At 42.1% G+C, this 72,089-nt stretch overlaps 1 long non-coding RNA gene across 1 annotated transcript; it reads right to left on the bottom strand.

The window, feature by feature from the left end:
• Positions 1-18,827: 18,827 nt before the first annotated feature.
• LOC129632011 (uncharacterized) lies at positions 18,828-40,870 on the bottom strand. The gene is made up of 3 exons (XR_008704260.1): positions 40,745-40,870; positions 35,530-35,601; positions 18,828-18,863 (listed from the first exon to the last, which is right to left on the bottom strand). It is a non-coding gene; the product is annotated as an uncharacterized LOC129632011 (long non-coding RNA).
• Positions 40,871-72,089: the final 31,219 nt, after the last annotated feature.

Below are 72,089 nucleotides of genomic sequence, written 5' to 3'. Positions count from 1 at the left end.
CATGTATCATCTATATTATGGGTGATATGAAGAATTTTTCAGGATAATTCTTTCAAAAAATGCTTGATGCCCTACACTCTGATATTAGAACCTAATGTCCACATAATATGGAACCCCACTATATATAATAAGGAATGTGAGTAAACACCTTGATGGGATGACAAATATACATGGCAACCAGCAAGGACAAAACAAAGAGGTTTGAGGCCTTGTGGGAAATTCCTAGAACTATAGGGATTTTGGTTTAGCTGCCTCATGGGGGTTGGGTGGGTTGGGAGGTGGATAGCTTGGTGGTCTGACGGGGAGGGTACAGCGTTGCATGACATCTGAAGGTTTTGTATTTTGTCTCATGGGTGGTAGAGTCACTGAGAAGGTTTAAGAAGAGAGAAATAGTCTATTTTTGCTTTTTACTTCTACAAGAAGGTGTAAGTTTGCCTATAGAAGGATAACACTGAAAATCAAGAAATTGTTTAAGAGGCCCTTGCAATGATCCAGATGAAAAATAGAGTAATGGCCAGAGGGGGAAGATAAGGGAACAGATCAGATCAGATCAGTTGCTCAGTCATGTCCGACTCTTTGTGACCCCATGAATCGCAGCACACCAGGCCTCCCTGTCCATCACCAACTCCCGGAGTTCACTCAGACTCATGTCCATCGAGTCAGTGATGCCATCCAGCCATCTCATCCTCTGTCGTCCCCTTCTCCTCCTGCCCGCAATCCATCCCAGCATCAGAGTCTTTTCCAATGAGTCAGCTCTTCGCATGAGGTGGCCAAAGTACTGGAGTTTCAGCTTTAGCATCATTCCTTCCAAAGAAATCCCAGGGCTGATCTCCTTCAGAATGGACTGGTTGGATCTCCTTGCAGTCCAAGGGACTCTCAAACGTCTTCTCCAACACCACAGTTCAAAAGCATCAATTCTTCAGTGCTCAGCCTTCTTCACAGTCCAACTCTCACATCCATACATGACCACTGGAAAAACCATAGCCTTGACTAGACGAACCTTTGTTGGCAAAGTAATGTCTCTGCTTTTGAATATGCTATCTAGGTTGGTCATAACTTTCCTTCCAAGGAGTAAGCACCTTTTAATTTCATGGCTGCAGTCACATCTGCAGTGATTTTGGAGCCCAGAAAAATAAAGTCTGACACTGTTTCCACTGTTTCCCCATCTATTTCCCATGAAGTGATGGGACCGGATGCCATGATCTTCGTTTTCTGAATGTTGAGCTTTAAGCCAACTTTTTCACTCTGCACTTTCACTTTCATCAAGAGGCGTTTTAGTTCCTCTTCACTTTCTGCCATAAGGGTGGTGTCATCTGCATATCTGAGGTTATTGATGTTTCTCCCGGCAATCTTGATTCCAGCTTGTGTTTCTTCCAGTCCAGTGTTTCTCATGATGTACTCTGCATATAAGTTAAATAAACAGGGTGACAATATACAGCCTTGACATACTCCTTTTCCTATTTGGAACAGTCTGTTGTTCCATGTCCAGTTCTAACTGTTGCTTCCTGACCTGCATACAAATTTCTCAAGAGGCAGATCAGGTGGTGTGGTATTCCCATCTCTTTCAGAATTTTCCACAGTTTATTGTGATCCACACAGTCAAAGGCTTTGGCATAGTCAATAAAGCAGAAATAGATGTTTTTCTGGAACTCTCTTGCTTTTTCCATGATCCAACAGATGTTGGCAATTTGATCTCTGGTTCCTCTGCCTTTCTAAAACCAGTTTGAATATCTGGAAGTTCACAGTTCACATATTTTTGAAGCCTGGCTTGGAGAATTTTGAGCATAACTTTACTAGCATGTGAGATGAGTGCAATTGTGTGGTAGTTTGAGCATTCTTTGGCATTGCCTTTCTTTTGGATTGGAATGAAAACTGACCTTTTCCAGTCCTGTGGCCACTGCTGAGTTTCCCAAATTTGCTGGCATATTGAGTGCAGCACTTTCACAGCATCATCTTTCAGGATTTGGAATAGCTCAACTGGAATCCATCACCTCCACTAGCTTTGTTCGTAGTGATGCTTTCTAAGGTCCACTTGACTTCACATTCCAGGAGAGATACATTTAGGGAATAGAATCAACAGGGTCTGAGGAGCAGCTGAACATGGCCAGTGATGAACACAAACTAGGCAGCTGAAACATCTATGTCCAAAAAGCCGCTTGCTTGATAATTATCTTTCTAGCTGGAGTATCATTTTTATATTTAGACTGCAAATCCAACTAATAATCCCTTGATTTCAGCTCCCAATTCTACAAAATACCTTGGCCAAATTTAAACATAAATTAGTAGTTGGTGCTCCTATTAATTTTCTAGTTCTCAACTTCATTGTTGTTCCATCGCCCAGTTGTGTCCAACTCTTTGCGATCCCATGGACTGCAGCACGCCAGGCCTCTCTGTCCCTCACCATCTCCTGGAGCTTGCCCAAGTTCATGTCCATTGCATCGGTGATGCCATCCAGCCATCTCATCCTCTGATGCCCTCTTCTCCTTCTGCCCGCAATCTTTCCCAGCATCAGGGACTTTTCCAGTGAGTCAGGTGTTCACATCAGATTAAGTTCTTGACGTAATCACACATAAAATTTCCCAATAGTTTCAAAATCCAAGAGTTGCTAAGGTCTCAGCTTTTTAGAGTTAATTTTACTGCTGTTTCCTCTGATTCACAAGACTAATTTTAAACAAGGCCTTCTGATGGACTGTAAGTTGGTAATAATGCCACAGAAATCATAGATTAGTTGCTTGAGGATAAAGGACTCAACAAAGGAACGATATACTAGTTTCTGATTTGGGTAAATATTACCCAGTGCTATTGACAAACTAAAGAGTGGATCAGAGTTGTGAATTCAAATGACTGCAAGGTCCAGGCAAATAGCGAAGTGGAGAGACTTAGGTATGAGCATGCTGATCTGTGATGGAGGCAGCTCCCACCCCTTTTGTTATCCTGCAAAAATGCTGGTCCCAGGTTACCAGATATTCTGGGGTTTTCCAATGCTAGGAGAAAACTTGGCTAATACTTTTAAAACTCTGCAGCCAAACCACATCTGACAGCCACGTTTAGCCCATGATCCATCAGATTGTAGACTCTTGCTAATCAAAGTGTGGTCCGGGGACCAGCAACATCAACATCACCTGGGAGCTTGTTAGAAATGTAGAATCTGAAGCTCTGTTCTAGGCTCTATACACATGTATAGTTTTGTTGCATATACAAATAAATTGTTGATGATTGGTATCCATGTTCAAGCATAAGAAGACTGGCTTCCATCTAAATTATGACACAAATGAACTTATCTATGAAACAGACTCAGAGATGTAGAGAAGAGACTTGTAGAAGAAGAGGGCTGGGGGAGGGATGGAGTAGGAATTGAGGCTTAGCAGATGCAAACTATTATATATAGGATGGATAACAAAAGTTGTACTGTATAACACAGGGAACCATATTCAATATCCTGGGACTAAATCATAATGGAAAAGAATATTAAAAAGGATATATGCTGCTGCTGCTAAGTCACTTCAGTCATGTCCGACTCCGTGTGACCCCATAGATGGCAGCCCACCAGGCTCCCCCGTCCCTGGGATTCTCCAGGCAAGAACACTGGAGTGGGTTGCCATTTCCTTCTCCAATGCATGAAAGGGAAAAGTGAAAGTGAAGTCGCTCAGTCGTGTCCAACTCTTCACAACCCCATGGTCTGCAGCCTACCAGGCTCCTCTGTCCATGGGATTTTCCAGGCAAGAATACTGAAGTGGGGTGCCATTGCCTTCTCCAAAAAAATATACACAAATAACTGAATCACTTTATCGTATTGCTGCTGTTGTTTAGTCACTAAGTCTTTGGCTTCCCAGGTGGCTCAGTGGTAAAGGATCTGCCTGGCGAGCAGGAGATGCAGGTTCGATTCCTGGGTTGGGAAGATCCCCTGGAGAAGGAAATGGAAACCCACTCTAGTATTCTTGCCTGGAAAATCCATGGACAGAGGAGCCTGGTGGGCTATAGTCCATGGAGTCACAAAGTATAGCACAAATTAACACAATATTGTGAATCAACTGTACCTAAAAAAAAAAAAAGAAGCACTGGCTTCCATAGTCTCAGGCGTAGAGACTAAATTACAGAAATGCTCCTTCTGCATCCAGAGTAGACTTGTGGAAGAACATGTTTTGGTTACCAAAGCAGAGCATGGGTTGTTTTTTGGAGACAAGAGAGGCAGCCTCCCACTGCACCCGGGTCCTCTTTGAGTTGATTCCAGAAGAAGGACAGGAGATGTCTTCCAAAGTCCACATGTTCCCTATGGGTTGGTTTCTGTGTCTCACACACAAACTAGGTGGAGGCCAGAGACACTTGCCCCAGGTGCAAAATGTAATAGGGACACCAAAACACTCTGCAATGGAAATAATAATACAAAAGCCCTTTCATGCATTATTGTAGTATTAATTACTTATTAATAAAAGAATCATTTGTTGCATTGTGTTATTAATCTTAATAAAATACTGCTTGATGAAATATTTTTAAAAATCAAAATTAATACCAAACTCCACATTGAATAAAAACATCATAATTTTCATCTTGACTACACATAATTCCAGCTCTACTTCTGTTTGTTTATGCCATTTTGAATATTTCTATAACCTATTATTTCGCATTATTCAGATTTGTCTCTTAAAAGGCACTGAATAAGACATATAATTTCAACCTATAAAAATAAATTTAATACAAAATGCTGTTCCAGTTAGAAAAAGGCTTCATTCTAACTCCCAGAGAGTCTAAGATGCTTCAGCCTAACAGGCTATATTTACAGGTATCATCTCTGGATTTCCAGGCGGCTCAGTTGGTAAAGAATCTGCCTGCAATGTGGGAGACTTGGGTTCAGTCCCTGGGTTGGGAAGAGCCCTGGAGAAGGGAATGGATACTGGCTCCAGTATTCTTGTCTGGAGAATTCTATGGACAGAGGAGACTGGCGGGGCTACAGTCCATGGGGTCACAAAGAGTGGGACACAACTAAGCAAGTAACACTTTCTCTGGCTTAGCCAGGAGCCAGCTAGCCTCCATTTCTTGCCCGCATTATCTGAGTGCCAAACTGGGAGCCGGAGCCACTTTATTAAGGATTAAAACATTGTTTTATTCTTCTGCTTTGGAAGTCCAGTAACTTGAGAAGAGGAGATAGGCTGGCAATGGGACTGTGGCAAGCTGGCAGAAACAAAAATAGCTGTGAAGCTGCTTTTGTGTGTCTATTTCACACGTCGATTTCCGTTTCAGGGCCAGAACCTGGAAGTGCCCCAGGGGTCCAGAAAAGATGAAACTTGAGGTAGGATTGAATGAGTGACCGCTAGGCGTGTTTCAGTTCCTGTCTGGGGAGTAGAAGCTGCAGATAGCAAGAAAATACTAGCTTTTCTTACAGAGCTTATGCAGGCTGGAACTTGGGAGGAAAAACTGACCAATTGCACCCTGAACCACAGCTCTGGGGAGGGAATTGGTCAATTTTCCCATGGCACTGGTGTCTGCGCCATTCATGCAGAGTGTCTTCTAGGTTCTTCGTAGTTAAGCTGGCTTTATGAGTAAGTAGATGAGATGCAGGATGAACCAGATGGGCTTTGGATATGGTACCAGAGTGTATCACAGCTGTTACTAAGCTAGCACTAGCATTAAACTAGTGATCTTATCTGAGTGTCTGCACCATCCCAAGCCTCAACTTCCTCACCCTTGCAGGACAGGTATTAATATGAGATTGTGCTATGCATGCTAAGTCGCTTCAGTTGTGTTTGACTATTTGCAATCCTCTGGACTGTAGCCCCCCAGGCTCCTCTGTCTAGGCAAGAATATTGGAATGGGTTGCCACTTCCTCCAGGGATCTTTCCAACCCAGGGATCAAGTCCAGAACTCTCTTGTGTCTCCTGCTTTGGCAGGTGGGTTCTTTATGACTAGCACTACCCAAGAGGCCTGAGATCACAACTATTAAATTCTTTAATATGTGACCTAGCATGGAACCCATAACCTAAGAGGGGGCAACAGGCATCCTTCCCAACCAAACTTCCCAACCAACCCTAAAATTTCAAAGGCAGAGATTCTCTGTTTCTGACTTTTAGCAATTAATTTACATTTCCCTAGTAGATCTAAAACTCCAAAGCACTTTGCCTTAAAACCATTCTATTGTGTCCTCCAAACATTATAGGAAGTTAAGCAAGGCAAGAATTATTGTCACTATTTTTAAATGGAAAAATTAGAACAACTGGTAGAAGACAAGTCTTCTGGCTTTTACTCCAATCAAGTTTCTACCACTCTGAACTTTCTCTTCTGCAAATAATACGAACACAATACATGTTTGTTGACTATACAATTTCGGTAAACTACATGAAAAGTCCAAAATACAGATGTTCTCATCCTCCACCAGAAAAGTGCAGTGTTGAGGTTTTTTTCTCATGACAAGTTATTAAGTTGCTCGAGATGAAAGGATTTGTCTTTATATATCTTTTTTAAAAAAAAAACAATGTTTTAAACTGTGTTAATTTCTGCGGTACAGCAAAGTAATTCAGGTATACAAGTATATATATGTATGTTTTTCATATTCTTTTCCATTATGTTTCACCACAAGATATTGAATATAGATCCCTATGTTATACAGTAGGACCTTGTTGCATATCCATCCTATTTATAATAGCTGCATCTGTTAATCCCAAACTCTCGATACCTCTTTATGTATCTTTGAATCCCCTGCAATATCAAGACATAGGTAAACATAATAACTGGAATTAGTTTTTTTGACTGACTGATTTATAAATGATCATTGATATATGGATGTTAGAGGTTTTCTTACATTAAATGTTTGCCCATGTGTTCATAAACAAATGAAATGGAGAATGAGCTTGTGCTCATGTCAATTGAAGTGTTAACACTCAACCCAGAGCACATAATCTGCTACAGCCACCAGCTCCACAGTCACATTGGGAGAGTTTTGTACCAATTTAGCCAGAGCCGCCTCCCTCCTGCCCCGGCAGTCAGAGCTCTTTGGGAGTTCATCTTTCACAAACACGTTAGAAATACTGAAGCCATTCTATGGGTCAGCACTGAATTTAAGGAGCCACATATCAACTTGAATCAGACTGATTACAACTCCTCTGAACCTAATTGGCAAAACCTAACTGCATTCATGTTTTATTAAAAGCAACTTTCATTACACAGGCGGTGCTGTCAGAGAAATAAATTACATCTGCAAGCACTTAGGTATAAAATTTTGCAGATAACTTCCAGTCGTCGGTAATTTTATATTAGAAACTGTTTTTCCAATACATGCTAAAACTTTGTTCATCAGCATTAAACATGCTTTACCTACCACTCTCAGAATATTTATAGGATTTGTAATATAACCTCTTTTTTTATTCTTTAGTGATTTAGTAAACTGTTTTCCACCAACTTTATTTTTGGCAGCCTCTGTAGGCCTTTTGGAAACCATAAATTGGTTTGCATTTTATATTCCACTGTTTACCATTCGCCCCCCACCCCCTGCCTTAGAATAGATTTCAATCCATTAAAAAAAAAAAAATAGTGGTAGGTGTTGGCTGCAAAACAAGTGAATTCTACTTGAAACTACAACAAATGACTCATATAACCTTACAGATGGGAAAAAGTATACAAAAGACCTATTTCACTCTCTCACTCTGAATACAGTATTTGAGTTCTCACTATGGGGAGTTTTAGCTGATTGCACCTACAGGATTCCCAGAAGTTCCCTTTTCTTAATTGTACCCTTAATTTGCAACAGTGTGATTTGGGTATATTTATCACCACTACCACATGCAATTCGATCTTTGTAGGAATTCAGAACAATTTTTTGAGCAACGTACATTGACTAGCAGTTGCTTCAGAAAATAAAACTCTCTCTTTTGAGCTAAGTTTAGACTTAGGGCAGAATTGCAAGGATTGTACAGAGTTCCCATATGCCCTTCACTGAGCATGCTCTATTAACATCTTATGTAACCATAATACATTTGTCAATGTAAGAAATTAACATTGGTACAATATTCAACCCATCTGCAGACATCTTTTGGGTTTTCCAAGTTTTCCCACTAATGTCTTTTTTGTTCCACAATTCGTCCAGGATCCCACATCACATTTAGTTTTTACATCTTCTTAATCTCCTCCAATTTGTGACAGCTACTTAGCCTGGCCTTGTCTTTTATGACCTGGAACCTTTAGGAAGAGTCCCAGGCACTTACTTTCTATAACGCTTCCTAGTTTGGGAATGTATAATGATTTTCCATGATGAGCTTAGAGTTATACTTGATTGGGAAGAATACCGTAACTACAGCAGTTTTCACTGTGATGCTGATGCGGATGGTCTATTTTCTTTCTTCTTCCTACTTATTAATTGGAATTCTTCTGTAAAGAAGAATTGTGCTTTATACCCCATAACTTTATTTGCTCCATGTCCGTATTGGTCACTCAGTCGTGTCCAACTCTTTGCAAGCCCATGGACTGTAGCCCACCAGGCTCCTCTGTCCATGGGAATTCCCCAGGCAAGAATACTGGAGTGGGTAGCCGTGCCCTCCTCCAGGGGATCTTCCCAATCCAGGTATCAAACCCGTGTCTCTTAGGCCTCCCGCATTGGCAGGAGGTTCTTTGCCACTGTTTAGGTTACAGCAATCATATCATTGGGGCCTCCCTGGTAGTTCAGCAGTAAAGAATCCACCTGCCAATGTGGGAGACTTGGGTTTGATTCTTTGGGTTGGGAAGGTGTCCTGGACCAGGAAATGGCAGCCCCTTCCAGTGTTCTTGCCTGGAAAATCCCATGGACAAAAGGGCCTGGTGGGCTACAGTCCATGGGCTTGCCAAGAGTTGGATGCAACTTAGGAACTAAACAACAGGAACAACAATCAAATCATTATTTATTTGTAGCTTACATTTTTCCTAATGCCTTGATCATTGGGAATTTTTCCAGTTGGCTCTTGTGACCTTTTAACATGCACCTCTTCCTTTTTTTCCCAAATCCACTGTTTCTGGCACCACAGTATGCTCCAGGTTCATCTTATATGTTCCTTACCCAAACCCTGCCATGAGCCTCTTTTCCAAAGAGCTTTTGTCCATTTACCTGGAGAATGATTTTTAGATACTAGGAATCCTCACTAATATGGGATGTTACTGTTTTTTATACCTTCTCAAAAGATAGAGCTAAGATATGGGCATCTGTATATGTACACTAACCCGTGTGCACACTTATCTATATTAATTTCTGTATCTGTCTATCTGCATACAAATTTTAAAAACCAGGGTTGTTTTTTTTTTTTTTTTTTTTACTGATACTGCTGACTCTAAACCAACACCATGGGGTTTATTCTAGCCTTCTTCACTTCCTCATATGTAACTTCTTCGTCTGACAGTGAGAAACCCGTGTCTCACTATCTACCATGGATTTTCTTATTTCTCCATCCCTGTTATACATAGAAAGTAGTTTCAGAATTGCTAACTCTGCCCCTGGGAAAAACTAATGTACTAATTAGAGAACAGTGTCCAAATATGCAGGGTTTTTTGCCACTAGCCTTATGGCATCCAGTCAGAACACTATTTTTTCCAAAGTTACTTAGGTTAGTTCCTTTCTTCCCCACGCTCTTCAGTGTGGTTATTATGTATTGGCAACCAAGTTTAATTCATTTGTCTCTGTTCCCTCTCAGGTTCTCTCCACAACCACGTTGTGTTTTTTTCTTAAATGTATAACAAATAATGTTCCCTTTGTGGCATATAGTTCTGCAGACATTGACAAATGCATGGAATTGTGTGTCCAGCACTTATGGAATAATTCCATCACTCTAAAATTCTTTCATGCTGAGCCTTTGTATTCAACCCATCTTCGTGTTCCTGGCAATCGGTGATCAGTTTTGAGTTCCTATAGAAGTTTTGCTCTTGCCAGACTGTCCTTAAATGGAATCATATTGTAGCCTCTGGGGTTGAGCATCTTTCTCTGGGCAAAATGCATTTAAGCTGCAACTATGTTTTTGTGTCCATCCAGAGTTTGTTCCTTTTTCATTGCTCAGTAATGTTCCATCAAGTAGATTTACCAAACATTTTGCTTATCCATTCAATAGTTGAAGTTCAATGGGTTATTTCTCTCATTTTTCATGTGTTTAGTGTCATAGATTAAGAAACTCTTTAACCCAAGATTACACTACTTTCTCCTATGCTGTCTTCAAGAAGTTGTATAGTTTTACATTTTATATTTAAACTATTATATGATCACATAAGGGCTGCCCTTATAGCTCAATTGGTAAAGAATCTGCCTGCAATACAGGAAACCCTAGTTCCATTCCTGGGTTGGGAAGATCCACTGGAGAAGGGATAGGCTACCCACTCCAGTATTCTTGGGCTTCCCTTGTGGCTCAGCTGGTAAAAAAATCCACCTGAAAAGCAAGAGACCTGTGTTCAATCCCTGGGTTGAGAAGATCCCCTGAAGAAGGGAAAGGCTACCCACTCCAGTATTCTGGCCTGGAGAATTCCATGCACTGTATAGTCCATGGGATCACAAAGAGTTGGACACAACTGAGTGACTTTCACTTTCACTTTCATGATCACATTCAAAGAAATGTCCAAGTATTTCATTGTAGTTCTTAACAATGTGGAAAGTAATTTTCTGGCCAGCTCAGCAGCCAAAGTGCGAGCAGCAGGCCTGGTGTTGTAGCTGGAGAAGCTACATCCAAGAGCTTTCAAGGGGACCCGACTATCAGCACGTGGAGAGTCCAGGGCACTCACCCAGGTCCCCCCTGGCCATCACCACATTAGGACAAAATATCCTATATTTTAAAATAACTGCATGCAGTCCATATACAACTCTAGTTCATTGAGCAGAGAAAGATCAAGAATATTGCTGAAGACAGACAGTATCCTTAGGATACAATACGGTTGGAAGGGGCAGAGTTTCAGAAGTGGCAGATCAGGAGGAGCCAGAATCCTGATAATTCTCCCAGACTCATGCCCCTCCTTCTACCCACATCCAAGCCTTCCCAGAATCCTCCAGCTCAGACTTGTTACACACCCTGAAATTCATTCATGGCTTTTCATATCCTCTGTGAACCCTCTGGTTCAAGCTACCATCTAAGAAATGCAGCAAGATCCACATGGCTTCCTGGTCCTACCTTAACAAAGAACCACAAGTTGAGTGGCTGAGAACAACAGAAATTTATTGTCTCACAGTTTTGGAAGCCAGTGGTCAAAATCACACAGCCAGTAGGACCAGGCTCCCTCTGAATCTTCTAGATAAGAGTTTGGTCCAAGCCTTTCTGCCAGATTCTGGTATTTCCCTGGCTTTGGTAGCATAACTTCAATTTTCACAAGGCATTCTCCCCAAGTTCCCAAACTCCAGACTCTGTTTTAGCCAGGGTTCCCCAGAGAAAGAGAACCTACAGATTTATCGAAGCATACATGTGAAGGATACACACACACACACACACACAATACACACATATGTGGCACTAGTGGTAAAGAACCCCCCTGCCAATGCAGGAAACATAAGAGATGCAGGTTTGATCCATGGGGTTGGGAAGATCCCCTGGAGGAGGGCATGGCTACCCACTCCAGTATTCTTGCCTGGAGAATCCCATGGATAGAGAAGCCTGGTGGGCTACGGTCCATAGGGGTCACAAAGAGTCGGACATAACTGAAGCAACTTAGCAAGCATGCAGCATATAAATACATAAATATATATACAGATATATGTATATAAAAATATGTATATACATACATATGTGTGTATGCTAAGTCTTTACATACATACATATATATATGTATGTATATATATATAAGAGAGAGAGAGGATGATTTTCAGGGATTGATTCCGGCAATTGTGAGGCTGGCAAGTCTGAAATATGTATGGCAGGCTGGCAGGCTGGAAACTCAGGTAAGAGTTGACATTGGAGTCAGAAGTCTGGATGCCACGAGGCAGCAGGCTGGAAACTTGGGCTGGGGTTCTGCACTTCTACCCTGGCAACAGGTAGCTGCTGGTCAACCTGGAGAATGGGTTCATATCAGGGCTCAGTGTTGGTCTCCACTGCAGCCAGCGGTGGCTGTAGCCAGGTCAGCCCTGGTGAGCTGAAGCCCATGTCGCTGAGCCCATGGGTAACCTCCATTCCCACCACCACATCCACTTTGTTCATGAGCCCACTGGGTGATGACAGGGGTGGCTGGAGGAAATGATAACTGGTATCTTCAGGATAGGTCACCCTCCTACTGCTGCTAAGTCGCTTCAGTCATGTCCGACTCTGTGTGACCCCATAGACGGCAGCCAACCAGGCTCCCCTGTCCCTGGGATTCTTCAGGCACGAACATTGGAGTGGGTTGCCCAGTCCAGTGGATAGGTCACCCTCCTATCCACTCAATTATTAAAATCCTCCTCTGCGAGGTCACCCTTTGGTGAACATTCACGTATGACACAAATGTCTTCATGGTTTTGCCCATTCAGAGAGATTTATTCACATACCTCTCCCCCAAATTTCCTTGTCATCCATTTTCCAATCATTCTCCTTCTAAGTCCCTGACCATCCAGCCAAACCATTGGCCACATGACGGCCATGCCTCAGTATATAATTGTACCTCTGGCCGTTCTTCCACCAAGCAAAGTGAACAACCAGGTACGCTGCCCAAAGTTCTGATCACTGGGAGGATTTTCCTTCAGGCATGTATGCGAAACAGGCTGTGATGCTTTAGCTGTTTCCTTTCACAGAACCATCTATCAACCAAACCTAAGTTTCTCTTCCTCTGTCAGCTGATCACTGATGGTGGGGACTCCCCATGAGAACATCAGTGGAGCCTGGGAGAGAGAAGACAGCGTAGCAGGAGCAGAGCCCATGGTATTTGGGCCACCCATTCATGTAACTCACTTGTGCCTTCAGCTCAGGTCCAATCTCTATATACCATTTCCATTTGAGAGTGGAGGCCTGCTGTGCACACCCAATTTTATGGCTTGGTGGGTCAGATGGTCAGTTCATGGTGGCAGCTCAGGTCATTTGGCAATCTAGCAACTCAGAGTTGTGGGTTTACTCTCTACCGAGGCCCAGTGATAGGCCTAGAGCTTTTTCTCAAAAGAGGAGTAGTTATCCACCCAGAATGGCTGGGCTTTGCTCCAAAAATCCTAAGGAATTGTGCTGTGATTCACCTATAGGGGCTTGCCACTCCAGACAGCATCCTTACCTACCACTACCACTCCAAGTAGCACTGGATCTACTGGATCATATAATTCAAAAAGCAGCCTGCACATCAGCCTGGACCTTTGCAGAGCCTTGTCTTGCTCTGGGCCCCACTGAAAACTAGCATCATTCTGTGCAAACTATTATATATCAGATGGATAAACAACAAGGTCCTACTGCACAGCACAGGGAAAGGTATTCAATAGCCTGTGATAAACTGTAATGAAAAAGAATATGAAAAAGAAAATATATATATATATATATTCATATGTGTATGTGCGGGCATTTCATCACACTGAGGTAAAAGGCCTCTGAATTTTAGCCAGATATATTTTCCATCCACTAGCATGTAAATGTCTTATCACTAAGTCTTGAGTAGTAGTTGCTACCTCTTGCTCCATAGATCCATTCAGCATGGTGGTTGTGGTTTAGTCCCTAAGTTGTGTCAGAATCTTGCAACCCCATGGACTGTAGCCTGCCAGGCTCCTCTGTCCATGGCATACTCCAGGCAAGAATACTGGAGTAGGTTGCCAATTCCTTCTTCAGGGTATCCTACTGATCCAGGGATTGAACTCAAATCTGCATTGCAGGCAGATTCTTTACCAACTGAGCTATGAGGGAATCATTCCCTCCATTCAGCATAATGTCATCTATATGATGGACAAGAGTGATGGGAGGGGCTATCAGGATCTCTGCAAACTGAATTATGACACAGGGCTGAAGAGTTGATATACCCCCAAGATAAGACAGTGAAAGTGTATTTCTGGTCTTGCCAGCTGAAAGTAAAGTGCTTCGGGTGGGTCTTCGAGCCAGGGATAGAGAAAAAGGCATTTGCCAGATTAATAGCTACATATCAGGTACCCAGTTACGTGTTAACTTGCTCAAGCAATTAAACTACATCTGGTACAGCCCTGGCAATTGGAGTCACCCCCTGGTTAAACTTAATCCCATCATTCTCCAAGATCCATCGGTCTTCTTGTCTGTTCCACAGGCCGAACAGACAGGTTGAAGGGGGATGTGGTAGGAATCACCACAAAACAGGGCCATCTTGCAAGACTGATGGTGTCACTAGTCTCTGCAGTCCCTCCAGGAATATGTTATGGCTTTTGCTTTCCTATTTTCCTAGGTGGAAGCAGTTCTTTTTTAAAATTTATTTTGTAATTGAAGGATAATTGCTTTACAGAATTTTGTTGTTTTCTGTCGAACATCAACATGAATCAGCCATAGGTATACATATTAGCCTTCCATTTGGCCTTTTTCATCAGAATAGACCTCACTCCATAGGTCAGGGCACCAGTATGGGGATTTTGCTTCCTGCTGAGTGTATCTTTTTCAATTATGGATTCTGGAGCTGGGAAATGACCACAGGATACATTCAGGAGCCCAGTGGGCTCACTTTGAGATGGACCTGAGCTGAAACTTAGTCAATCACCTGACTTCCATTAGCCCCTACTCTAGTAATGGACCACAGTGAAGTTTTGGGTCTCTGGGAATTAGCGTTAGTTCAGAGCCAGTAGCCAGTAGTCTCTAAAAGGTCTGATTATTTTCTTTTCCCCAGTACACACTCAGCCTGGTAAGACACCATAGCTCCCTTTGGAGAAGGGTGGGGGAACGATTAACAGAATAATTTTGTGCAGTGTACTGGGGTCCTCCCTCCAGGAGCTCAGCCTCCCCTTTATTTAGGGGGTTCTGGGTCTATAAACTGGCTCAAGTCTCGAGGAAGGACCATGACTCCCTGTTTCTATGGTTCAGATTAGATTTGTTCACGTGACCTAGAACTTTTCTGCTGGTCTTCTGATCAAGTAAGAATTTAGCAGACCTCATATCTCACTTCTAGAAATGCCATGCTCAACTACCCAACACTATTGTTCTGTGGGAGCCTCACCACACTGCTTGTGGCTTTGACTCCACTGTCCAGCATGGAAACCATCCCCACCTTGCCTGTGGCCACTGAATGTCACCACATGGCCGTTTCACTGGACAATCTAGTTATTCCCAGTACACTTAGGCTTCTCAATTCAATGACCACAGTCTCTACTGTACAGAACTGGCTTACAGGGAAGAATGACCACAGAGCTCTTCAAGGTACTGGGGTGCCCCTCACAGATTTATTTCTTACAATCATGGTGAAGGTATGTCTACTGTAGACTGAGCTCCTCGGGCTGCTTTACTTCCAGGCCTTTGCTCACCAACTCTTAGGAATGTCTTCCCTCTGCTCCTTCACTAAGCTCTATTTTCTTCACCCACAGTGACGTTTTGACTGAAGAACTAACAGGAGATGCTAATGCCTCTGTCTTCTGCCCTCTGTTTGTTTCTACCTAACAGTCTCGGGTGGGGCTTCCCTGGTGGCTCAGTGGTAAAGAATCTGCCAGCAATGTGGGAGACCGGAGTTCGATCCCTGGGTCAGGAAGATCCCCTGGAAGAGGAAATGGCAACCCACTCCAGGATTCTTGCCTGGAGAATTCCATGGACAGAGCAGCCTGGCGGGCTAGTGTCTATGGAATCAAAAAGAGTCAGACACGACTGAGCGACTAAACAACTCCAAGAAGAGTCTTGGATGTTCTTGTCTTCCCGACTCCTCGAAGGTAGCATTCCTGAGTTTATTTCTGCACCTGGAGGTCACAAGATACCACCTGCTGAATATGAAGACTAAAATTTGAGAGCAGAGGGTGGAGCACCCCAGCACCCGGACCCACTCCTGGGATTAGAAACAGGCAGGTCTCACAGCGCTCTCCCCAGCCACTTGCAGGGAAGCAGAGTTGACTTCAGACTCCCCGGTCTCTTTCCATCCTACGAAACATGCCTTTTCTGTTCTTGGCTTAATAGCATAGTTGGATGCAGCAGAATTACACATGTGCTGCTGTGAAACGTGAAATCAGAGCCAGGCGGGACCTCCCCTGAGAAAGACTGCCTATAAATCGTAAACCCCTTAAATGAATAGCTTAGAGGCACAGGGTTGCCTTGGGTGAGGGTTAATTGGGTCGGGTACAAAGAGTTTTATGTTCATAACCGACTGTCCATCTCGCCTCTTCCTGATTTTCTGAAAGTTATTTTGCTCCAGGACAAATTTGTATTTGCTTTTCTGACAATGATCGGTTTGAAGCTCAACTCTTTTCAGCTGTTGGGAACTTGTAGCAGGCTCAATATCTAACAGATTTTCTCTCTCTGACGCATCCGTTTCAGATATGTCAAAATGAAGTTTGAGGTTTTCAGGGTTTAAAAAAAAAAAAAATCCTTCTTCTCTTTCCAGAGTATTGCTTCAGGTTATTATTTTTGCTCTGGTTTTTTTAAGCCCTCAAAACAGCTTTTTTTCCCCCTTTTCTTTCTCTCACACATCTTCTGCTAAGACTGCAGCTTCTATGTGTCAGTGCTAAGTGAGAAGCTGAAGTCCAAGGTCTAAGAACTCAGACTCTGTATTCAGCTGGACTTGAAAGCCAACACTAGCTCTTGGACTGCTAGCACTGTGACTTGAGACCAACCATTTAACCTTGCCGATCCTTGGTCTCCTCATCTGCAGGATGGTTCTGAAGACCACTCATGGCTTTTGTGTGACTTAATAGACTACATGTGCAAAGTGCATGCTTACTTAGCATAGTAATTGAATGCACAGGCTCTAGAGCTAGGCTGCCAGGGTTCAAATCCCACCTCCACCTTGGACAAAAGTTCCCTGTGCCTCAGTTTCCCGAATTGCAAAGGGAGACCCATAGATGCCTTTCCACATTGGATTTTCATGAGGATTAAATGAGCCAACATATGGGAAATGCTTAGAGCCTGCCACATAATAAGCAATCCAAAGAGTGGTAGCTATTAAGATTAAAGGAGTAAAATAGAAGTTCCCAGCTGCAAAGTTGTCACTTTCAAAATAATCTGCTCATAATAAAATTAACTTTTCTTTTGAAATGAAACACAAAAAGTTCCAATCACCCCAGTTTCCCCCCTTCTACAAGGGCAGCTTGCCTGGGCATCCATAAAGAATGGGAGGAGAAGGTACAGAATGAAACCCTGGGGAATGTCAAGGAAGAAGCTACAGATTTCCACACTGCCTGCCCCCCCCCCCCCCCCCCCACTTTAAAGCCAGAGTGACCAAAGTATAATCACAGCCTGGACTGGATGTAAATGGTAAGACCAGAGTGCCCTCCCAGTACAGCTAAAATTGATCTTATTTGTGGGTGGAGCGGGAAGAGATAAATTAAGAGTTTGGGGTTAACATATACACACTCCTATATATAAAGTAGGTGAACAAAAAGAAACGACTTGTGTAGCACCAAGAACTATACTCAATATTTTGTAATAACCTATAAGGGAAAAGAATCTGAAAAGGGATTCATATGTATGTGTAGGCTACCTTGATGGCTCAGAGGGTAAAGAATCCCCCAGCAGTAAGGAAGATGCAGGAGATGTGGGTTTGATTCCTGGGTCAGGAAGATACCTTTGAGAAGGAAATGGCAATCCACTCCAGTATTCTCACCTGGGAAATCCTATGGACAGAGGAGCCTGGCAGGCTACAGTCCAGAGGGCTGCAAAGTGTTGAACATGACTGAGTATGTGTATATATATATATATATATATATGTATGTATACACACACACATACATAAAACTGAATCACAGTGCCATACACCTGAAGCTAGCACAACATTGTAAATCAACTATATTTTGATAAAAGAAAAAAGGAAAGAAAAAGTGGTAAGGTCATATTGCCCTCCTGATACAGCTAAAATTTCTCTTCTTTGTGACTGAGAGTACCACCTGATAGAAACAGGAAAGAATAAATAAATGTCATAAAGAGAATCAAAAGAAAGACATCATGGCACCCTGAAAGAAAAGATGGAAGCACTTCTGTCTCTAATTTGCTACATCCTGATTCTTTTGTATTTCTTGTTCTGGAAGAGACTTTTGTATTTGTTCAATACTGTCTCCATTCTGCTTGAGCTAGTCTCGGTTGATTGCTATTCCTTGTAAGCAAAGAGTCTTGATGTACTGCAGTTTTCAACATGAATGTGCTGGGTAAGACAGAATGTCATCTCTGAAATCCCTCTAAGGTGTTACAGCAGCCACACAGGTAGAATAAAGCAAAACTCAATGTGCCAGACCTCTTGAGAACTTTCTCCACCCCCAATATTATGACTATAAGGATTTTTTGTCTTGCTTACTCTAGCTGACTCACTTCAAAATGTTCCATTAGTTCTAGCTCTGCTATTTGCTTAAATGGAACTGGTGAGTGAGGGGTTAAGCTAGAAACAACACAAAGTCCTCTAGTTTACAAACATTTGATTTCTTGGAATTCTCCCTTCATTCCTCAAAACCGGAAACTGACATTTGCTGGAAAGAAGCCCTGGGAGGGCAGAGTCCAAGGATTCGCTCTCACCATGAGTCACACCCCAGAAGCGACTAGGGAGGGGACAACATGACACAGTGGAAAGAGCACGGCTCTGGCTGTGGGGTCGCCTGGCTTCCGGGAAGGGTCTCCACTATCTCCCTGTTAAATATGGAGCCAATCACTTCTCCTCTCTGACTCCGTGTCTTCACCACTAAAATGAGCGGCTGGCAAGTGCCCAGTGGCTCAGTTCCCCATCAAAGCCTGCGATCTGCCTGGGATCATTGGGAGCAGTTTTAATGAATGGCGTGTAGAACTGGGAGACTCACCTGATTTCTAAAGTCTCCTCCAACTTCTTGCCAGAACAGGAAGCTCAGAGAAGACGACTCTCAGGTCCAATGCCTGAGAGATTTGCAACAGGAGAGGAAATGAGACAAAATCCGACAAAATCATTTTGGGTGCAGCCTAACAGGATAACGGTAGCCTTAATTTCTGCTGAGATTCTGCCATTTCTCCTGCCTTCCTCCTAAGAGACAGACAATCACAATGGAATTTTCCAGGATTTTCAAGTATCATGATTCCCTAGATAACATGCAGTAAAAACTAGGAGAATGACTCCTACCCTTTGGGATGGAAAGTTTTGTTGATAAAATGATTTCCTAGCCTGCCTTTGGGAACTTGTGCATAGACCGCAGAGTCTAAAGTTGCAGCTCTTCCAATGTTGTACTAGCTCCCTGAGCCATTGTTCAGAGAACTGATGTCAGGTCCTTTTCATGGGTATGACCCATGGAGCACTTTGGCCACAGCTGGCTATAGTATAGGCTCTTCCGTGATGCTGATACACGAGGCGTCATTTCCACTTGGTCTTTTGCCAACCTCCTCCCCAGCCCCCAGCCCCTATTGGCTTCCCTGGTGGCTCAAACAGCAAAGAATTTTCCTGAAATGTGGGAGACCTGGGTTTGATCCCTGGGTTGGGAAGATGCCTTGGAGAAGGAAATGGCAACCCACTCCAGTATTCTTGCCTGAAGAATCCCATGGACAGAGGAATCTGGTGGGCTACCATCCACCCTGGGGTAGCAAAGCTTTGGACACGACTGAGCAACTAACACTCACCAGCCCCTATCATCCAATGAGGAAGGAGAAAACAAACACACAAAAAAAACTGCCTACAGAGGAGTCCACATTCTAGATAACTAGCCAGTCCTGAATCACGGCTGTCTCTCGCCTCCTCCTGTCCTCAGAGATGCGGCGTGTTTGTGTCCTTAACCTCCACTGACTTCCCTGTGAACATGTGATGCTCACTCAGGGCCTCTGGGCGTTAACTGGTACAGTGGTAACTCCTGACAGGTTTCTGTTTGGTGTGCTTGCTTTGTCATTAAAAGAAACAATTTTCAAGGTGTAATTGCTAATGATAGCTTTAAATTTATTTTTTATTTCAAAAAAATTTTATGGGAGTATCGTTTATTTATAACATTGTATTTGTTTCAGATGCACAGCTAAGTCAATCAGTTACACATATACATGTATCCACTCTTTCTTTAAATTCTGTTCCCATATAGGTCATAACAGAGTATTGAGTAGAGTTCCCTATGTTATACAGAAGGTTCTTATTAGCCATTTATTTCACATATAGTAGGGTGTACATGTCAATTCCAATCTACCAGTTTATTCCCTCCACCCCCTGCTAGCCATAAATTTGTTTTCTACATCTGTGACTCTAGTCTTATAAATAAGTTCATTTGTACCCCCTTTTTTTTAGATTCCACATATAAGTGATATTTTCCTTCTGCGTCTGACTTTCTTCAGTCTTTAGACAAGCATAGATTCTAATCCTGAACCCTCACTCTAGTCCTTTGAGCCATTTGACTTTGAATTTAGTTTCCCCTAGCTCCAGGTTCCTAGTGCAGTGGGAATATTTGTGACACTTGCCTCAGAAGTACAGGGTGGTAATTTATGCAAAGCACTTATTCCCCTGACTTGCCCAGCATTAAAGCTCAGAGCACGTCAGCCACCATCACATTCTTTTCCTGATACTAATAGAGTTCCACGCTGACCCCATCTTGGCCTGTGAATAAGACAGCCAGAGACTGCATGGCGTGGGACCCTTGCTTTTGCTGGAAAGTGAATACCTTTTCCTGACTCAGAAACAACCAACACACACTCCTAAGACCCGTGATGTGAGTCATGGGAAGAGACACTGAAACTACTGCATTGTTTATCTCCAAGCCCTTATGCAATAGTTTTCCCACTATTTTTAAGCTTTCTGTCCCCTTCCCCCTCCCAGTCTTCCCTTTCCCCGACTTCAACCCCCTACAGCCCCAGCTCCTTGTTCAGTTCAGCTATTTCAGTTTGGGGTTGAATGGTCTAGACAGGAACCCAAAAAATGCACAGTCTGCATACTGGTCCCCCTCTGGGCCTCACAATTATTCCAAACAGAGCCCAGGGACATGAGACTGGTTGAGAGAGGAACTTAAGTTCCATCAGATAATCCATCCAAAGCACGTATCATAGAACCTGGCATGGTGCTCAAGAAATTGTCAAAAAACAAGATTATGGTTCTAGGGAGGTGTTCATTCCCTTGGTTTTTATTTTTCTGGTCTTTTTTTCATTCTTAAGAGAACATTATGGCCCATGGCCAATCTCTAGGCTACCTTGGAACAAAATAGGAAAGAGAGTTTGGGCTGATTCTGGTGGCCTTCTCCAACCCTTGACATAGTCTTGGCACACACCGCTGCATCATTTAGCTATCCTACTTGTTGATCTGTGTAACCCAAAACCACAGAATCTTGGCGGCATAGAGCAGTAAGCACTTATTCAGCTCAAGTACCTGTGGATTGGCCAATCTCATTCTCCTCCTGGCCCAAAGGTGCTTGCCTGGGCCAGCTTACTTAGAGTGATGGTGGGTGCAAGTGTATATTCTCAACCACATAGACCCATTCTATTTCTACTACCTCCTGTCTCATTGGCTGAAATAGGTCAGGTGATCCTGTCCAAGGTCAAACGTGAAGACATGTGGGAGAGAGACTGACAACTGCTTGCAACTCCATAGACTGTAGCCCAACAGGCTTCTATGTCCATGGAATTTGTCTGGAAAGAATACTGGAGTGGGTTGCCATTTCCTTCTCCAGGGCATCCTCCCAATCCAGGGATCAACCTCATGTCTCCTGCTTGGCCGGCTGATTGTGTATCACTGAGCCACCTGGGAAGCCCATAGGGCACCTTACAAGTTCTTAAATAATTCTTGTTGAATTGTGTTTAATGGATGATGCAGAGGATCAAGAATATAACTTTGTGACACAGAATCCTTTTATTTACTATTCCTCATAATAAGAGGAATTTGCCTGTTAAAACTTTGGAAGCAAAATTGCTTACCTTTTTAGAGGACAAAAACCAGGAGGTTTCTAGCAGTTAATGTTTAGTTCCTAAGGAAGGTGTAAAAGGAAGGATGGAGGTCAGGATGGACTGTTCCTGACCCCAGGGATGAGAGATGGGAGTAAATCATGAATATGATCATCACTGAAGCTGAGAAAGAGCCTATTAATGTCATGTAATCAATTTCAAAAAGACACAGTTGCACTTAGAGTATTTAAACCTTGGAGGTTTAAACTAAATCATACTTGTCACACGCGCACAGTATCACTAATGAGCTTATGTAAATATTTAATCTTCTCTATTTGCATTACTCAGCCCAGTCTATCTCACCAGCCTCTTCTCCCAGCCTTCTCTAATACCCTCATCCAACCTTATAGAACTACTCTGGTTTCCAGAACTCACCATGCTCTTTTATGCCTCCCACATTTACATATGCATTTGCCTCTGGACTCCCATCCTGCCTTCTCTTTCTACCCACTTAACACTTACACATCCTTCAAGACAGCTCACATACCTCTTCCCATCCAACCCCCAGCCCTGGTTTCGCAAACCTTCACAGTTCCTCATCCTAGCAGAATTTTTAATTTCCCCTTCTATGCCGTCATTGCACTTTGCTAACATTCCATAATTCTAAGTATTCCATTTATTTGTTCAACAAACTTTTACGAAATCTTCCTCTGTGCCAGTCATAAGGCCATGTGCTGAGTAAACAGAAGTGAATAAGAAATGACTCTTATTTGCAAGTTCATTGACAGCAAGTGTTTCAGGTTTCAACTCATGAGCATTATGCCATTGTAGGCTTATAAACATACAATGTGTCCCCTTTATGTCTGTGTCCATATTCTACTTCGGTCTAGAAACGTCAGTGCTGTTTTGGAAGTGACAGAAACGCAATTCAAGCTAGGTTAGTCACAAAATAAAATATAATGGCTCATGGATTTCAGGAAAGGTTGACCTTCCAAACTTGGTGAAAGTTGAGGATGGAGCCTTATTTTAGGAACAACAATAATGATGATAACAGATAGTGTTTTGAATGTTATTCAGAATCTCTCAGTGTTTTAGGTTCTAGATTTTCTTTGCCTGCTCTTTTAATTTTCACTATCAGAGCTTGACTTCTTCGGCATGGAAGGACGCATGGTCACCAAGATCCCCCACAGCTTTCACCACTGATGACAGACTGCTGGTGTTTCTTGGTTATAGACTGAAAAGTCCCAGAGAAGAGTGCTGACTGGCTTGTCCCTTACCACTTGTCCAACCCTGGGGCTTCCCACTGTTACCAGGAGATTAGAGAACCATGATTGGCTTTGTTGTTTCAGATGCCCACCTTCAAACAGCCAAGAAACATTGGAGGGGTAAAGTCATACAATTTCTCAGGAGGAAAGGGTGATGGTAGGCAAATAGGCATCATTTTTTACACCACTGATTCTGTCATTCATTCAACATTCTTTGTCTGCTTATGGTGTTTAAAGCATTGTGCTAGGATGATCTGGGGGAAAGAAAGAAATGATATGCAATTCCCATCTGATTATCTGTTAGTAGAGGTTTAGAGAGACAATTTTGCCTATGGTTAGGTACAAGGGGTCTAAAGAAAAAAGTGCCAGGCTGAATATCCTAACTGCATCCCTAACAAGGCTGTAACCTCAGTATTCTCTGGTCTCGGTCTGCTCATCCCTAAAATGGGGATAGCAAGCACAGAAGTCTCATGGAGCAGCTATGAGATTTAATGAGCCACGTATGAAACATACAATATAGTGCCCACATGAAGTAAGTAGCCAATCAATTTAGCTATTGTTTTATGCATGATCGTATAAAACAAGTCAAGGCAGAAAAAGACTGTTTTGAAGTGACAATGCCTAGATGAAGATCCAAAAGATCACAGATGATTAATGCTGACAGGGGGGCCCAGAGAAAGCATCACAAAAGAAGAATCATTTAGTTTAAAAGTTAGCAGTTGAACAGGATTTTAACAGAGGGGACTTGAGATAAATGGCATTTAAGAAAGATGGACAAAAACAATTCAGAAGGAGGGAACAACATGGGTCAAAATAAGACCATGTGAAATGAGCAGTGGAAATCAGACCAGAAGTTTAGGTTTAAATAGGGTTTCTAGAAACTAAGATACATACACACACACACACACACACACACACACACACACACACACAGGAGATGTCACTATTAAGGAGGTTTGAATTGAGACTGTAAATTAATTGAATACCGAGCTAAGGCATTTGGACTTTATTTAATAGATAACATGGAGTCATTGAAGGTTTGCGAGAAAGGACTGAGTAACAAGATCTTATTGCACATTTGTCATTGAATGTGCTTGAAAAATAAATTAGATCTCTCAGTTTCATCTATTTTTCCATCTTTGTTAGACATGGATGCAGAGAAATATTTCTCTATCACTAGAAAACAGTGTCACAAGGGCTGTTATAAATGACAACCAATCCTCAGTCTCAGTTGGGAGAGCAACAGGGAATAGTGGGGACTATGGCAGTTACAGGCTGTGCGTCCCTCAAAAGAGGACAACCACTTCTCTGCTTTATTAAATGTTCAACATGCAGCAGTACAGGCCCAGCATTAGCAAGTATTCTGATGGTTCTAGATAGCTTTCAAATCTATTTGTTGGGATAAAATCCCTGTTTTCTTTTTCACGTTGACTGGAAAAAAAAATTAACTCTGTTGGCTAAATAAAATATATCTATGGATTAATTTTGCCCTAAAGGTCATCAGTTTGAGAACCTTGGAAACAAGTTGATCTAGAATAAGTACTGATCTGGATATCTGGATATCTTTCCTGTATGACCATTTCATAATTTTTGCTAAAGGACTCAGAAAGTAAAACAAATAAAGAGAATGTCATGCACTGGAAGTATTCCCAGTACACAGAAAAAAAAAGCTGAAGTTTTCAAATGTAAAATAAAGATAAAAAAACAAACAAAATGATACACAGAAAGCTCATAGCAACCATAGGTGGATTTTCACATTTAGACCCATAATCTAAGAGTGTGGTTTCTAACTCTACATGACATCTTCCACTGATGTTACTTTAAAAAAGAAAAGAAAAAAGCTTAAGACCCAGTACAATCGAAAGAACTCAGATTTTGGGATTTGAGAAATCTGAGTTAAAATGATTATTTTTGGCAGGAACATATATAAGCTTATAAGTATTATCTCTAGCAGCTTGTATTACTTCAGTTCAGTTCAGTTCAGCTGCTCAGTCATGTCCGACTCTTTGCAACCCCATGGACTGCAGCACAACAGACTTCCCTGTCCATCACCAACTACCAGGGCTTGCTCAAACTCATGTCCATTGAGTTGGTGATGCCATCCAACCATCTCATCCTCTGTTGTCCCTTTCTCCTCCTGCCTTCAATCTTTCCCAGCATCAGGGTCTTTCTCAAGAAAATCATATTGCTTATCACTACTCATATAGGTTATAAAACCATAAGATAAAGGAAGAAAATGATTATCAGAAAGGCTGAAATAGTGGTTCTATCTGTTCTGAGTATCCTGATCAGAAAGGGACAAAAGAGGAGCTGGAAGTTCTCAATCCTCACCTGGATTGTAGTCACGCTGGCAGCTATCTTGTGATTACTTGTTCAACTATGCATTGATAGCTTAAACATTTTCCTGTATGAATGCTTTATTTCACTACTGTTTTTTAAAAGTTCAGTTCTAGATAAAAATGAAAAAATAAAAATTATGCATTAAAAATATCCAATTTTGTTACTTAAAAATGATGTGACTGGGAGGGGGCCTGTATCAACTCTGAAGATCCACTTTTCTTTCTTTTTTTCTTTTTTTTTTTTTTTTTGGGTGACACCAAGTTGATAGTAGCCCTCCACCAGGCTTGTACTAAGAAGTGGATGAGAAAGTGCCTGAGAGAGGATCTTCTTTAAAAAGATTAATACATAATTGCAGAAGAGGAAAATATGCCTTTGATATCAAGAAAAGAAAGAAACTAATTCTGAATTGTGTTCACTAACATTTCTCGTACTTTCCTATTCTTTCACTTTAGTTGCTCAGTCGTGTCCTACTCTTTGCAACCCCCTGGACTGCAGCACTCCAGGCTTCCCTGTCCATCACCAACTCCCAGAGCTTGCTCAAACTCATGTCCATTGAGTTCGTGATGCCATCTAACCATCTCATCCTCTGTCGTCCCCTTCACCTCCTACCTTCAATCTTTCCCAGCATCAGGTTTTTTTTTCAATGAGTCAGCTCTTCGCATCAGGTGGTCAAAGTATTGGAGCTTCAGCTTCAGTCCTTCCAGTGAATATTCAGGACTGGTTTCCTTTAGGATGGACTGGTTCGATCTCCTTGCTGTCCAAGAGACTCTCAAGAGTCTTCTCCAATACCACAGTTCAAAAGCATCAATTCTTTGGTGCTCAGCTTTCTTTATGGTCCAACTCTCACATCCATATATGACTACTGGAAAAACCATAGCTTTGACTAGATGAAACGTTGTCAGCAAAGTAATATGTCTGCCTTTTAATATGCTGTTTAGGTTGGTTATAGCTTTTCTTCCAAGGAGCAAGTGTCTTTTAATTTCATGGCTGCAGTCAGCATCTGCAGTGATTTTGGAGTCCAGGAAAATAAAGTCTGTCACTGTTTCCATTGTTTTGCCACTATTTGTCATGAAGTGATGGGACCAGATGCCATGATCTTAGTTTCCTGAATGTTGAGTTTTAAGCCAACTTTTTCACTCTTCTCTTTCACTTTCATCAAGAGGCCCTTTAGTTCCTCTTCATTTTCTGCCATAAGGGTGGTGTCATCTGTGTATTTGAGGGTATTGATATTTCTCCCAGCAATCTTTATTCCAGCTTGTGCTTCATTCAGCCCAGCATTTTGCATGATGTATTCTGCATAGAAGTTAAATAAGCAGAGTGACAATACACAGCCTTGACCTACTCCTTTCCCAATTTGGAATCAGACTGTTGTTCCATGTCCAGTTCTAACTGTTGCTTCTTGACCCGCAAACGGATTTCTCAGGAGGCATGTGAGGTGGTCTGGTATTCTCATCTCTTTAAGAGGGGATCCTGTTTCTTTAAAAGGTGAGGGGGAAAAAAGCAGGGAAGGGACTTGTACTCAAGTCTATTTAATTCCAAAGCAACTAACTTGAAGGGACGAGGGTCCCAATAACCAGAAAACACCCAAATTCCCAAAGATGAGCGACAAGACAGTGTGGGAAGCCCCTGGTGCATTTGGGAAACCCACCCAAATACCAAGTACTTAAATTCATTTCCCTATCCCCCTGGTGTGAGGAAAATGAGTCCAGGAAGCTTCTACATGCATAAATCAGACTCATCGGGGTGACCATTCACAAGGAGGATGCTCAGCATAGCTCTGGAGAAGAGTTCTGTGTGGTTGGCTACTTGATACAGGACTCCCTGCTGCCTGCCAGATGCAGATGGGTTCTCATGGGAGGTCTGCCCCTATAGCAAATGGTTATCTTTAAACCCATCCTTCATTTCCCCTCTTATCAGCAGAGGAATGTGGGGAGGAGCAAGGAGGCATTAGCTGTGAAGGCATTGGGGATTTTCTGAAGATGAGGGTGTCAGTATGGGGGGCTTACCAGTCTTCAGCACCTTCTCAAAATAGGTGAGTGTGACCTGCCACAGTGGAATTCTCCCATCCCGGAGAAAGGGTGAGCCTCAAAGACTATACAGATACTATTCAAAAGAACTAGCAGTTTTGAGTCCTTGCTGTTTAGAAAAACTGTCTTAAGAGCTTTGGGTGGATAACCTCACTGAATCCTCAACCAGTGCTTTTAGCCAACAACCAGGTACTACCACCTTTGCAACTTCAGAGAAAAGTGAGGCAAGGAGAGATGGTGGAGCAGCTAGAGGTGGCACCGGGAAAGTGGAATAAGATACCGCTGACAGGGGTGCCCATGCTGGTGAGTAGTCTGGATCTGAGCAATGATCAGAGGGCCAGGGGGAAAGCGGTCCTGGATGGTAACTCTGGTCAACTGTCCAGCCTTTATTCAGTGACTTCATTTATTTTTGCAAATGTCACACACACACACTTTCAAATGTAAGTATAAAACCCATTTCGAAACCAACTGCTTTGATTCACTACTGTTTCAAATCATTGGCTCTAATATTTAATGTCTTCATCACAGAACATAGAGAAATTGACATGCAGCATTTGTTATCAATCAAGGTTACTGTACCATTTTCCAGCTACTTTGGGTCCATGAGTTGTGTTTCATCAGCTATCAAAGCCATCCTCTCTTGCTAGAAAGGGACTTGTTGGAATGATCAGTGAGAACAGGTACAATCTCCCTGCGCTCCCTGGGGTTGGGAAACCTTTCCCACCCCTCGGCTGCCCCTGCTGCAGCTGTGGGGGCCTGGTCCTCTTGACTTTATAGAAGGGGAATTCCAAGGAGAACCTTGGGCTGGTTTATTTTTAATTGTTGACCTCCAAGGCCTTCTGTTTGCATCTGTTTATTAAATCTCAAGCTCAGCTGTGAAATGCCCTTTATGATGTTGTTTTATTGGTGGGCCATTCGGGGAACCCAGCGCCACACAAACAGGATAAATATTTTTCTTTGCAGCACACACCCCACGTTGGGGGCCACAGAACAAGGGGAGCGAGGATCGTTTGTTTACGAGCTCTGATTCATTCATTACTTGGCCAGGAGCTGTGAAATGTAAATCTCACATTCCGCAGGACAATCCCAGCGCCAGCTTGAGCTCATTTGGAGGTGTGATGTTCCACTCAAAAGGAGGCTGTTAATTTTATTGACCAAATTTGGAAAGCGGGAGCTCCAAAATTAAATGGAGCCTTCGGAAAAGAAATGAAAATTTAGGCTTCTCAAAGACCTGGAGAGGGGTCACATGGTTTTATTTTTTGTCCCCCTCCCTAACCCCCAACAAAGAAACTTCGAATGTCAATGCTGTTTTCAGAGAGCATAAACAGAAATTGCAGTTTGCCTCATTTCCTAGTTTCTAAAGATTTGATCTTTCTGAGATAGGTTTGTCAGTATTAATTATAGTCACCTTTATTGAGTGCTGGGCTCCTGCTCCAAATATATTATCTCCTGTAATTCACACAGTCATCTCAGAACTGAGACTCGAATTAGGAGGTTAGGATTAACATATATACATTATATAATATATAACCCACAAGGACCTACTGTATAGCACAGGGAACTCTGTTCAGTATTTTGTAATAACCTACAAGGGAAGAGAATCTGAAGAAAATATATATATATACACACATACACATACACATACATACATACATAAAACTGAATCACTAAGTTATATACCTAAAACTAACATGATATTATAAATCAACTATACTTCAACTAAAAAAAAAAAAAAAACAGTAGGTTTACTCAGACTCCAGAACCTAGACCCTCAGTCACCCCGCTCTTCTGATCTCTCTTTGCCATCTCTAGGTAACTAAAAAGTTGACTTAGAACCAAAGTTTCCACCAGTTACTAAGCAGCTCTATACAGCAGATTCAACCCGCTCAGTTCAGGCTCAAAGCAAAAATGGATTCTTAGTCGCTGAATGATTTCAAGAGCTTCGCGCTGTCCTCACAGTTCCTCTGCCACCCCTCCCTCATAGTCAGGCATAAGGTCTGCAAAGAAGAAATACCTTTAACTTTCAAAGTTATCCTTAAGGTTCCCTGTCCTCCCCCACCTTGCACTCTCTTTAGGCCTGGCAGGAAAGGGTAAATTCAGATGAAATAAGACAGAGACCAGGATGGCACGATGCATCCGGGGCTCCACGGGGGTGTTTACCCACAGAATGAGTGGGCCCATGTCAATATTTGGACGTGGAGAAGGCTTGGTTTATAATTGTTCAGACTTGTCTCTGAATTGGGCTTTGAACCATACATTTGCCATGTTTCTCCGCAGCCTCATTCTTTTCGGAGGGAAAGCCTATTTAGGGAGATTTTCTTTAGAAAGGTTGCTGGGGGCAGTGAAGAAAAAGGGACCGGTTCAGAATATCCCAATGTGATATGGAAAAAAAAAATGTAAACCATGTCACAAAAGCTCTGCCATCAAGAAATGTTATTGTTGGTTGAATGGTAGGAACCATCTGGGTCTCTTTTAATGACTGGGGGCCCCCTCAGTGGATGGTACAGATGCCTCTTTTGTTATTGGTGCAATCTTGTAAATAGTTAAAATATTTACCAAGGCACCTCCGAGCTGGAGCTATCCCATTTTATTATTTATACCTTTTCAGAGGGACAAAAATGGAGGTGTCCACTAAACGTGATGGATTAGGCTTATAAACAGCCATTATGGCCGTCAGACCTCGAATGTCAGCTTCTCCTTTGTGTCTGCGCATTTCTAAGCTAACCAGTGATCCATGCATAAGATAGGAGGTTAAGAATGCGCAGAGAAAAGGAGGGTTGGCTCCAAGCAAGATGTATCTTCTGCTGATTAGAAATACAGCTGTAGGAAGTGAGGGGGATGCTGGGCAAGAGGCGAGAAAAGGGACGTGCATGCGTGTGTGTGTGTGTGTGTGTGTGTGTGTGTGTGTGTGTGTGTGTAGGCAGAAGAGAAAGAGCTGGGAGGTGCCTAAGTCACTGCAACCCGACACGCTGCATTTCATTTCTCACAATCGGAGGCTGAAACCTGCAAGGTTTCTACCTGCCAAGCATCCTTCAGCTGTTGCCTTAACTGATTGCAGCTGGCTTTTGTTTTCCCAAGATAAAAATCAGGAAATGCAAAAATTAAGTAGGATTTGAGAAGAAAAAGGATGGGCCCTCCTGGGTAGGAGAGAAAAGGACAAGCTAGCAGGTAACCACGTCTTGTGGACAGAGGGAGATCTCATCTTGTCATCCTAGTAATTAAGTAAAACATCTTAAAATGGAATGGAGGCAACCTGTGCAGCAGGTGATTCATGCTACACCTAGAAGCTGAACCAGAGTGACTTATTCCCAAGAGTTAGACCTAAAGTACTAGATAAAGTTAGATGGAAGGAAAGATGATATTTTAAAGTCAAACTATTTATAATTTGTAATAGGGTACATTCTCAATCCCATTAGTGCAAGAAAACAGAGTAACTTTTCTTGCAGGTATAAGGATGAATGTAAATTGTATTATTGTTGGCCCAGGATTGCTGCACATGTGTTGGAAACAGTTTCTGTCCAAAAGTGGCTTCCTTTTTAACTCTTAAACCCCAGCTTCTTTAATCTCCCAGAGTTTGTCACTGATTTCCTGCCATTCCACAAACTATGCCTGCGACTTAGTCACTTGCTCTCTTCAAAGAGCCTGGAGAATTCACCGGCCAACAGCTCATTCTTCCTTTAGAAAGAATCCAGCTCTCCATGGCTGGAAGAGCATCTAGCTACTCTAAATAGAAATTGGAATTTAATTTTGGTAAAATAGCTTCTAGGATCTAATTAAGAAATGATGACTTCATGTGTTTATTTATGTATTTACTTATTTACTGGGGGGACTTGGATGAGAACTTATTGATGTAGCAAATAGGAAATTAGATTTCTTCACAGCTTTGCAAATGAAAGAGATAAATAAATAAAACATTTAGAGAACACTAAGAACCTAAAACCCTGAAAAATAATGCTGTGAAAGTGCTGCATTCAATATGCCAGCAAATTTGGAAAACTCAGCAGTGGCCACAGGACTGGAAAAGGTCAGTTTTCATTCCAATCCAAAAGAAAGGCAATGCCAAAGAATGCTCAAACTACCGCACAATTGCACTCATCTCACACACCAGTAAAGTAATGCTCAAAATTCTCCAAGCCAGGCTTCAGCAATACATGAACCGTGAACTTCCTGATGTTCAAGCTGGTTTTAGAAAAGGCAGAGATCAAATTGCCAACATCCACTGGATCATGGAAAAAGCAAGAGAGTTCCAGAAAAACATCTATTTCTGCTTTATTGACTATGCCAAAGCCTTTGACTGTGTGGATCACAATAAACTGTGGAAAATTCTGAAAGACCACCTGACCTGCCTCTTGAGAAACCTGTATGCAGGTCAGGAAGCAACAGTAAGAACTGGACATGGAACAACAGACTGGTTCCAAATAGGAAAAGGAGTACATCAAGGCTGTATATTGTCACCCTGCTTATTTAACTTATATGCAGAGTACATCATGAAAAACGCTGGGCTGGAAGAAGCACAAGCTGGAATCAACATTGCCAGGAGAAATATCAATAACCTCAGATATGCAGATGACACCACCCTTATGGCAGAAAGTGAAGAGGAACTCAAAAGCCTCTTGATGAAAGTGAAAGTGGAGAGTGAAAAAGTTGGCTTAAAGCTCAATATTCAGAAAACGAAGATCATGGCATCTGGTCCCATCACTTCATGGGAAACAGATGGGGAAACAGTGGAAACAGTGTCAGACTTTATTTTTTGGAGCTCCAAAATCACTGCAGATGGTGACTGCAGCCATGAAATTAAAAGACATTTACTCCTTGGAAGAAAAATTATGACCAACCTAGATAGTATATTGAAAAGCAGAGACATTACTTTGCCAACAAAGGTCCGTCTAGTCAAGGCTATGGTTTCTCCAGTGGTCATGTATGGATGTGAGAGTTGGACTGTGAAGAAGTCTGAGCGCCGAAGAATTGATGCTTTTGAACTGTGGTGTTGGAGAAGACGCTTGAGAGTCCCTTGGACTGCAAGGAGATCCAACCAGTCCATTCTGAAGGAAATCAGCCCCATTTCTTTGGAAGGAATGATGCTAAAGCTGAAACTCCAGTACTTTGGCCACCTCATGCGAAGAGCTGACTCATTGGAAAAGACTCTGATGCTGGGAGGGATTGGGGGCAGGAGGAGAAGGGGACGACAGAGGATGAGATGGCTGGATGGCATCACTGACTCGATGGACGTGAGTCTGGGTGAACTCCGGGAGTTGGTGATGGACAGGGAGGCCTGGCGTGCTGCGATTCATGGGGTTGCAAAGAGTCAGACACGACTGAGCAACTGAACTGACCTGAAGAACCTAAAGAAACTTCTTCCTCTAATTAGTAACCAAGGGGCTGCTCTGTCCTGAGGATCCCTCCTTGCGTCTCTGTAAGCAACACCTAGAGAAATATCACTGCCCCCCGCGCCCCACCCCCGCCACTGTCAGATGGGTGTCTATCACATTAGTATGCTGGGGCATTGACTAATTTGCCTCTATAAATACTAGGATCTGAATTACACCACTGTTTTGGCTAGACACTAAATAATTCTTATCACTCTCTTTGGAGAAAAAAAGAAAAAAAGACACACACGCACCCTCACACACATTTTCTAAACAGCTTCCTTACTCAGGCTTCACTCCTTGACATTACACATGAATAATGACTTGACTCAGTGACAAGCATTTGCTATAAAATGGACACTCTTAATAGACTGCCTTTAAGAAAGTAATGTTGCTTTTTATTCATGATTGTAAGCAATCCTAATAGTTTTTATCAGCCAAACCTCTTATAATAATCACAAAAGCCTAGTCAGGCTCACTTGATGGTTCCCTTAGCAAATCTGAATATGCAAACACACTACTATGCTCATATATGATTCTTGCTCTACTTAATCTCACCCGCTCGTGAATGAAATAGAACCTTCAGTAACTCAGAAAAAGTTAACAATGCCAAAGAAACTTGGAAAGCTTCAGGCAATTGTACCAAACAGTTCAACATTCTATATGATTATACAAAAATGAAAGACATATATATGTTATACATCACATGGTTCGTAGGACCCATCAACACACCCCAGATGTACAGAGCTATTATAGCAATTGTGTCACTTCTGTGGCCCTTGCTTTCCTAATACACACACACACACACACACACAGAAAAAAAATAAAATAAAAACTTTCAGAAGGCATATTCTTCCATCCTGTTAGATGGAAGACATCTAAGAAGACAATTACTTTGTGGACAATTACTTTGAAATGACTCCCACTATCTGTATAAGAGACGACAAGGAGACTTGTGTTCTAAGTTTTATGCTCTAGAGCTTTGGATTATTCCTGAGAAAAACCAGTTCCAGAAACCCAGGAGACCTCTGTCCATGATCGAGATGCAGAACAGCTAGCTAACCTTTTGGTCATCAATGAGGAAAATCTCCAGGTAGGGCTTTCAGATTTAGTAAATAAAAAATACAGGATATCCAGTTAAATTAGTTTGAATTTTAGATGATCCATTAAAAAATTTCATCATAAATATGTCCCTTCTGAGATACTCATCCATCAACACTACTCCAAGAAAGCCTGATATCAGATGTATTCCTGTGGAGATGAAAGATCTAGACCTTATAAGCATCCTGGAACCTAGTGACTCTGGAAGAGTGACTGACCCCAGGCATCTTACTTCTTGTGTGCATGCTAAGTTACTTCAATCATGTCCAGTTCTTTGCGACCCCATGGACTATAGCCCACCAGTCTTCTCTGTCCATGGGATTCTCCAGGCAAGAATACTCGAATGAGTTGTCATTTCCTCCTCCAGGGGATCTTCCTGACCCAGGGATTGAAACCACATCTCCTGTGGCTCCTGCATTCTTTACCGCTGGCAGATTCTTTACTGCTGAGCAGTAACTCACTGTTCCTCACAATAACCCAGTGAAGCCAGGATTCTTCTCATGCCCATTTTACAGATGAGGAAATTGAGGCACAGTTTCCAGGACCACACAGCTACGGAACAGACTGCAATCCAGACAGTCTGGTCCTAGATCTTCTGCTTAAAATAACATGATACCAAACCCTAACATACACACTTTGATTCTGAAGAAGACAGCCACTATACACAAAACCTGAAATTAAAATGGCTACTCTTCACTTCTCCCCAAACCCCACTGCCTCTTCCCTGGCATTGTTGGAGCCCCAGACCATGCTGCGTCTGCTCAGTGAGGAATCAGGCTGAACACAGTGTGGGGAGGAATATGTGTGAGCTTGAGAAAACAGGAGAAGGAAGGACCCCAGTGATACTCAACCTGAGCCCCCCAAACCCTGACCCCATTTCTCCCAACATACAGGGGCAGAGAGCCATTAAAAGCATGAGATTGCAGACCCAAATGAAGAACTCCGGCCAAAACTTTTTCTAATTTAAAGACCACCCAGGTGTGTGCTGGTCTGTCCCCATTTTAGGGTCTTTGCCTCTTGCTTTCCAGCGAGAAAAGAAACAGATGTGATGCCCATTCATGCTTAATGGAGACAGAAGGGGAGGGAGGAACTGGGTGGTGGGGGGGAGGTGGTGAGGAGGGGTTGCTCAGGGCTGTCTTTGGCCTGCACATTTTGTTTTGAAGGACGGGGACTTAACTTCCATAGTGTCTAAGCCTGTGGCTGTCACCTGTCAGCTCAGTGCCTAGTACATGGTAAGCGATCGATCCGTGTATGTTCAATTGAATTAAAATTAAATAATACGATCAAAACTCTTGCCCAGGACTGGTCTGGCCTTGGGATTTGGAGGCTGACCAGATGAGTCTCACTTGGTTGGAGTTACCATTTGATGGGGGTGGGGGTAGGGGTGGGGGTGAGGGGATGGCTGGCTTTCCCCTCCTCCCCTCCTTGGACTAGGTCAGTTCAGATTGTCCTAAACAATTATCCCCAAAGGGGGGGAAAAAAAGCCCTGTTGAACAAATCCTCTACTTTTGTCTCCTCTGGGGCTGCAGACCGTGGTCCTTGCTTATTCAGCCCTCCCTCCCCTCCATCCTGCGCCTGGGACGTTCTGTGGTTATGAGTCAATGATCAGACAGGGAAAGGGCATGCTTACCATAGGGGAGGAGGATTCGGCAGGGCTCCGGGCTTTGATGCTGGCTCTCTTACATCCTGAATGCATGAAAGGCTATGGGAGGGAGAGGAAGAAATGTAAAAGCAGAAAGGAAGAAAATGTTATTTTAAAAAAGAAGTTGAAAAAGGGAGATGGGAGTGCCTGGGTGGAAGTGTATCATCAACAAATGACTCTGGGAGACAAAACTAGTTAAAAACTGAGTAGAGATAAGCCATCTTCTTCAGTGACTCATCTTTCCAGGGAATAATGGCAAAGAGGCGGTGTTTGGGAGGGAAGTGATGTGCAAATAGCAGTGTCCGCAAAGCTGGGGTTAATTACAGGAAGGACTTTCAGGGTAATTGCTGATAAACAAGGCTACGAGCAGAACTGGGCATCCAGGCTGGGAAGTCAGCTTTCTGTGATTTGAGCCAGTTCCCCAGACACTGTCCCTGCCTCTGGGCCACATCCCAATGGGGGCTTGAGAGGAACTTCAGGCTGGACCCTGTCCCCTTGTCAGCTGAACCTGTCCCCTCACCATCTTGGTCCAAGGTGGCTCCTCCTCAGGCCAATCTCTGAAAATCCATTTGTAAAAGAAATAGGAAGAAACTGTTGTTTACTATGCCCTTAGGAAATGAACAACCTTAGCCCAAGGAAAGGCGGGAAATACCCCTAAGCCATCAGCTAAAAGTCCAGCCTGGTTGTGGAGAACCAGAATTGGTATCTCTAAATGTTTGTTTGTTTTGTTAAAGAAGTGAGTTTTCTAGGATGTCCCAAAGCAGCCTGCCTTTGCCTCATGCCCCATTAAGAGATTAAGACATGCATCATCTTATGTAACGTAAATCCAACTTGTGATTGGTAAATCCAGAAACCCACTACATTCTGGGGAGGCTTGGACCCAGCCTGGGGCACCACGGAATTAGGAGGGGATTGGGAGGGGCTGGAGAAAGAAATGGCCACCCACTCCAGTACTCTTGCCTGGAGAATCCCATGGAGGGAGGAGCGTGGTAGGCTACTGTCCATGGGGTTGCAAAGAGTTGGACACGACTGAGCGACTTCACTTCACTTCACTTAGAAATGTTCAAAAAGAAAACCTGAGCCCACCGGCCAGCTTCGCTATACTGCCGTCTTATATGAACTAATACAATTTTACCTGATCCTGAAAGAGCCAGTATCTCTTGGCTACTCTGCTAGGGCAGTTCAGCGGAGACTGACATGAAGCAGATTCATAGTCCAAAAGGACTCCGGTTGGTATCCTTGGGAGGTCAAGCTGTAAACCTGACACAGGACCACAGTGCTGATGTCAGCCACCTGACCCAGGCTTTACCTTCCCCAGCTGTGGAACGGGGAAGCCCCCAGTGTGGCATGTCAGGATACTACCAGCCCTCACATCTGATTCTCTGAAACCTGGGGACACCTCAATCAGGTAATCCATCCTTGAATTCAGGGACCGCATTTCCCCATGTCTTTTCTCTTTTCTACCACCTTAAATGATGCCTTCCCTTTAATGAACTATATAAGTAAACATTTTGAATGAATGTGTGTCTGCCTGATTGGGCAACGTTTGTGGATCTTTGTTAAAAATAAAAGATTTGGGGATGGGCGTGAGGAAGCACTTTCTCTTTTAATCTAATAGACTTGCTCTGAAAGACCAATTGATTAAAGAACAATAACAGCTAACATGTATTATGATCAAGGGGCTTCCCAGGCGGTAAAGAATCCGCCTGCGAAGCAGGAGACATGGGTTCGATCCCTGGGTCAGAAAGATCCCCTGGAGAAGGAAATTTCAACCCACTCCAGTATTCTTGCTGGGAAATCCCATGGACAGAGGAGCCTGGCATGCTACAGTCCACGGGGTTGCAAAAGAGTCGGACACAACTTAGTGTCTAAACAACAAAAATTATGACCAAACTCATTACATACTTCTTTTCAGTTCAGTTCAGTTCAGTTCAGTTGCTCAGTCGTGTCCGACTCTTTGCGACCCCATGAATCGCAGCACGCCAGGCCTCCCTGTCCATCACCAACTCCCGGAGTTCACCCAGACTCACGTCCATCGAGTCAGTGATGCCATCCAGCCATCTCATCCTCTGTTGTCCCCTTCTCCTCCTGCCCCCAATCCCTCCCAGCATCAGAGTCTTTTCCAATGAGTCAGCTCTTCACATGAGGTGGCCAAAGTACTGGAGTTTCAGCTTTAGCATCATTCCTTCCAAAGAAATCCCAGGGCTGATCTCCTTCAGAATGGTCTAGTTGGATCTCCTTGCGGTCCAAGGGACTCTCAAGCGTCTTCTCCAACACCACAGCTCAAAAGCATCAATTCTTTGGTGCTCAGCCTTCTTCACAGTCCAACTCTCACATCCATACATGACCACAGGAAAAACCATAGCCTTGACTAGACGGACCTTTGTTGGCAAAGTAATGTCTCTGCTTTTCAATATGCTATCTAGGTTGATCATAACTTTCCTTCCAAGGAGTAAGTGTCTTTTAATTTCATGGCTGCAGTCACCATCTTCAGTGATTTTGGAGCCCCCCAAAAATAAAGTCTGACACTGTTTCCACTGTTTCCCCATCTATTTCCCATGAAGTGATGGGATCAGATGCCATGATCTTTGTTTTCTGAATATTGAGCTTTAAGCCAACTTTTTCACTCTGCACTTTCACTTTCATCAAGAGGCGTTTTAGTTCCTCTTCACTTTCTGCCATAAGGGTGGTGTCATCTGCATATCTGAGGTTATTGGTATTTCTCCCGGCAATCTTGATTCCAGCTTGTGCTTCTTCCAGTCCAGTGTTTCTCATGATGTACTCTGCATATAAGTTAAATAAACAGGGTGACAATATACAGCCTTGATGTACTCCTTTTCCTATTTGGAACCAGTCTGTTGTTCCATGTCCAGTTCTAACTGTTGCTTCCTGACCTGCATACAGATTTCTCAGGAGGCAGATCAGGTGGTCTGGTATTCCCATCTCTTTCAGAATTTTCCACAGTTTATTGTGATCCACACAGTCAAAGGCTTTGGCATAGTCAATAAAGCAGAAATAGATGTTTTTCTGGAACTCTTTTGCTTTTTCCATGATCCAGCGGATGTTGGCAATTTGATCTCTGGTTCCTCTGCCTTTTCTAAAACCAGCTTGAACATCAGGAAGTTCACGGTTCACGTATTGCTGAAGCCTGGCTTGGAGAATTTTGAGCATTACTTTACTAGCGTGTGAGATGAGTGCAATTGTGCGGTAGTTTGAGCATTCTTTGGCATTGCCTTTCTTTGGGATTGGAATGAAAATGGACCTTTTCCAGTCCTGTGGCCACTGCTGAGTTTTCCAAATTTGCTGGCATATTGAGTGCAGCACTTTCACAGCATCATCTTTCACGATTTGAAATAGCTTAACTGGCATTCCATCACCTTCACTAACTTTGTTTGTAGTGATGCTTTCTAAGGCCCACTTGACTTCACATTCCAGGATATCTGGCTCTAGGTCAGTGATCACACCACCGTGATTATCTGGGTCATGAAGATCTTTTTTGTACAGTTCTTCTGTGTATTTTTGCCATCGCTTCTTAATATCTTCTGCTTCTGTTAAGTCCATACCATTTCTGTCCTTTATCGAGCCCATCTTTGCATGAAATGTTCCCTTGGTATCTCTAATTTTCTTGAAGAGATCTCTAGTCTTTCCTATTCTGTTGTTTTCCTCTGTTTCTTTGCATTGATCGCTGAGGAAGGCTTTCTTATCTCTTCTTGCTATTCTTTGGAACTCTGCATTCAGATGCTTATATCTTTCCTTTTCTCCTTTGCTTTTCGCTTCTCTTCTTTTCACAGCTATTTGTAAGGCCTCCCCAGACAGCCATTTTGCTTTTTTGCATTTCTTTTCCATGGGGATGGTCTTGATCCCTGTCTCCTGTACAATGTCATGAACCTCATTCCATAGTTCATCAGGCACTCTATCTATCAGATCTAGGCCCTTAAATCTATTTCTCACTTCCACTGTATAATCATAAGGGATTTGATTTAGGTCATACCTGAATGGTCTAGTGGTTTTCCCTACTTTCTTCAATTTCAGTCTGAATTTGGCAATAAGGAGTTCATGGTCGGAGCCACAGTCAGCTCCCAGTCTTGTTTTTGCTGACTGTATAGAGCTTCTCCATGTTTGGCTGCAAAGCATATAATCAATCTGATTTCGGTGTTGACCATCTGGTGATGTCCATGTATAGAGTGTTCTCTTGTGTTGTTGGAAGAGGGTGTTTGTTATGGCCAGTGCATTTTCTTGGCAAAACTCTATTAGTCTTTGCCCTGCTTCATTCCGTATTCCAAGGCCAAATTTGCCTGTTACTCCAGGTGTTTCTTGACTTCCTACTTTTGCATTCCAGTCCCCTATAATGAAAAGAACATCTTTTTTGGGTGTTAGTTCTAAAAGGTCTTGTAGGTCTTCATAGAACCGTTCAACTTCAGCTTCTTGAGCGTTACTGGTTGGGGCATAGACTTGGATTACTGTGATACTGAATGGTTTGCCTTGGAAACGAACAGAGATCATTCTGTCATTTTTGAGATTGCATCCAAGTACTGCATTTCGGACTCTTTTGTTGACCATGATGGCCATTCCATTTCTTCTGAGGGATTTCTGCCCGCAGTAGTAGATATAATGGTCATCTGAGTTAAATTCACCCATTCCAGTCCATTTGAGTTCACTGATTCCTAGAATGTCGACATTCACTCTTGCCATCTCTTGTTTGACCACTTCCAATTTGCCTTGATTCATGGACCTGACATTCCAGGTTCCTATGCAATATTGCTCTTTACATCATCAGACCTTGCTTCTATCACCAGTCACATCCACAGCTGGGTATTGTTTTGCTTTGGCTCCATCCCTTCATTCTTTCTGGAGTTATTTCTCCACTGATCTCCAATAGCATATTGGGTACCTACTGACCTGGGGAGTTCCTCTTTCAGTATCCTATCATTTTGCCTTTTCATAATGTTCATGGGGTTCTCAAGGCAAGAATACTGAAGTGGTTTGCCATTCCCTTCTCCAGCGGACCACATTCTGTCAGATCTCTCCACCATGACCCGCCCATCTTGGGTTGCCCCATGGGCATGGCTTAGTTTCATTGAGTTAGACAAGGCTGTGGTCCTAGTGTGATTAGATTGACTAGTTTTCTGTGAGTATGGTTTCAGTGTGTCTGCCCTCTGATACCCTCCCGCAACACCTACCGTTTTACTTGGGTTTCTCTTACCTTGGGCGTGGGGTATCTCTCCACGGCTGCTCCAGCAAAGCGCAGCTGCTGCTCCTTATTTGGACGAGGGGTATCTCCTCACAGCCACCCTTCCTGACCTTCAACGTGGGATAGCTCCTCTAGGCCCTCCTGCGCCCGCGCAGCCACGGCTCCTTGGACATGGGGTTGGTCCTCCCGGCTGCCGCCCCTGGCCTCGGGCGTGGGGTTGCTCCTCCCAGCCACCGCCCCTGGCCTTGGGTGTGGGGCTGTGGGGTAGCTGCTCTATGGAAGCAGCTCTTAATCACTGTCAATCCATAGATGATGAAATGAAGACTCAAAAAGATCAAGGTGTGAGCTATTAAGTGGGAAAAGTTGGGTAATGGGATCAGTGACTTGCCTGCAGAGCCCCATGGTTAAGTACATCCTCAAGTGCTCAGAGGGTCTGGCTGTGTCCCTGCTCAAAATTTGCTGAGTGTCCTTGAGCAAGTCATTGATTGTATCTGATCATAAGGTAGCCCTCTTGAGCTATGAAACATCCCTGATTCCTCCTAGGAGTGGTTTTTCAGGCTTCTGTTCAGCCCTCAGTGCCCTGATCAAGATACCCATCTTTAAAAATCCCCTCTATGGCCCCCTGTGTGACCACCCATTGAATCATTCCCATTATAACTGTGCTTTTCCCTTGAGTTACATATTTCTTTTGTGATAATTAGATTCATATTTCCCTTTCCCACCAGACTGTAAGCCCCTTTGGAATCAGAATTGTATCTGTCTTGCTTACCCCTATAGCCGATCCCCAGCAAAGTATCCACACAACAGTGCTTGGCATAAAGCAGACACTTTGGTGGGGCCCCCAAAGGCTATAAGATGTGTGGGTTGAGCAAGGTTTCAGCCTCCAAGTCATAAAGATTCAGAACCCCGGCTCCTGAGAACAGCAGTTAAAGACCCCCAGAACCTTAGAAGAGGACTTTGACAGTTAGAAGCAAGGCAAAACCAAAATTCCACAGGCATCTCCTGCTAAGCAAGAGACCAGTGATATCCCTCCAGTGGGCAGTGAATCATCCCTAAGTTCTGGCGACAGACAGTTCCTCAGTCTTGTCCTCTTTCTCACACTCACTTGGATGCAGGTGGGACCCCGGAAGGATGAAGTATCAGGATGTTGGATGCGTTGGTAATTGAGCAACCCACGCCTGTCTGGCGAGGAAGGGGCTGCCATTTGGGATGCACACAACCCCCCAAGAACAGATCGTAGCAACCAAGCATGCCTTGGGGAGTGGGCTGCCTTTCTGGTTGTACACAAGGGCCCATAATAAAAGCACAATGAAGAGGCCTCTCTCCCCAGCTGGTTGGGCACGCCCCATTCAGTTGGCGGGGATGGCCGTCTCCCTTTCAAGTGGGCTCTGGTCCCCCTCTGCCGCCTCCTCCTTGCTTGGTCTTTTAGTCACATACCAGACATGTCTCACAGAGCAGACCCGAAACCCCAGGTGGCAGAATCCCAGTTTCATATAAATTAGGCTGGGTAACGCTGTTCAGACACATTTTTTTGTCTAAATCATGCAAAAATAGGATTTTCTCAGGGGCATAAATCTGGCCCAGATCTAAACGTGAATGTACAATTGACTGGTATAGTTTATAGTACAAACTCAGAGTTAGCTGGAAGACTTCAGCTGCGAAAGAGCACGGCCCATTTTTTATCTAATCTGAAAGAAATGATTTATTTACCATCTTAGGGGAAAAAAAAAAAACAACGCAAAAAAGTCAGTGTGTGGCAAAGGGACCAGTTGCAAGTCCTGATTCACCAGAAAAATGTGTCATGCCCCAAGCAGACAGGCGTCACCAATCCCGCATGAAATGGCCGAGCCAAAGTTGAGTCTCCCCACCCCCAACCGTACACACATGTTTTAGCCTTTAGCCTTGTTTAAGGTCAAGGTCTGTTCAGTTTTCCAAAGCAGGAAGTAATGGCAAAGAAGGGGGAAAGAAAATGGAGGGCACTTTAAAAAGAAAAAATAATAACGTCACAATATAGTCAACAAAGACTCAACTGCCCTCTGAATAACCCCTCTAAATAGGGTACATTTTGCATTATAATAAAGCATTGCTTTATGGAAATCAATTAAAGACAGTTTCTTCATCACTTTCCTTAATGTATCCCAATTCCCTTACTTTCAAAGACATCAAGTCAACATGATGACCTTGAAGTTTTGACTCTAGGATGAGAATTGTCTGAGACCTCATGGATTTTATGTGAGACTCGAAAGTGTGAGAGCCTCCATTGAGGGACAGTCCCTGTTAGCCAATACGTGTCCCCACCATCCCTTGGGGTGGTCTTGAGGAATTCAAAATGACAGGTAAAAAATAATAGTATCCTCTCTCACAAGTTATTTAAATTCTCATGGCAGTTGGCCATCAAACGTCAAATTTATTCAATTCACAGTGACTTCCAAGAGTGTAGAACAACAACCCGAGGGCTGCATTTCTCAAAAAATATGTCAGCAGTAAGAAAGGGGGAAAAAATGTTTCCTTAGGTAGATATAAAAGAAAATGACACTCCGTACCTACACCCTCGTGTTTGCCAGAAGGTTTGATTTACGGATAAGCTCTTTTTTAATGTACCATGTTCCTAATTCTTATTCCATCACAGTTGAAAATTTGGCATTTAGGTGTAAAAAGAAAAGACAAGGGGAAAAGAATTAGAGAGAAAAGTAAATTAGAACCAAAAGGGGACCAGAGTAGGTGAGAGGTGTCAGAGGCTGTGAAAGCAGCCAGAAATCTTCCCTTATGTCCTTAGTGGAAGGATAGTCATCTTAACCTAGTAAAATGCAAGAGAAAATTACCTTGGCTTGGTACAGAGTTGGCACTGTCAGGATGAGAATCAGAGAAGCATGTGCTGGAATGGCTGCGATAGCTTCTTATGAGGCCTCTCAACTACCTTTTTGCCCCTTCCAGTTAATTCCCATCACCACACCATGTTTTCAATACACTCACTGGGTCAGCCGCACCCCACTGCTCTTCACAGAAACCATGATCTAGACCCTGCCTGCCTCACCAGCCTCACCACTTTGCACTCTTCCCAGCCCCCAGTCTACAGTCTAGAGTCTAGAGCCCAGCCATAGGAAACTGTCCCCCTGGCCTTCTTCTTCTGGTAAATCCATTCTTCTAAAACCCAGTTCCCTAACCTCTAAAATGAATCAAAACCCTGGTTACAGCTGAGATTACAAATAGAAATCCTCAAACCTCATCCGGTCAATTGTCATGTTTTGGTTTCGTTTTGAGTCAATATTTTAAAATATGGGTGTGCTCAATCGCTGGACCCCATGGACTACCAGGCTCCTCTGTCCATGGAATTCTCCAAGCAAGAATACTGGAGTGGGTTGCCACGCCCTCCTCCAGGGGATCTTCCCAACCCAGGGACTGAACCCACATCTCTTGAGTTTTCTCTATTGCAGGTGCATTCTTTACCTCTGATCTCAAGGAAGCCTCATTTCACATCAAAATCCCGATTATCAGCTCTTTTTTCCTTGAAAATCAGAATCCCTACCAAGACTGGACTCACATTCCCCAGAAGCTTGGCCAGAGGTATGGGGGACGGTGATTGTTTCTCCAGCTATTTCAGGGAATTTTCTCCAAAAACAGCATTTTTTCAATCAGTATTTTAATGAAGATATGTTAGCATGTGTGCATGCCTGATAAGTCGCTTCAGTCATGTCTGACTCTTTGCAACCCCATGGACTGTGGCCTGCCAGGCCCCTCTGTCCATGGGAGTCTCCAGGCAAGAATACTGGAGTTGGTTGCCCTCGTCCAGGGGATCTTCCTGACCCAGGGATCAAACCCTCGTCTCTTATATTGCCTGCATTGGTAGGTGGGTTCTTTACCACTGTTGCCACCTGGAGAGCTCCTATCTTCGCATGGCTATGGTTTAAATGACGTTGGAAGCCAGACTGAAAGAATCTTGGAGGATCAAACAGTGAAGGAAGCAGATGGCTGAGCAGAGGCACAGTCCATGGAGAGAGGCATGGGTTCTTCAGTCCCCAGTTCTTCAATTTTATTCTCCCCACCAAAATATGCATCCAGAAGGGCCAGTTCAGACCTGTCCTGGTCATTGTTGAATTGCTGGTGCAACTAAAAAGTGTACTCTCCAGGCGAAAAAGATCAACTTTGAAAATTGCTGGTAAATCCAGTGATGCTTTCTAGGACAAGGGACTGACCCTACCACTTACGTGCCCTGTGATCTTGGGCAAATCATGGAACCTCTCCTTATTTTATCAATAGTCCTGATGATGATACTGATGACAATAATGTTAATGACCTTCCCTCATAGCCTGTTCTGAGCATTAAATGAAAATGTCTAACTGAAAATACCATATCAACTTAAAATGATAACATAAGTTTTACTTACTCTGATGATTATGCCACTGCTGAGCAGTTACAACATTCTCTATACTATGCAATATTTCACTCGTTCTACAAGAAGGCCCTGAAAATGACTCATTTTATAGATGAGGAAAGTGAACCTCAGGTTATGTCATTTGCCTAAGTTCATCAGCTGTTATAAAATAGACCTAGATCTGAGCCCAACTCTGTTCAACGTTTCCAACAACATCACAGTGCTTAAAAAATGTTTACAAATCAGAAAGTGATCATTTTAGTAGCAGTTTAAACCATTACACATATTGAGCTGTTTCTTGCATTGTGAGGAAGCCCTGCATTTAAGCACATTGCATGGACAACTTTTTGAACAATGATCACAAGGTGGGAAGACGTTTTATACTCTATTCTGGGCTGGATGGATATGACAAAATATCACAAGTTTTATTGCTCAAGAAAAGTGATGACAAGATGAAATTAACCAAAGTTGTTAAATTTCTGAGAGTTTATGGCTACTTTATGAGTTTTATCCTCTACCGTATTGCCAATATTTAGCCCAATATAGCCCAACAGTAGCCCAATATAGCCCAACAGTAGAGGCTCAAATTAATATCTGTAGGCATTAATACTTATGGGATAAGAGAATGAATGAACAAATGCATGAACATTGCTTTCTCTGAAGAGGTGCTGCAAACATGATTTGCCTGAAATTGTATTTCTACTATTAAACATTCTACGTTGTCCAATCTTTGCTCTAGCCTATTATGGAGATCCTTCTATACGGTCCAGGTTATTCACTGGAATAAGATGAAAATGGATTAATTCCCCAGGATTGAAACACTGTTGACCTGGGAGTCTTTCTATTAATACAACCAATATGGGGTTACTATATGCAAGATATATTTATTTTATTTAACCCCACCAAAGCTATTGGTGGAGAGACCATCACCTCCATTTCCCTGACAAAGTAGAAGCTGAGAAAGAGGAAGTAAATTGCCTAAGATTCCACAGCTGTAGTAAGGAAGGAGTTGGAATATGAATCCAGATTTTGCCTGATTTCAGAACCTCTGTTGTTGACCAAAATGCCATATGTCTGTGGGTTGGCCCTGCTCTCAAATTGAGTTCTAGAAATTTGAAAAACTAAAATTGCACCACATGAATGAGTGTTTGCCCATTCAAGTCTGGGGAATTTATAAAACAGTTCAGCTCATTCCCAATCTTATTTGTAAGACTTTTGAAAAAAGTATATGGCCCTTTTAACACTGTTTTATATTTGTGAACATTCTTAAGCTTTGGGATCAGACATGGCTTCTTCATATCAATCAGAATTTTCAAAAAGTGCTTGTTTGTGATTGTCTGTTCCATAGGCATTTGTGAATAATTTCCCTGGGGAGGGTGGGGAATCATTCCAATTAATATGGTAACTTTCCAGTTGTTCAAAATCACTTAATTCAGAATTGTTGATATTTCACACATAATCTGAACATAAATTATTTTCTGGAAAAATTTTAAGAGGCTAATAAGCATATTACTAGTGTAAATAAGTTCATAAAGGGGACATACAATTCCTTTAAGGGAGCAAACTCTTTTCAAGCAATTTAGAGACACCCGGTCATTAGGTTGGTGTGCTAATTACAAATCATTCTAATTGATTCAATAGTCTCCCGAAAGACTTCCATAATGTACTAGACAAACACTTTATTAGCCAAGCTGAGTTACTGTAGTTTCTTAAGGAAAAAAAAAAAAAGCCTTCTCAAAAACATATCAAGTTAGCATTTTTTTATTACTAGAGAAGGGCCTTTTCTTTGCTTTTATTCTCAATGGGTGTTTGTTTCACTGTTTTGACTTCTTGCTTTTATTTAATGAATGCTAATGTGAGACAGAAAAGAAGAAAATGGACTTGGTTCCTTTCCCTACATCCATCTTGTCTCCCTTTGTAGGAAACATCTGTTGTTCATTCTTGACCAGGATCAATTCTCCTTTTTTCTTTAGCAGTCCTGTTCCCCCCACCCCCCCAACCCTCTCTCTTTTTCTTTTGGGAGTCAGGGTATCTCCATTGTCTGTCTATGTAGATTAAACAGATAGACCCCCACCTTCCTGGATCCAGGATATACATATGACCCAAGGCTGGCCAAATAGCATGTTCTCTCTGTACCTTGTTCCTTACGATGGACCTGGCCTACGTTTCAAGGGAAACCAATGAGAATAAGTGCTGGTTGCATTAGAATTGCTAGGCTGGGAGGATATGGCCCAGGAGACAGAGGGACAGCAGAGGAGAGAAGCCAAAGCAGAGATGGAGATAGAGAGAGTCAAGGAGACCCCTGATAACACTATTTGATGCTCTCGATTAGGTTGTGCCTAAAATCATTTGTATTCCTGGATTTCCCATTTCTATGGACCAATATATTCCTTTTTTATTTTTCCTTAACCTTCTTTAGATCTTGTGAATATTCACTTGAACGAACATAATTTTTTTTTTCACTTAAGGAATTCCTGAAAATAAAAAATCATTTTCTCCATGTATTTAATTTTATCTCCTTAGTACCAGACTAACTTCTTCTGAAATGGTTCAACTGAAGATGCCAATAGCTCAGTTATATCACAATTAAAGACTGCCTATCTGACTCTGGGTCTAAAGACTTAGGTAAGCAAAATATTTCACATTATCTGTATTTTTCATTATTTTAATTTTGATGCTGAACCTCTATCTCCTCCTCCCTTAGTCTCTAAGAACTACCTCCTTGATTTGAGGAACCCCTTGATCTTCATGCAGTTGGCTACTCAATGAGCTGAGATTTTGGATTTCTGGGCTCTGCCAGAAATCACCTCAAAGCCAAGGAAGCACAGAAACTACTTCCTGCCTGATGGGGAAAGAGAATTACTCAATAACAAACACAAAGTTCAAGAGAAAATACAGTTCAATACAAAGAGATACCCCATGACCACTGCTTCAGAAAATTAATTTTATCCAAAGATCAGCTTGAATGCAGCAAGTTGGCCTTAGATTCTGCAGGAAAAGGTGATGGTAACACTCTGGGAGAAAGACAAAGACATTTGATTCTTATTCTAACTTTGGGCACAATGGTCATGTTCCATTTCTGGGTGTCAGTTTTGCTATCTGTAATGCGGGGATAAACAGATCAACCTCTCCAAAAACATAGCAAAGATACAAGAGCTCCGTTACTCACAAGTGTTATGTAAAAATTTGATCCAACAGCCAAATCATATAAGTCTCCCAGACTGGTTCCTAAAGAGCCATATTTTGTAAAGCTTTCCAGGTGATTCTGTAAAACAAGTAAGTCTGAGAAAGACAAGAAAGTATTAATGCTTTGATTAAAGCAGTAGCTGTCAAAATGGTCTAGATTCACCAGTGAAGTGAAAGTTTCTCAGTTGTGTCCTACTCTTTGCGACCACATGGACTGTAGCTCACCAGGATGCAGAGAATTCCAGTCCTCTGTCCATGGAATTCTCCAGGCAAGAATACTGGAGTGGGCTGCCATTCCCTCCTCCAAGGGATCTTCCCAACCCAGGTATTGAACTCAGGTCTCCCGAATTGCAGGTGGATTCTTTACCATCTGAGCCATCAGGGAAGCCCAATGATTCACCAGTGAAGCTGTCTATAAAAATAAATGTCCCTGGGCTATAGCCTCAGGCCTGCCAGAATGATGCCCGGGATCCTGCTTGTTTAAGAAATAATACTGGTGACTCAGAACCTGGAGTTGAAATCAAAGCCACAGACTTTTCTCCAGAAAACCCTTGTTTCCTGTCTGCTGGCTTGCTCTGTATTATTCTAAGAAGCTTAGGACTCACAGAGTAAAGACTCTCTGGGCTTCTTTAAGAAGCCCACCTCAGAGACCTGGTTACATTGACCATCTGTGGTCTTCTTCAAGAACCAGAATGGGACTCTGGTTTCCGCAACTGCGAAAGAGCAGAGGGTTGTTTTGCATCTTGTTTTTAAAGTAAAGGGGCATTTTTTTTTTTTTTTTTTTTTTTGGTTGTCTTAAGACTTGTGGTTGGTGGCCAGGGAGCCATTGACATTTAGTGTCTGTACAAAATGCCATCAGTGCTTCCGTTGAAAAATACCGACAGGGCCAAAGTTCTCTAGGAATGAAAAGCTCAGGAGACAGTTAAACCATAATATATCCAGTAGGAGAGAATCTCTGTTATCTGAAGAATCTGTGCAGTGCTCAATGAGGGGTGGTATATAAATCCAGCAGAATGGCATCTCAGAGTTGAAGACACTGACACACAGGTGAGGTCTATCAGTGGATTTGAGGACAGACGCGGCTTTTCTGCTTCCTTCATGTCCCCAAGTTCTGTCTGGCATGAAGTACAGGATCCATGTTGGGAATCATGAAAAACCCCACCTTGCCTTTGTCCCGAGGTCACAGACCACAACCGCATCTAGCCCATAGTTTTTCAACTACATACAAAGGACTTTTAAACTAAGCACATAGAATTCTAAAACGTTCTTAACTGTCACTGTGAACACCTCAAATTTTTATTTCCCATTAAAATCCATATCTTGAACTTCTTTGGAAGAAAACTGGAAGACTCGGTGGCAGCAGGCTGTGTTTCGGTGCCGCCATGTTGATGGCGCTGAGTCTCTGTCGCCCCTGGAGTCAAGGAAGACTTTCCTCTTCCTTCTCTGATTCAAGCATTTCTGTAACCAGTTCATCCTCTGTAGGCATCTGCATTTCTGAGCTTCCTGGAGTCACTTCCTTCTTCTTCAGAACGCATTTTATGTAATTCGTCCATAGAATCACATCCACCACCCAGGGAGGTGGGCAACACCAGGCAATGGGTCCCGTTTCACAGATGACTGTGGCCAGGCTCCAGGGAGGGTACAGGATTTGCCGAGATCAAAGATTATAGTGACCTCACTAAATCCGATCACTACCTCCCTTCCCCAACACCCTCTCCATTTATTTCTGAGTGAGGTTATTTCCCCAGCTTGCTTCAGGTGTTCCTGGCTTTGTGTCTCCATAAAAGAATTGAACTTAGCTCTGTTTCACTTCCCTGGCCTCTTTCTGACAGCGCTATTTAATGGACAAACAGTTTGTTTTATTTATCTGACAGGATTTCTTCACATTGTTTCGGGTTATCAGCCCTCCCCCGCAGATCATATTACAGCTTGCGTCGGACTTGGACCCTCAGAAGGGTTCACTCTAAATCAGATCCTTATCGGTGCTGCAGTGATAAATAGAGAAGCGCAGGGAGCCCACAGCCAGGTTATTGATTTAGTACCTCTGTGGATCAGGTTTTATACAGCCGGGCCTTCATGGCTGGCCTTTCCCCTTCCAGCTTAGGTTGCATTCAGGAACTAAAACCCAAAGCCCCTTAAATAATGTTAACTTAATAGCTGACGTTTTTATGAAATAAGTCTGCTGGAAGGGGCAGAAATGGGACGGTGCAGACAGAGCACTGGAGCTGGGTTTCAGTGTGTGTATGTGTGTGTGTGGTGAAGGGGAGCTGAGACAGGAGAGGATTTTCCGGTTTATTCCAAACCAACAGAGAATGCTTTGCTCCCAGTGGAAGTCTCTGTCGGAAGTCTATGGTTTTTGAAAGGAAAAGAAAGAAAGAAAGAAAGAGCTGGAATTAAAGCATGCAGAAAGATTCTTTTTTTTTTTTTTAATTCTGTATTGAATTTGTTGCAATATTGCTTCGACTCCATGCCTTTGTTTCCTAGCTGAAGGGCATGCACGCGGGGTCCCAGCTCCCCAACCATGGACTGAACCTGCAAAGTCCCAACCACTGGATCACAAGGAAAGTCCTCAAAGTGCTTCTTGGGGGGTGGGCAGATGAGGGGTGAGGCTCTCCATGGGATTCAGGGTGTTTAGGGAGGCACTCTCTCCCTGAAACATCTCGGACAGAACCATCTGGGGGGTGGAGGTGGAAGGCACGGGAACCACCTAGCAGCAGCCCCATTTTCCATCCTGTTCCTTAAAAGTAAACTTACAACATTTTCCACAAGACAAATCAGACAATCACTGTATGGTGTGTGTGTGCGTGTTGGGTGTGTTGAGTACATTATTTTACCAAAAGTCACCATTTGATATAGTCAAGTTTGTTAATCAACTTACAGCATTTCTTCTTTTTTGAAAATAGGGACACCCTAAAATACAGAAATAACATAAACAGTTTTCAACTGTCAAATCCAGCTGGGTGCCCACTGCTGTTGCCTTTTCCTTCCAGGGTTCCCTGGGTCATCGTGAGAGGCTTCCCCAGCTAGAATTTGAAGGAAGGGGTACGGTCTTGTTTAAACAGTCTCCAAACTGAACTGTACCTTGCAGTTGGAGGCAGGAAGAATAGCCTTTTGATGTGTTCCACAATTAGAATGCAAATTCTCTCCCATCTCCTAGATACCTGGGCCTGCCCCATTTCTCTTTACTGTAATCTGTTTAGCTCGTGCATAGAATGACAAAAACAAAGAGTCTTTCTGTAAAAGAAATAGAAGAGGAAAGAAAGTGGATTTTGTGCCCTCTTCCTTAGTCATCACACAATTCTTGCTTCGGGGCCTCGGCAGGCGGCAGTGTACGATACTTTAGTCTCTCTTACTGTTCGTTGTTATCCACTGAAATGATGACACCTTTCTGGAGTAAGGCCTTCCACCAAGCAGCTGAGGCCTCCTTGACAATGCTTCAAAGGCTTGGGATCTGGGGAAAGGCCTGGGAGCGAGAGCATCCTGATGGAATTTTCAAAGAAATGCCTCCTGCCTGACTCAAAAAAGCATGAACTTAGGGCAGGGGTGGCTTTGGTCCTCTTGCTAAGTCGTAAAGTCTGGCTGTGAGGAGCCCTGCATCGAAGTCTCCACCCCTGACCAGACTGGAGTAAGATATGACTTTCTGAATGGAAGGTATCACCGGAGGCGCCATGCTGCTACAGAACCAGCTAGCAGATCTGGAGGTTTTAGAGAAACCAAGGAGTATCACTCAGTATCAACACTCAAAGACACAAGACAGGCAAAAAATGTAAGGCTCTGATATGTGACAACTGAGTGCCTGGCCCAGCTACTAAAGATGCTTCAGTAACAGACACAAAGTATTCTATACAGAATGGATAAACAAGGTCCCATTGTATAACACAGGGAACTATATTCAGTATCCTGTGATAAACCATAAAGGAAAGGAGCATAAAAAAGAGTGTATATGTATGTAGAATTGTATTATTTTGTTGTATGACAGAAATGAACACAACACTGTAAATGAACTAGACTTCAATCAAATAAAATTTAAAGAAAAGATGCTTCAAACTGGCTCAGTAATGAAGAGGACACAACAGTGTAGGCACCCAGTGCTGGGGAAAATAGGTAGGAGATGGTGGTTACCATAGTGAGGATGGAAGCCATGGTTAGAACCACATGCAGATAAGTAGACAGAAAGACTATGAGTTCATTCAGATGTTTAAACTTCTAAAAATGATGGTGGTTATGGACACCAAAAAGAATTAATCAAGAATTATCAAGAAATGCATTCTTTCACTATGTATTACTTTTATTTAATAACTTTTATATATGTACTGACTTTGTGTCAGGCACTCTTTTAAGGACAAGGATTAATTATTTAGGCCTCATTTCAACCCTAAGAGCTAAGCACTTATAGGTCATCATCATTTTATGGATCTAGAAACTGTGGCCCTCTAAGGAGGGCAAATAACTTACCTGAGGTCACTTGGCTTCCACATGGGACTCAAAGCCAGGGGATCTGGCTCAAGTCCATAAAACTCTCCTATATCCCAGGAGCAGATCATAGATACACCATGTTTGGGCTTCTTTTTTAAAAAAAATATTTATTATTTGTCTGTATTGGTTCTAGCTGCATCACGCAGATTCTTCATTGAGGTGTGTGGACTTCTTACCAGTTGTGAAATGCAGGCTCAAGAGCGTGCAGACTCAGGAGCTGTGTCATGAAGGCTTAGTTGCTCTGAGGCATGTGGGCTCTTAGTTCCTCGACCAGGGATTGAACCTGCATACCCTATATTGGAAGGCGAATTCTCAACCACTGGACCACCAGAGAAGTCCCATGCTTGGACTTTCTGCCTTCATAGGGGTGACATTCAAGATGTACCAAGGCAGAAACGATCACAATGTTGTAGTTATCCTCCAATTAAAAATAAAATAAAATTAAAAAAAATACAAAACCAAGAAAAAGAAAGAAGTTGTACCAAGGCAGGTCTTTGCTGTCCTTTTCAAGATTTATCCCTGACATTATTGCCTCAAATCTGTGGTCCTCATGCCTGATCACCCCACCCTTTGATCTGGACTGTCTGCTGAGCATTTATGGCTTGTCTTTCCAGTTCTTGCCTATCTGCTGGATTAGATTACAAACCTTTCATTATGCCCCAGTCTCTGGTACTTGGGGTCATCTGTTCATTTCTGCTCCCCTGGTGCCTTTGTTTTCTGAGAATAGTTGGTTACTTATCCTCAGCTCTAGTATTCATTCATCTCTTACACCTTCCTGCTCCTGATCCCTTATGATCTCGGGCCTCCAATACTGACCTGCAGATAGCATCCCAACCACTGTCTGGGGGGCAACAGAGAGTGAATGTTTGTTGAATGAATGCATGAGTGAATAAATGGCAAATAAACGAACATTGCCAAGTGCCGAGGCCCTACACATGGTTTCCTATGGCACCCTCCCACTTGAGACAATCATCCAAATGTATTAATCCCTGAAAGAAGTTGGAGCCAGGAGGCCATTACTTTGAGTAGAAAACAGAAATTAAAAGTAGCTCTTTTTTTGAGTCCCCAAGTATGGTTTCAGCACAGAGGATCCAAACTCATTTCAGCTAGAAGGATTTTATCTTTAACATCTTTCTAAAAAGCATTGGGCAAACCCTTGTGGGGGAAAAAATGCTGCCAAAAAATATTAAAAGAAATGAACAAAATATAGGAAATTTATAATCACATAAAAAAATGATATTTATCTGTGGCCAAAGTCTAGAATAGAATATGAAAAAATTAAAATGGCTTATTATGTAAAGTATTGGAATTTGGACTTTAATGAAATACCTACTAGTGGTTATCATTATTATTATTTGTGTGTATGTGCATTGAGAATAATAGGATATGAAAAGATTGTACCACCATCGAAGGGAACTTTGCACTACACTGTCAAATAATCCCAGCCTGTTCTTCAAAAGTAGGTTGATCCCTGATTAAATAGTCTTGAGGATCGCCCAAGTCCTAACTTCACAATAAGCATGATGGGTGACCCCAAGACAATACAGTTTCCACAGTTGGTTCAGAATGGCACTTTAGGCTCAAAGTGTCCTTAGATGGCATGTGGATTGTGTTTGACATTTAAAGGGCAGCTGATGCAGGAAGTCGGGGGAAGGTGCCCCCTGCCAGGGTGGCCTCTTTCCAACAACTGTACCCCATGGAAGGGCAGTGAAAACCTTTTTGGTGAAAGGTTAACTAACCATCCCTCCTACAATGTTAAATCTTGGGAAATTGTATTTTAGAAAGAGTGACCTCTGACCAGATCTTTTAAAATAACTATTTTATAAAGCTTACCTAAAGTGATTATTTTCAGTAAACAAATTAAATCAGTATCTATTGATCAAGCATCTACTATATGTAAGTCTCTTGATAAATCCTGTGGAAAAGTTGGGAGTGGGGTGGATATCAAGATGAGGGAAACATGATCTGTCCCTCATGAAGTATGACAAGGAAATGAACTTTTGGTTATATATTCTGTCCATAAAATGTAATTTGGGCCATAATTTTACTTTTAGAAGAATAAAATAAAAATGTTTGCAAAGAGAATATTTATTTGATTAAATATTTTCACTGTAGGAAAATTTGGAAGATACAAAATGGTAGAAATCAACAACAAACCTTTAAATATTCCTAATCCTATCCCCCCAAAAATAATAAAGGGCAGCTGAATCAACACTGTATCATGCTGTTACAAATTTATTAGAATTATTCCAATGGAAGAAAGATAAACCTATTTAAACAAAAATCCCAAGCTTATTCTAGTCAACTTAATGACTATTCACATGAAAGTAATATTCAATGAGCAGAGTTTGATACTATTCATTTTTGCTTAACATTGTTCAACCAAAATGCTCAATAAATTTGATGGATAAATGATATAACAAATATGAATTTGCAATTATCTTTTTAACATGATATTTAATTGTGTTTTTACATAATTAATAACCTCTTATTGTTATCTAGATGATAACAATATGGACTTTTACTTTATAGAAAGATAAATGTTTTTAACTTGTCTAGAAGAAGTTCTCAAGAAAGTAAGTTTAAGTATTTGATTCAAGAGTTTGATCTCAAGAAGTGCCAGTAGACAATGGGGAAGTGAAACAGTCAAAGAAGTTAATCCAGGGCATTAATGAGTCATTTCCACTATGAGCAACTGGAATTGATGCCTACATGGGAAAATACATCTCAGAATTGACCCACCTAAGGGGCCAGAACACTGGGATATACATCAACTCCTATTCATCATTGGTTGGAGCTGCTCCTATAGGCACTAATATCTGCCTCACCTACCCTCATAGCCAGAGAAGCCTTTGGTAAAGATGCTCAGATGCTACTAGCAAAACTCTTCAACAGGAATGGTGGGTGTCAAGGTTATATATCAGGGCACCAAGTGTATCTGCTACAAGCAAGTGTATTAAATAATTCACTACTACTTCTTTTAGTATCCACATCAGAAATGGCTCTTGTTTAATCTATAACCTCAGCATGGAATGCCATCATCTTCCTCTGTCAATTTCTATCATCACTAGTGTGGCCCACCATGTAGTAGCTACTCAATATTTTTTAAATAAACAGTGACATACCAGCCAAGGCCCGGTTCAAGACTCCCTTCCTTCAAGAAATACTCTCTAATCTCCCCCTAGGTCTGAGGACATTTTACACTTCAACTAAAGCTCTCAATCCACCCCTGGACATATATCTGGGGGTAAACTATAACTTGAAAAGATACATACACCCCACTGTTCATGGTAGCACTATTTACAATAGCCAAGACATGAAAGCAACCTAAATGTCCATTAACAGATGAATGGATAAAGACGACATGGTACACACACACACACACACACACAGGCAATGGAATGCTACTCAACCATAATAAAAGAATGAATAAATGCCATTTGCAGCAACATGAATGGACCTAGACATTATCATACAAAGTGAAGTAAGTCTAACAGATAAAGACAAATATATGATACCAATTATATGTGGAATCTAAAACGTGATACAAGTGAACTTACTTACGAAACAGAAATGGACTCACAAATGTAGGTAACAAACTTATGGTTACCCAAGGGGAAAAGGTGGGGAGGGATAAACTAGGAGTTTTGGTAGGAGGGAGTTCTTACGTGCTTCATCTCTTCTTGTTAAGAGCATACTCTGTTTGTTTGTTTTACCTTGCAGTCTGTTTATCAGTTAATGGTCTGGACAGCACCTGCAAATAAAGTCAGCAGTTTTCTATTGTTATCTGTGACTAGGTGGGTAAGCCTGATTTTCAGGTGAAGTTTTAAGTGGCCTCTTGTTTCCATGCATCTGAGCCATTGCTGTCCAACCTCAACCATATCCCCATCTGTAAACCAATACTATTGTAGGGAAATCTCTGCTTATGCCAACTGATTCTGAGCCAGATAGGACACAGGGTTGTTATTTATGGTGCCCTCTCAAATTCCAAGCCATACGATGCAGAGACCCTAGGTCCCACATCAGATCTGGTGGGAATATTTTCACAGTCCAAGGCAGTCAGGGCTCTCATAGGTAATAAGCTCTGCTGAAGCTCACTTCACCATAAAAAAACTACAAACCAATGAGGAAACAAACCACCATGAGGGATAGTCAGCATGGCCTGCAAATGGAAGAATCCATCCCCCTGATACCAAAGACAATGGAAAAATCTCAGCAAGGCATGTATACTCGTTTCATCTGAAGATTCACATTTCCCATAATGCCAGTCTGTTCTCCAAACCATAAGCAAATTGATATCAAAAACACAAATCAGGGGTTTCCCTGATGGTCCAGTGGATAAGAATCTGCTTTGGAGTGTAAAAAACAAAGTGAAAGTCGTTCAGTTATGTCCAGCTCTTTGAGACCCCATGGACTATACAGTCCATGGATTTCTCCAGGCCAGAATACTGGAGTGGATAGCTATTCCCTTCTCCAGGGGATCTTCCCAACCCAGGGATCGAACCCAGGCCTCACACATTGCAGGCAGATTCTTTACCAGCTGAATTTCCAGAGAAGCCCAAGAATACTGGAGTGGGTAGCCTATCCCTCCTCCAGTGAATCTTCCTAACCAAGGAATCGAACTGGGGTCTCTTGCATTGCAGACAGATTCTTTAGCAACTGAGTGACCATTTGATCTGTGGTCCTAGAGGGTCTCACATGCCACACAACAACTAAATCTGTGCACCACAACTGCTGAAGCCCCTGCGCCTAGAGCCCATGCAACAAGAAAATCACTGCAGTGATAAGCCCATGCACCACAGCTGGAGAGTAGCCCCTGTTCTCTCTCATTAGAAAAAGACCACATGCAGCGATGAAGACCCACCCAGGCCAAAATAAAGTAAATAAATCTTTTCTAAAAAGAAGCAAAAGGAAACAAACAAAAAAATCAGATGCCACTACCTCTGTTTAATTCCCTGTCATTGCTTGCAACTGCTCTTAGAATAAAAGTACATACCTTGAGTCATCCTGTAGGTGTAGCTGCTACCTACCTCACCAGGCTTCTTCAATGCATTGCTGCTGCTGCTAAGTCGCTTCAGTCGTGTCCGACTCTGTGCGACCCCATAGACAGCAGGCTCTCCCATCCCTGGGATTCTCCAGGCAAGAACACTGGAGTGGGTTGCCATTTCCTTCTCCAATGCATGAAAGTGAAAAGACAAAGTGAAGTCTCTCAGTCTTGTCTGACTCTTACCGACCCCATGGACTGCAGCCTACCAGGCTCCTCCACCCATGGGATTTTCCAGGCAAGAGTGCTGGAGTGGGGTGCCATTGCCTTCTCTGCTTCAATGCACTAGGCGCCTGCATTTCCCAACCATATCCATATGCCCTTCAGGTTTTAGAACACATCACATTCCTTCCCCTCAAGGCCTCTGACCACTGTTACTTCAGCCTAGAATGCTGTTCTGGTCCTTCTAGTTACCAAGTTCCTTCCCACTTATTCTTTAGAACACATCTCGATCATGAACTCCTCATGGAAGACTTCTCTGACCATCCTGCCTAAGTTAAATCTTACTATAGATTGTAGCGTCATATCCCTCTTCTCTGCATTCGTCAGTTTTACTTTGCTGTGTTAATTTGATTAATGTTGGAATTCTCCAGCAAAAGATTAACTCCATTAGGTCAGAGCCTTGCTTTACATCCTTTGCACATCTAATATAGTGCCTGACATAGTGTGAGTGAGTGAGTTCAGTCGCTCAGTCATGTCCGACTCTTGGCGACCCCATGAATCACAGCACGCCAGGCCTCCCTGTCCATCACCAACTCCCGGAGTTCACTGAGACTCACGTCCATTGAGTCAGTGATGCCATCCAGCCATCTCATCCTCTGTCATCCCCTTCTCCTCCTGCCCGCAATCCCTCCCAGCATCAGAGTCTTTTCCAATGAGTCAGCTCTTCGCATGAGGTGGCCAAAGTGCTGGAGTTTCAGCTTTAGCATCATTCCTTCCAAAGAAATCCCAGGGCTGATCTCCTTCAGAATGGACTGGATCTCCATTCTGGATCTTGGATCTCCTTGTAGTCCAAGGGACTCTCAAGAGTCTTCTCCAACACCACAGCTCAAAAGCATCAATTCTTTAGCACTCAGCCTTCTTCACAGTCCAACTCTCACATCCATACATGACCACAGGAAAAACTACAGCCTTGACTAGACGGACATTTGTTGGCAAAGTAATGTCTCTGCTTTTGAATGTGCTATCTAGGTTGGTCATAACTTTCCTTCCAAGGAGTAAGTGTCTTTTAATTTCATGGCTGCAGTCACCATCTGCAGTGATTTAGGTTGTCAATATAGTCTGTTAAGCGAATAAGTGTACTGGACACATTTTTTTCAGCTGTTGCAAGTGTGGTCTGTTAACAGCTCACAGTTGACTTTCTTCACTGGAGAATTGCCTTTGAATGATACAAACCACATCAGTTAGGATATTAACCCACCAAGGGAAACCTGCAGAAAATGACTGAATGACTTGAGGGTGAAAAAGTCTGGTGTCCTGCAATGAAATACCACTTCATGTCTTCTAGGATGGCTATGATGAAAAAGATAAATAGTAACAAGTGTTGGCACAGATGGGGAGGAATTGGAACTCTCATACATTGCTGGTGGGAATATAAAATGTTGTAGCCACTGTGGAAAAGAGTTTGGCAGTTTCTCAAAAAGTTAGCCATACCCATACCAAATGATTCACCAATTCCATTCCTATGATACACCCAAGAGAAAACAATTCAAACAAGAACTTATATATGTACATTCACAGAAGTCAAAAGGTAGGAAAAACCAAAATGTCCATCAATTGATAAATGGATAAATAAAATGCAATATATCCATACAATGGAATATTATTCAGCCTTAAAAAAGAGTGAGATACTGATCATTGCTACTGTGTGGAAAAAAGATCTTCACGACCCAGATAATCATGATGGTGTGATCACTCACCTAGAGCCAGACATCCTGGAATGTGAAGTCAAGTGGGCCTTAGGAAGCATCACTACAAACAAAGCAAGTGGAAGTGATGGAATTCCAGTTGAGCTGTTTCAAATCCTGAAAGATGATGCTGTGAAAATGCTGCACTCAATGTGCCAGCAAATTTGGAAAAGTCAGCAGTGGCCACAGGACTGGAAAAGGTCAGTTTTCATTCCAATCCCAAAGAAAGGCAATGCCAAAGAATACTCAAACTACCACACAATTGTACTCATCTCACACACTAGTAAAGTAATGCTTAAAATTCTCCACACCAGGCTTCAGCAATACATGAACTATGAACTTCCAGATGTTCAAGCTGGTTTTACAAAAGGCAGAGGAACCAGAGATCAAATTGCCAACACCTGTTGGATCATGGAAAAAGCAAGAGAGTTCCAGAAAAACATCTATTTCTGCTTTATTGACTATGCCAAAGCCTTTGACTGTGTGGATCACAATAAACTGTGGAAAATTCTGAAAGAGATGGGAATACCAGACCACCTGACCTGCCTCTTGAGAAATCTGTATGCAGGTCAGGAAGAAACAGTTAGAACTGGACATCGAACAACAGACTGGTTCCAAATCGGGAAAGGAGTATGTCAAGGCTGTATATTGTCACCCTACTTATTTAACTTATATGCAGAGTACATCATGAGAAACACTGGGCTGGAGGAAGCACAAGCTAGAATCAAGATTCCCATGAGAAATATCAATAACCTCAGATATGCAGGTGACATCACCCTTATGGCAGAAAGTGAAGAAGAACTAAAGAACCTCTTGAGGAAAGTGAAAGAGGAGAGTGAAAAAGTTGGCTTAAAGCTCAACATTCAGAAAACTAAGATCATGGCATCTTGTCCCATCACTTCATGGCAAATAGATCCGGAAACAGTGCAAACAGTATGAGACTTTATTTTTCTGGGCTCCAAAATCACTGCAGATGGTGACTGCAGCCATGGAATTAAAAGACGCTTACTCCTTGGAAGGAAAGTTATGACCAACCTTGACAGCATATTAAAAAACAGAGACATTACTTTACCAACAAAGGTCCGTCTAGTCAAGGCTATGGTTTTTCCTGTGGTCATGTATGGATGTGAGAGTTGGACTATAAAGAAAGCTGAGCACCGAAGAATTGATGCTTTTGAGCTGTGGTGTTGGAGAAGACTCTTGAGAGTCCCTTGGACTGCAAGGAGATCCAGCCAATCCATCCTAAAGGAGATCAGTCCTGGGTGTTCATTGAAAGGACTGATGCTGAAGCTGAAACTCCAATACTTTGGCCACCTCATGCAAAGAGCTGACTCATTTGAAAAAACTCTGATGGTGGGAAAGATAGAGGGCAGGAGGAGACGGGGACAACAGAGGATGAGATGGTTGGATGGCATCACCGACTCAATGGACATGGGTTTGGGTAAACTCTGGGAGTTGGTAATGGACAGGGAGGCCTGGTGTCCTGCGGTTCATGGGGTTGCAAAGAGTTGGACAGGACTGAGCGACTGAACTGAACTGAACTGTGTGGATGAACCTCAAAAGTGTAATTAATGTAAAATGAAAGAAGCCAGACACAAAGGGTTACATGTGGTATGATTCCATTTGTATGAAATATCCAGAATAGCAAATCTATAGAGAGAGAAATCACATTCCTAGTTTCCAGGGACTGGGAGGAGGGAGGAGTGAAAGTGATTACTAATGGGGGCAGGATTTCCTTTTATGGTGAAGGGCAAGTTCTGGAGTTAGAAGGTGGCTGAGGTTCCATAACACTGTGAATGTACTTAGTGCTACTGAACTGTCCACTTTAAAAGAGTTAATATGGTACATTTTATGTTAAGGTATTTTACTACCATATAAAGAGAAGGTATAAGGATACCTCTGTGGCATAAGGTGTGTTTTAGAATCTGCCACAGATCAGGCCAACTTTAGACCTTACCTAGAACTACATCCTTGGCTAGCATTCACTTCCCTATCCTGTCCTCTGTGCCTTGCAATTTTCACCTAAGATGACTTCCTCAGTAGATCAAGGGCAACTTTATTTCCATGTCAGGCTCTGCTTGTGTAGAACTTGACCTAAACAATAAATGAACCAGTGATTAAAATGAATGTGTAAATAAACATTTTAAGTGCCTAAGCCCTTACAGCTAGGGGCTGGCATTCAAACCCACATGAGTTTGACTCCAAAGTCTACTCTCTTAACCTCTATGCTGCCTTCTTTAATGAATTCATCAAAGAAAATCCCACTTTGTCAGGTCAGGACTGCAGGGCCAGATCACATTCCATTTGGGACCACAGCTCTGCCCCTTTCGTGCCTTCTTTGAATGTCTGCACCTCAGACTAAATAGGAAGCCTATATAAGTGGTTCTTTCCCTGTAACCTCAAGCCTTGACTAATTTAGAAAAATAATAACATGAAAACAACCCATCTTTCCAACCCTTCCATAACAGAGAACTTACTGTATGTGAAAAGCCAGCTGTCCAAGCTGACACTGCCAGAGTCTCCAAGCATATAGAAAGACTGCCTGAACTGATTTATCCTTGTGAAGACATTAATACCATTCCATCATTGAGCAGCTGAAATCCCCAATAGATCTCCATTTAAAGGCAAACTTGTAAATGCCTAAGTGTAGTCATAATAATAGTACTGAAATTTCTACTGAACATGTTCAGGGCAGTGAATTATTTATAGTCATATTCAATGTTAAACATTCAGAACACAAATTCTAAGTTCTTAGAGTTTGGGAGAAGTTTATAGAAATAAATATCAACAGAAGCAAATTCTAATATGGTGAGAATTTACTCAAACAGGTCAGAAACAATTTTTACTCTTTTCATTGATGGTGTCCAGACTGACAATTGAGAAAGAAGATGAATAATAATTTTCCAGTAAATGTGATTAGTAGTTAGAAATAATCAGACATGTTCCAATTTCTCATTCTCTAGTATAACTCAGAGAAGGCAATGGCAACCCACTCCAGTACTCTTGCCTGGAAAATCCCATGGACGGAGGAGCCTGGTGGGCTGCAGTCCATGGAGTCGCTAAGAGTCGGACACGACTGAGCGACTTCCCTTTCACTTTTCACCTTCATGCATTGGAGAAGGAAATGGCAACCCACTCCAGTGTTCTTGCCTGGAGAATCCCAGGGCCTGGGGAGCCTGGTGGGCTGCCGTCTATGGGGTCGCACAGAGTCGGACACGACTGAAGCGGCTTAGCAGCAGCAGCAGCAGCTATGGCTATGTAACAAACAGCCACAAAATCTCAAAGGCACATAACAATAAGGTTTATTTCTCACTCATGTATTACATCTGTGGTTCTACCAGAGTTCAACTCATTTTGTCTAAACCTAGCTAGGCTTGGCTCCAAGGAGCAAATCAGTATGCACTCCATATTAATTACTCTCCTGGGACTAGCAGGTATCCAAGCATGTTGTCCTGGTTGTGGCAGGATGAAAAAAGAGCAAACCCAAACAGACTGGCACATTTCAAACCTTGGTTGCATCCCATCTGCCAATGTCCCACTGGCTAAAATAGATCCCAAAATCAATTCAAATGATCAGGGGAAGATACAATCTGCCCATTATTAGGATAAATCAAGACTATAAATATAACATTCCATTAAGAAGGAAGAAGGAAGTAGGATAAATAATCAAATCTGTCACAGAGGGTCTGAATCACCCAAAGAGTTCTATATCTTTTTCTGCAGACTCAAATATTAGAAAAAAAAAACATTATTAGCAGGCATTTTTACTTGCACAGTTCTGGTAAATAGCAATTTCTCCACTACCCATCCCCTCTCTCTCTATACTCAGAACTGACTGTTTCTGCTGCTGCTGCTGCTAAGTCGCTTCAGTCGTGTCCGACTCTGTGCGACCCCATAGACGGTAGCCCACCAGGCTCTGCCGTCCCTGGGATTCTCCAGGCAAGAACGCTGGAGTGGGTTGCCATTTCCTTCTCCAGTGTGTGAAAGTGAAAAGTGAAAGTGAAGTCGCTCAGTCGTGTCCAACTCTTAGCGACCCCATGGACTGGCAGCCCACCAGGCTCCTCCGTCCATGGGATTTTCCAGGCAAGAGTGCTGGAGTGAGGTGCCACTGCCTTCTCCCTGACTGTTCCTACCTGTAGGGAAAAGTATGAGGCCTAGAATTAGCCAATCAGAGTAACTCATCTTCTTGGCTACTCTGATTGGTTCAGAGATAGTCATGTGGCCTACGACAAGCCAATAAAAGCCAAACTCAGGACTTTCCGACTAGCTATCCAAAAATAATAATAATAATAATAATAATAAATAAGCTCTTTATACATGGGCATAGCATGTTAAAGTTTGACAGTTATATCTATCATAGACAATCTTAGAAGGAGCCTTTCTTTTGTCATGCTGTGTCCAGTTTCCAATCTCTTTATCTATGTTAATGTCACTATTTGGGAGAAATTTCAGTTAGCCCCACCTACCTGGGTTTTGCTCTAATTCCCCTTCATTGAGTGACTGCACTCTTAAAAGTCTTGCCTCTTGAACTCAAAGCATCAGAAAATCTTTTCAGAAACATCACCATATCCTAATATGTTTAAATGTCCCTATTTTAAATGCAAGCCAGAGAGATTTTTTTTTTAATTCACTAAGACCAAAAAGGAAGTCCCAATAGTAAACAAAGTGCTGATATTATTAGTGTTCAAAAAATGTTGGATGTGAAATAAGAAATATGAGTAATATAATTTGCAAGCTGGATAAAAAGTTTGAATATTTTTCTGTAATCTACTTTCCTGCTTCTCCAATTAATAGTGAATTTATTATGGTTTCTACATGATGCTTTGGAATGCCAAGTCCTTTGGTCCTAAAACCTTGGGGAAGATAAACATTTTAGGTGATTTAAAAAACCCACACATTTAGAAAATGATGTTCTTGAAGGCCTGCGGGAAGAAAGTCACACCATTCTTTACAATTTCATTAGAGAAGATAAATCAATTAACTTTGTTCAGTCTCATAAGTGGTAGGAAATACAGCAACAAATGCAAATACCAAAGCATGATTTGTTTTCTTTCTGTCACTTGATGGGAAAGGTTTTGGTTTCAGCTCTATGTAATGCAGTCTCCCATCAATGGTCTCAGTTTCTGGATCCAGCTAGCACAATGTGCATCCCTAAGGCATCTGGATGTATGTAGTGAAGATGTGAGAGGAGAAAAGGAAGGAGGGCAGTGGTGACGACGCTCTACACTTAGCAGTGGCACTGCCTAATTATTGAGTGGGCCAAAAAGTTCGTTCTGATCTTTCCATACAACTTCACAGAAAAACTTGGGTTTTTGGCCAACCCAATACATGTCCTCATGACTTGAACTTGAAAGTCCAGTATCCAGAAATCACAGTTCTAAAGCTGAACACTTGATCTCCAGCAACCAAGCTTGTTACCTAGATACAGGTGATCTAAGTCAACATAAGCATGATTGTCACTGCTGGTTGTCTTATTTATTTCAGTAGTATTGCTATGTAATGCGTGCCATGCCATGTTAAGTGGCTTCAGTCATGTTTGACTCTTTGCGACTCTATGGACTGTAGCCTTCCAGCATACTGAAGGGCTACAGTCCTTCAGTATTCTGGAGTATAAAATACTCCAGAGTATTCTGGAGTATAAAATTCAGTATAAAATACCTGAAGAATACTCTCCTACAAGGGATCGTCCCAACTTAGGGATAGAACCTATGTTTCTTATGTTTCCTGCATTGACAGGAGGGTTCTTTACTACTAGCGCTGCCTAGGAAGTCCATTGCTATATAATAAACTACCCCAAAGTTTAGTGGCTTGAAACAATAATCAGAAATTATTTCTCATGCTTAGAAGTCAGCTGATTGAGGCTATGGGACTGCAAGTTGTTCTGCTCCAAAGCATCACCAGGCATATTATTCTTATGGCATTAGCAGAGGTGAAAGGAAGAAAACAGAAACAATGAGTCCTCTTAAAGCCTGAGTTTGGGCTTCACACACTATCTTTTCTGTCTTGTTTTATTGACCAAACTAAGAAAAGAAGTCACATAAGAAAACCAAGAGCCAAAGTTGGGGAAGTACTGTCTCTTTTGTTGAAGGAACTTCAAAGTCACAGAGCAAAGAGTGTGGAAGAGGGAAAGGTGGAGAATCAGAGTTATTAATTCCATCTACCACATATATACTATTTTATTTATTTATTTATATGTTTAGTTGTTCATTCATTCATTCATGGAATAAATATTTACCGAATACAAATCATGTATTGAACACAGAGAATCCAAAAGCCTAACACAGAGAATATCCTTGTCTTCATAGAGCTTGCATTTTCATTAAAAGAACAAATAGCAGGGATTCCCCAGGTCATCCAGTGGCTAAGACCCCCACCCTCCCAATTCAAGGGGCCCATATTTGATCCCTGGTTGGGGAATTAGATCCCACATGCCCCAACTTTAAAAAAAAGATCCTACATGCCTCAAGACTTGTCACAGTCAAGTAAATAAATTAAGTAAATTTTAAAAATATTTCTTAAAGAAGTAACAACAAGCAAGTGATTAAAACAATGCAATATTGTTATAAATACTGTGAAGGACATAAAGAACACTGATAGGGAATGATGGGATAATGGAAGAGGGAGAGAGGCTAATTTAGAAAGAGTAGTCAGGCAAGCACATCCTCCTCCATTTATCTGCTCGATTTACACTTGTGATCAAAAATCAGCCAAATGCCTGCTGTACACCACTCTACTGGATGCCAGTCCTGAAATATTCTGATGATTCCAAGAGAATTAAAATAGTAAAAGAATTATCTGATGCCTTACATTTTACCATGTGTTATCCCAACTGTTGCATCATTTGAGTCTCACAACATTTCTTGGCAATAAGTTCCATAAGAATTAGATAGCAAAACATGGGTCATCTAGGACACTGTGATGCACTGAAGTAAAAGTGGTCCCAAGGACACAGAAATATATGCTGCAGGAGAAAAGGAAGCCTGTAAGGATGACTTAAGGGATAAAGGTTGAGGGGATTTTTGCAGGTGGGCAGAGGTCTGAAAAATACTGCCACAAACACTTGGTTGTGGACATCTAGCTGCCCCTCCCACTGAAAGGATTCTGAGAGTACAAGGTCATATGTAGAAAGGATGGAAGAAAGATTTGCAGGCTTTGTATATCAGCTTTTAATATCAAATTTTATGTTTTCCTTAAGTCATATTGTTAGAGGAAACACACTGACTGAAAGCGCCCACCCTGGCCAGGCACCCTAGTAACCATTTGCATGAGTTGTTTTACGACAGGAGGTCCTGGTAAGGAACACAGAACTAATAAGCCACCACCAACTGGAAGAGCTCAGGAAAGGTCAAAAGGAGACACCACATATTTGACCACCTCCCAGAATCCTTCTCTCTGGCATCCATCTTGGCTGAACAAGGCGTGCACCACCAAGAATGACTCTGAGTCAGAATGATTAGCTAAAGACAACCCAGAAACTAATCCCATCACCATAAAACCCAAGACTGCAAGCCATGTGGCAGAGCTGTTTTCCTGGGTTCCCTTACCCTACTGCTCTCCACCTGGCCACCCCTTCCCAATAAAACCTCTTGCTTTGTCAGCACATGTGTCTCCTCGGACAATTTATTTCTGAGTGTTAGACAACAGTCCAGTTTCGGGCCCTGGAAGAGGTCCCCCTTCCTGCAACAATATTATAGTAATACAATTCTGTTTTCTTTGCACATAAGATGTGTGCAAAGGAAAGATAGCTATCTGGTTTACCAGAAATTCTTGTTTAATGAACAAAGCAATGAAGATAGATAAATCATTTTTAATTGTAGTTGATTTAAAATGTGTTAGCTTCAAGTGTACAGCAAAATGATTCCGTTTGATATATGTGTGTTTGTGTGTATTTTTTTTCTCAGATTCTATTCCATTATAGATTGTTACAAGATCTGAATATAATTTCCTGTGCCATACAGTAGGTCCTCATTATTTATTTAACATATAGTAGTGTGTATCTGTTAATCCCAAACTTCTCATTTATCCACGCCCCCACCCCCAATATATCTTTTTCTTTCCAGGTTAGGTAATAGAGGCTCATAGAACTGCAATGAGAGACTCAAGATCACTCAGACCCTGGACCATGAGACCCCTGCCTCTTCCATCATGTTCATCATTCCAAGAGATCTTAACCAGAGTATCAGTGCAGTTTACATTTGAGGTTGAATATCCATTTGTTTTAAAATCAGAAGAAGTAGTTCCCCATCCCCACCCCGGGGAAACATTATGTGGGCTTCATTACTACATGTTTAACATATTTAAATTACATTCCCTTTTCTTCTTTGCCTTCTAAGAAGAGTAGGCAGAATTCAACTGATATTGACTTTTACTAAGACAAATTCTAGATTTATTGACCTGAGAAATAAATACTAATAGAGGTTAAATTGGGGTCAACTTTAACTCCAAAAGATGATAAATCTTGATATTCTTCCCATGGTTGGTTGGTCAACGTGTTCTCTGTGCCATCCACACACGCCCATCGTCAGGTTCTCCTGAGGAACAAGTAAGCTTGCAAGACAAATGCAAGAGGAACGATATCTTCTGCATCAGTACTCTATCTTATAAGGAGCTTAGGACATGCACATATCATTTTAACATGGCTGGTTACTGGTTATTACCAGGTTTTTGCCATTACCCGGGTCAAATCATGTCTAAAAACATAAGGATCTTCTTCAGTATTTCAGCAATCAATTTTAAGGTCTTGTTTACACACACACACACACACACACACACACTTCTCATCTTCTCCAGACCACCTACCACAGTGAGAGAAAATATAGAACGTATACAGGTAATCAGCAGATTTTACTGAAGGAAGGAATTTCAGCTTGCTCATTTTTTAAAATTCTGAAGACAAAATTCTTCCTACCTATCCACTCTGTCCACCTGTTTCTACATTATTATTAAGAACCCAGTGATAGATATTTTGTTCAACAAATACTGACTGAGGGATATTTATTTTTAAAACTCTATATGTATTAACTTGGGCTTCCCCAGTGGCTCGGTGGTGAAGAATCCGCCTGCAGTGCAGGAGATATAAGAGACGTGGGTTCAATCCCTGAGTCATGAAGATCCCCTGGAGAAGGGCATGGTAACTCACTCCAGTATTCTTTCCTGGAGACTCCCTTGGACAGAGGTGTTTGGCATACTGCAGTCCATAGGGTCACAAAGGGTTGGGAACAACTGAAGTGACTTAACAAGCATGCACTTGTATCAAATCATTTATTACTCACAACCACTCCCAAGAGGTAGGCACAATTATTATGCTGCATCTTATCCATCAGGCTTCCCAAGTGGAGCTAGTGGTAAAGTATCTGCCTGCCAGTGCAGGAGATGCAAGAGACATGGGTTCAGTCCCTGGGTTGGGAAGATCCCCTAGAGAAGGAAGTGGCAACCCACTCCAATATTCTTGCCTGGGAAATCCCATGGACAAGAGGAGCCTGGTGGCTTATGGTCAAGGACCTGCAAAGAGACAGATGTGACTGAGTGACTGAGCACACACATCTTATGCATCAGCTGAAGAAATTGAGGCATGAAGAAGTTAAATAAGTTGTCCAGGATCACACAGCCAAGACCTAACCTGGCAGTTAGGTTTCAATCTGTATTGGCTCCAATCACTTCCCACAGTATATCTTACAATGTAGGAACTGAGAGCACAGCAATAAATGAGACATTCAGAATATGTGTGCTTATATTTTTACATGTACTTTTATGCATTGAGAAATGATGAGAAATTTGTATAAAACTCAATAGAGATAGAGATATATACAGAGAAGGCTTTTATCTCTGGGCAGTAGGAATTTAGGTATTTTTCTTTTTCTTCATCCTTATTTCCTACACTTCTCATAATTTTGTTTATAAGTTAATATAAGCAGGAGACTTGTTGTCCAGGAGACATGCAAATAAGTTAGGAAGGCAAATGCACTGCAATTTAAATTGCCATTATGTCCAAGAGGTGTAGCTGAGCTACAGATGTCCAAGGGCATGTAAGAAATGATGCTTTATTTAGAGTGAATTTAAAGCCAAAGCAGAAGGTTTCTAGGACACATTTCCATTATCAATTAGTAACATCTCTGAATAAGTTAGGAATGTATTCAGCTGCAAGTAATAGAAAACCTGACCCAACAGTAGTTTAGACAGAAGATTGTTTATCTGTCTATCATCTCTCCGTTTACTTGTATTTCCATAACCAGAGGTCTAGGGGTAGGTAACTTGTGTATTGATTTAGAGGTTAAACCATATTGCCCACATTGGTCTCAGGAAACACATTTTTTCTTTTACGTGTTAGCTTTTAGTTCTCATGCTTGTCATCTCATAGATCACAAGTTGGCTGTCTTGGCTCTTCACATCATGGGACATCAATAATGTTAACATATGGCATTGACAGTTTGTGTAGTTTTTTAGTCTTAGCTACATGCATGCATGCATTCTAGTGAATACATACTGATATTTCATTATGGTCCTATTTCACATTTATCTGATATCCAATATGACTATATATTATTTTATATATTCAATTGTGAATCCCTATTCAAGTCTTTGCCCCATTTTATGTTTTATTGGGTTCTGTTTTTCTTATTGATATGTGGGTGTTCTTGAGAGATCCTCTGTTGAATACAATTTTCCCCTGCCTATTCACCTTGGTGGCTCAGATGGTAAAGCATCTGCCTACAATGCAGGAGACCCAGGTTCGATCCCTGGGTCAGGAAGATCCTCTGGAGAAGGAAATGGCAACCCACTCCAGTACTCTTGCCTGGAAAATCCCATGGACGGAGGAGCCTGGTAGGCTACAGTCTGTGGGGTCACAAAGAGTCGGACACGACTGAGCTACTTCACTTCACTTCATTCACAGTACACGCACAAAAGGCATTAAGAAATGTGTATGTACTCATGTATATGTTATTGTATACTTATCCAAACACATTACCTCATTTCACTTAGGATCTAGCAAAAAGTTTACATATTGATAAACGACTAGCTTTTTTCAATTAACATGTGCAATGCAGGAAAGTTTTCTCATTTTTGCTTTGAATTGTTAATACTTAAAGTCTGTGATATATTTAAGAGGAATGAAACTAACCTAAGAAGTTCTTTAATTTATTATGAAATGATATTGGTATCTTTAACCATAAAAAGTCATGTGGGATTTTCCCCAGTCTCATATTTGGAATGATGCTTGACTCCAAGGATAACTCCCTCAGTGGGAGGGAACGATACTCTACCAACTGAAACTTCCATTATGTTATTGCTGATGTTTTAGAGATTAAAATCAGAGACATCTTAAGTAAGAGGTTGAGATTTCTTCTTCCATCTCTAATAATTTGAGGCTTTGAAGTTAAGTGTAGTTGAATAGAAGATCTATGTGTGGTTGCTTTAGCACTTAGCCATAAATGGTAAGTATTAGTGAAGATATGTCCACTAAAAGGAGTTGGATCACTGTTTATTTCAAGCCCATTTGTCTTCTAAATAGACACATTGGTACATTGTGTATACCCATCATCAGTCTGTGGATTATAAATGCGATGCTTAAAAAACTGTGTATCCTGTAAGATAATAATAATACAACTTTATTTCCCTGCCTTTCTATCAGATCCACTGACATTACAATAAATTCCTATTTGGAGAGGGAATCCAAACAACCACAAATCTTGAGTAATCTGAGTTTAAATAGGAATAACGGAATGTTTTCTCCAACAATATGCAAAAGAAGGCCTCTAAGGCTATTTTTTAAATTGCCTTCAGAATCATTAAAGGAAGCTCACAGTGTGTATTCAAGGCAGCTTTAGTATGCATGTTTTATGAATTTTCTTTTTGTTTTGAAAAGAGATTGTTTATAATATAAATCAAGTGTATATAAAATATACATAAATCTTTCAGTTTACCAAAATATTTACAGCTATTTCCTGGGCATCTACCATATGATCAGAATTATGCTGGTCAGAGGAAAGAATGCAGGAAAAGTATATTTAAGGAGAGGGATGGCATTAGCACTCTTCGAACAGTTGGAGGACAAAATGCTAAGCTTTGTAACATAGACTACAAATGTGATAGGAGTTCAACAGAGAGAACTTTTCATGAAGCAACTGGAGAAGCTGGAACTTCATCTGAATCTTAACTCTGAGATGAATTTGAGATGAAAAAGTGGGAAAAAAAACACATGGAAAGACCCTAAATTAAGTGGCTTAAAGAAGACAAATTTATTCTCTCACATAAAAGTCTTAAGAACAATGAATTATCTGACAAGGAAATCAAGACATTCCCATTTACAATGTCATCATGAAGAATAAAATGCTCAGAGATAAATTTAACCAAGGTGAAAAACTTGTATATTGA

Source organism: Bubalus kerabau, chromosome 17, assembly GCF_029407905.1.
Source record: "Bubalus kerabau isolate K-KA32 ecotype Philippines breed swamp buffalo chromosome 17, PCC_UOA_SB_1v2, whole genome shotgun sequence".
NCBI classification, from domain to species: Eukaryota; Metazoa; Chordata; class Mammalia; order Artiodactyla; family Bovidae; genus Bubalus; species Bubalus kerabau.
Note: the sequence above shows the minus strand (reverse complement) of the source record. Positions and strands in the feature narration are given on the sequence as shown.